The following is a 50,776-nucleotide window of genomic DNA, read 5'->3' as shown; positions in this document are numbered from 1 at the left end:
TACTAGCCTCGGGTTCTGGCAGCACTCATAAAAAGACAAAATGAGAATTATTAGAAAGATAAAACTAATGATTATCCAGAAATATCGGAGCATATTACCTTTAGCAGGAGATAAGAAAGATTATGCCCTAACTGGTTTGGCTGAGTAAATAGAGTGTTGGCCTGTGGACGGAAGGGTCCCAGGTTCAATTCCAGTTAAGGGCAGGTACCTTGGCTGCGGGCACATCCCCAGTAGGAAGTGTGAAGGAGATGGTTGATTGGCCAGATCTGCTCTCCTCTTGAGAGTGATCCTCAGGAGGTGCGTCTGCTCAGAGGTCACCTTCCACTCAGGCTGGGTGTCACGGTGGGCTGCCTTCTCCCGGGAGTGGTGGATCCAGGGGTTCAGTCCGGCAACCTTGAGGGCTGGGGGTGGCTAGTATGACTGGATGGGGTCCCTTCCAGGTAGGCGTGAGGGGCTCCCCTTTCCAGGCCTTTACCCAGACCTGGTCTCCAGGGTTATAAGGATGAACGGCTGTTCCTAGAGAGATGGGTGGTCAGTCAGTAATCCATCTATGGATCTCAAAGACAGTTTTTCCAAGTCCTTGTAGTTGCTTCTGGATTTCTAAGTTTCCCATTTTCCCCAAATCTCCCTTTGGCTGACTTACCGGAAGGGGTCTACCATATAGGATTTCAAAGGGAGAGAAACCTACCCTGGCCCTCGGGGCACAGCGTACCCGCAGGAGTGCAAGAGGCAAGATATCTGTCCAGGTTAGGGTTGTCTCTCGGCATAGCTTAGCCATAGCCTGCTTTAGAGTCCGGTTCATGCGCTCTACCTTCCCTGAACTCTGAAGTCTGTATGTAGGTGCCATCTAATTCCTAAAGCCTTGGCTACCTGCGGTACTATTTCTGCTACCAAGGCTGGGCCATTATCAGACCCTATGGTCAGAGGCATTCCATACCGCTGAATTATGTCCTTCAGCAATGCCTTAGTGACTTCTCTCACCTTTTCCTGGGATATGCCTCGACCCAGCCTGAAAGGGTGCAAACAAAGACTAACAAGTATTTATTCCCTCTGCTAGGCCCTACTTCTGTAAAATCTATTTCTAAGTCTTCAAAAGGAGCTTGCCCACAGCGCTGAACTCCTATCCGTCCCACAGGACCCTGTTTGGCATTGTTCTGCGCACAGAGGAGGCAACGCTGCGAGACTGAGGCTCACAAGGAGGGAAGATGGGCAATCAGGTAGAATCTGCCTAACACAGCTTCTAGGCTAGGGTGTCTTCCCTAAGTGAGTAAGTTCATGCTGTTGGAGGACTACCTTATGGGCCCTATGATCTGGGACATAGACCCTATGATCTGGGAGTACCCACCAGCCTTCCTCGTTCTCTTGCCCCCTCTCGCTGGGCCCATTCCTCCTCCTGAGGAGTGTACTTTGGAGGTTCAGGGCAAACATGATCCATGCCGGTGCCACTTGTTCTTTAGCAGACAGCTTGGCTGAGGCGTCAGCACGCTGGTTTCCTTCTGACCCTGAGTCTCCCTCTCTGGTGACCTTTGCAGTGGATGACGGCTATTTCCTTGGGCTCCCAGACTGCTTCTAGTGACTCTGAAATCTCATTCTGATTTTTTAATGCCTTTTTCCCCTGGCCATCAAGAGCCCCTTTTCCTTATAACCCCACGGACATGCAGGGTTATAACAGCCTCATTAACAGCCCGTAGATCCTGGACAGGGCGGTGGCCATTAGTCCCAGGCTTTTGACAGGCAAGAGTGGCATGTTCCATGGAGACCTGCATCACTTAACAAGTCCCCATGAAAGCAGCAGGTCTAAGTGGCGGCTTTTGACAGGCTGTGCCCAGGCTTTAAGTCAATCAGTTCTGGGGCGTGGTCCTTAGCCAGACCTGGAGAATTCCTTTCTTCCCAGACCAGCGGGAATTCTCCCTCTAATTCAGGTTCTAAAGGGGAGGCCTCTGACGGGGGAGGGGGGGGAGGCCCAGCTGAAAAGAGCCCGGTCTATCCTAGTCGGAATCAGCCATCGCTAGCCCAATGAGATCTGCTTCAGGTGGCTCTGGTTGATAGCGACTGGGCAGAAAAGGGGGCCCAGCTTTCTTACTTTGTCGTTTGGGTAGTAAGTGTCCTGTCTTCCAGTGTCCTGTCTCCTTACAATAGGCACACTGGTCTGTCTCAGGCTCGCTCTTCCTTTCCCCCTGGTCTGTATTCTTGCTTCCCTTTCTGATCTGTCTGGGAGCTTAAGCCTCTAAAAGCTGCTGCTGTTATATTGGCCCTTCTTTGTATTTTCTTCTCTTCCTCTCTCCTTGCCTCTCTGTCTCGGTTGATGAAACCTTGTTGGCTGTCTCCAGCAGTTCAGTGGCATTCTTTCCCGCACACCCTTCCAGCTTCTGTAATTTTCTCCTATAAAAGCGGCATTTACCATGCTCTGATTTTCCAGGGCCTCAGGGTTAAAGGGGTGTAGATCCGGTATGTCTCACACATTCTCTCATAGAAAGCTGCTGGACTTCCGACAGGCTTCTGGAAAACCTCAGAGATTTTAGCCATATTGGTGGGCTTCTTGGCTCCGGCCCTGACCCCCTGGAGGAAGGCCAGCGATACCTTTCTAGTTTGGCCCTTCCGTCTTCTGAGTTCGGGTTCCAATCAGGTTCCTCATTGGGGAAGGCCTCCCTGGCTCATCTGTCTGTGTCTAATGTCCCTGCCGGGGCCTGGGTTCGGAGCCACTTCCGAGCCTCTGTCATTACTCTCAGGTGCTCCTCAGTGTTAAAGAACATGGAAAGGAGCTGCTTGCTGTCCACCCAGGTGGGCTTCTGGGTCTGGAAAATCGTTACTATGGCCTGAGGTTTTTCAGAATAAGCTGTGTGATGTTTCCAATTCAGGATGCCACTGGTGATAAAGGGCTGATAATAATGGACTGGCCTTCCCTCCTGCAAGGTCCCATCTTCTCCAAGCACTTGGGCACCAAGTGGATGGCAATTTGATCAAGACAAGTTTATGTACCTAATTCTTTGCTAGAAAGATAATGTCTGGTGTGCAATGGAATGCCCACAGTATTAATATAAAATGACTACCAATTACAACATATATCTGGGAGGAGTCTCTAAAATACTCAAAAAAAAAAAAAAAAAAGGTTAAACTATCAAAAGAGCATCCCTAATATTTTAAATGTGCTATCTCTGAAATAAAAAAAATAAAGCAGCACTAATAAAACCTCTCTAGATTCAAAGGAACTGGAAGTACAACCCTGGCTGATGGGGCTGAGTTGGATGAGCATCGTCTGATATGTGAAATAGTAGCCAAAACATGGTCTGGACACATGCCTAAGTTCCAGGTTCCATCCTGGTCGGGGTGTGTAACAGGAGGCAATGGATGGATGGTTCTCTGTCACATCAATGTTTCTCTCACTCTCTCTCTCTGTCCCTTCCTCTCTCTCTCTGAAATCAATAAAAACATATTAAAATGCAAAAAAAATGGAGATCCAAGATGGCGGCTTAGGTAAACACACCTAAATTGCTGCTGTGCACAACAACTTCAAAACTACAACTAAAAAACAAAACGTCTATCACCCAGAACCACGGGAAAGCTGGCTGAAAGGAAGCTCTACAACTAGACTGAAAGAGAAAGGAGCATTTAGGGCACAAGCGCTGAAAAACTGAGGTACGGGGGCGCGAGTGCGATACCGGCTGGCAGCGGCTGGAGGAGGGCGTTGCTTTCTTCAACCTGAAGAGAGACCAGCTCCCAATCTCTCTGAAATCCAGTTTCTGGGGAGAAGCTAGACTGTCTGCCATTGGGTCGGAAAGTGAGGGTGGCTTGCTTGCAGAGTTGTGTGCAAGAATAATTGTTTGCTGTGCGGGTGCGAGAGATGTGGGGATGCGGTCAGAGAGGCAGAGAAGGCTGACTGGCAGCCATTGCTGTTGGCCACACCCCAGCCTAGTGATGCCCTGAGACTCTGCCCTGAGACTCCTCCCTGAGTCTCTGCCCTGCACAACCTACAAACACACCCAAGCTCCAAGCAGGGGCTTTTGCATATGAATGGCCTTCTCTATTGCAGTTTAACCTAGCAAACATGCAACCTGATGCAGACAGCTCCAAAGCCTCCAAGCTCCAAGCAGGGAGGAGAGGACTGTGGTTCTCGCTGTAGCTCCTGCAGGGTGGTCTCAGACGTAGCTGAACTGCACCCCATTGGAGATCCAGAAGCCAGTGTACCTAGTGGTCAGTGTGAGACACCAGATTTCAGCACCTCACATCCATAAGTGACACATTCGGGAGGCTGGCTCAGTGAGCACCAAAGCCCCACTGAAACAAGGCCTGCTGTGTCTGCAGCACAGCAATTCTTCCATTATAGACACAGAGGGACCTCACAGCCAAACTGGCCTGGAGGTCAATTCCTCCCAATGTACCAACAGCAATCAAGGCTTAACTACACCAAGACTTTGCACTCAGCCCACAAAAGGATGAACCAAAAGTGACCACCTAAGGTGATTGGGGAAGCTGAACTACTGGCCCCTATAGGTCATCTACCACACAAAGCCCCTACATCAACACAGGGAGGCAGCCAAAATGCAGAGACACAGAAGCATGTCAAGAATGGGAGAGATGGAGGAAAGTAAACTAATGGATGACACAGAGTTCAGAACCACATTTATAAGGTTACTCAAGAATCTTCTAAAAACCACTGAGAAACTTAAAGAAACCTTCAAGAACCTTAATGAGAATGCCAAAAAAATGGAAAAGGACCAGTCAGAAATTAAGCATACACTGTCTGAAATAAAGAATATACAGAAACTCAGCTGTAGATCAACGTACTCCAAGAGTCGAACCAAAAATCTGGAATACGAGGAAGCAAAAGACAACCAGAGAGGCAGAAAGAAAGAAGAACCCAAAAGTGTGAGGACAGTGTAAGGAGCCTCTGGGATGGCTTTAAGTATACCAACATCCAGATTTTTGGGGTGCCAGAAGAAGAGAGAGAGCAGGATATTGAACGCCTATTGAAAAAAATAATGACAGAAAACTTTCCCTACCTTGTGAAAGAAATAGACTTACAAGTCCAGGAAGCACACAGAACCCCAAACAAAAGAAATCCAAAGAGAACCATACCAAGACACATCATAATTAAAATGCCAAGGGCAAAAAGACAAATAGAGAATCTTGAAAGCAGCAAGAGAAAAACAGTTACCTACAAGGGAGTACCCATACGACTGTCAGCTGATTTCTCAACAGAAACTATACAGGCCAAAGGAAGTGGCAAGAAATATTGAAAGTGATGAACAACAAGAACCTACAACTAAGATTATTCTACCCAGCAAAGCTATTACTCAGAATTGAAGGTCAGATAAAGAGCTTCACAGACAAAAAAAAGCTGAAGGAGTTCATCACCACCAAACCAGGATTACATGAAATGCTGAAGGGTATTCTTTAAGAAGAGGAGGAAGAAGAAAAAGGTAAAGATAAATACTATGAACAACAAAAAGACATCAAATACATACCTACCAACAAGTGAATCTAAAAATCAAGTGAATAAAAAATCTGAAGAACAGAATGGACTGGTGAATATAATAGAATCAGGGACATAGAAAGGGAGTGGACTGACAGTTCTCAGGGGGAAGGGTCTGAGGGGTGCAGGAAGAGATTGGACAAAAATTTTACACCTATGGATGAAGACAGTGGCAGGGGGTAGGGGCATAGGATGGGAAATCAGGTTTAGAGGAACTGGGGGTGGGGAGAGGAAAGGAACACCTGTAATAATCTGAACAATAAAGATTTATTATATATATATAAAAAAAAATAAAATGGAAAGAAAATGGAAGAACCTGTCTCATAGTCATTATGTTTACAAAGGGAACCATTATTTATACAGGATAAAGGTATTAATGTAACAAGTCTGAACATGTTTCTCTATATGAAAATTTTGCTTTCCAAATAAAAATACTGACTTATTAAATTGTGTTATAACATCATTGGCTAAAGCTTTAATAAGGAGAGAAATAAAATACATACACATGCCTGAAAAGAAAAATCTGAATTATTAATGAAAATATTTTTCTAGTCTAAAAACTTTCTATCCTTTAAGATGTTTTGGATGAGGAAAATCGAAATCTATGATTTAAAGTCCTCAGCATCCCTGTTGAATTACAAAATAGAGGAACAGAATATGTTAAACAGCAACAGTGCAATAATTAACAGTCATGAAAAGGCCCAAGGAGAAAAACAAACACAGGAGGCATGGAGCCTGCACTGTTTTCTGTAGTAAAAAGAAAACATGAAAACATACACACACTCACAGAAAAGCCTGTACATGAATGTCCATAGCAGCATTATTCATAACAGCCAAAGTGTGGAAACAACCCAATGTCCCTCAACATTAAGATGGTGAATGGATAAACAAAATGTGGTATATCCATACAAGTGACTATTTTAAAAAAAATATATATTTTATTGATTTTTTTTGACCTCCTCCCTCCCTCCCAGACATCCCCTCCCTCCCCAGAGTTTTGTGTCCATTGGTTGCACTTATATGCATGTATACAAGTCCTTCGGTTGATCTATTATCTCCCCCAGATCTTCCTCCCCTCCCCGCTGTAATTTGACAGTCTACTCATACAAGTGACTATTACTCAGCCGTAAAAATGAATACGGTACTGCCCTGTTTCCCCGAAAATAAGACAGTGTCTTATATTATTTTTTGCTCCCAAAGATGCACTAGGTCTTATTTTCAGGGGATGTCTTATTTTTCCACGAAGAAGAATATGGTACACATTTATTGTTAAATGAAGGTAAAGGAAATTTATTACCTGTATACGGTACTGCAGTACGGTAGTTGTCAACACAAACCAGACAAACTGTGAATCCTACAGTATCAAGAATTTACTCATTTATTTAATGACAATCATGTCATCATCTTCTGGAACATCATCATAACAATCCAATTCCTGAATTTCCTGGTGAATTTCTTGTGACTCCATTTCTTTCAGAATCAGTGGACCAAATCTCTCATGTTTAGCCTGGGGCGGGGTCTTATTTTCGGGGGATGCCTTATATTTCACTCAGAAGGAAACCTGTAAATAGGTCTTATTTTTGGAGGATGTCTTATTTTTGGGGAAACATGGTAATACAGGCCCCAAATTAGATGAACCTCAAAAACATTATGCTAAGTACAAGAAGCCAATACAAATTCTCTATGTTAAAAAAAGCCAAAAACATGTAAATGCAGATAAATAACTTTAGAAACATGCCTTATTTTGTTTACTTTTATTTCATTTAATGAACACATAGTGTATTATGTGACAGACACTATTCTAAGCATCCTATAAATACTGACATTCTACTGTAATTTTTGTGGACTAAGAAACACAGAGGTTAAATATCTTGCACAAAATCACACTGCTAAAGATCTCAGTATACTTTCAGTTTAAAAAATAATATATAAAGTGTATCTTTACAATGTAAAGTGAGTTTGCCAGTAAGTCTATAAACTAACAATACAGTAGCACTATATTTGGCCATAGTATTAACTCAAAACTGCCAAAACAAAATATCATAGATTGAGTGGCTTAGACAACAGAAATCAGAAGCCCCAAATCAGAGTGCCAGGATGGTCAGCTTCTTGTGAGAGCTCTCTGGCTTGTAGATGGCTGCTTTCTCACTGTGTCCTCACATGGGAGAGAGGGAGAGAGGGAGAGAAGGAGAGAGAAAGAGAGAGATAGTGCTGTCTGGTGTCTCTTCTTGTAAGGGCACTAATCCCATCACCAGGGCCCCAACCTTGTGAACTCTCTATCCTTAATTATTTCCCACTGGTCCCATTTCTAAATGCCATAACATAGGGAGTTAAATAATATAAAACACAGATTTCTATGCTTAAGCACGTATAATTTTTTACAAGTAAGCATTGGTCTCAAGTATAAAGATAAGATATAATCTTTGCACCCCAAGTACTTTCTTATAAAACTTACCTTGGGAAAATATTATTCAACTTCATGGTAACAGTATACAAAGTAATTATAAACCATATAAGAAAGCCCCATTATTATTATTTTTAGAAAACTGTTAAATATTTTTTTAGCTTTTACTCTTACCTATTTGATATTAAAATATAAAGATGAACTCAATATATTGTACTGTCAAAGTTCAATATTTCCTAATATTTAAAATTCCTGCTATTATAAACCTGTGTCCATTGTTTCTAACTTTTAATTTGATCAAGGTGCAGTAAAATATTTATAATTCTTATTTCCACGCTAAGCAAATGACACACTGCAGTGCTCTCTCCAAGCCTTTTCTACCTGGAGCATGTGATGCCCTTTGCAGCCGCCAATCCTGCCACGTGACCCTCCTCTACCTGTCCTTCTTAGTTCACACCCTGTCCCTGCCCAGCATTCACCCACTTAGCAAAGGCAGAGTACCGAGGCATCCTCTGTTCTCTGCACAGGTGACTACTGTAACACTTACAACTCCACATTCTTTCTCTCAGTAGGTATATAATTTTGGTCTTTCTGTGGTAGAATATAAGCAACTTGAGTACAGACACTGTCATTGTCATCTTGGTAATGCCAGCCAGTTGCACATAGTAGGTGCACAGGTATGTTCCTGAATAACTGAATCAGTGTCCTTGCTACTACCCCAGAAAACACCAGATTGTCACAGAGTAGGTAGAGCAGGCCCTCCTAGTTAACAAACAAATGAATTAGTAGGTGGATATGTACCTATTCACGGTACTTTTAGGAGAGTTAAACTATTAGCAAATTATTCAGTCTTGTTACTTGTACTGATTGTGGTTAAGTAAAAAAAAAAAATCCGTATTGTTAGAAACATATTGAAGTATTTACAGTGAAATGCCATGGTGCATATGGAAGTTAGTTTAAAATACTTCAACAACAAAGCAGATGATGTAATGTGACAGATAATTATTGTTAAATTTAGTTATGTGCATATGCTAGTCTAGTCTATAACTTAAAATGTAAGATGACAAGAATACATTAAAAAGCTAGAAATTAATGTGATTGCTGTTAGGTAAATCAGTAACAAGTGGTATAATACTCTGAGAGGATTATGACATGCTTAAGAAAGTACAATATAGTATAATTTAAAAGTAACCAAAAATGTTTCACCAAACATTTGGGATAACCAAAAGAATATCTTTGTGAACTACTTATGGGAGGCAGAAAGGGAATATGTTATTTAGAGATAAATTTTTTATATTTAAGAAAGTAAGTTTCAAATACTACATGAGACAAAAAAATGTGATCAATTATTTATTTCATTTAGGAAAAATAAATTTTTCTTATCTTCTTCAACTTTTTTTGTTATACATGTAAAACCAGTGTGTTCACAAATATAAATAAATAATTTTATTATCACAAAAAATAAGATGTATAATTTAGAATTACTTCTGAAATATAGAACCTTTTTCATGTTAATCTTACAATATCTCTGGATACTTTTAAAGACATTGAGTTAATAAAAAGACACCTTCATCCTTTCACCCTTTCACAGGATCTTTAAAAAACAAAACAAAAAAAAGACTGTCCTAAGAATAAAATTAAAATTGTCACTGATCTATCTTAAAAGGAGCTAAATTCATGCCAAAAACAGTGTGGCTCGGTGGATACAGCATCAGCCTGCGGACTGAAGGGTCCCAGGTTTGATTCCGGTCATTGGTTGCGGGTACATCCCCAGTGGGAGGTGTGCAGGAGGCAGCTGATTGAAGATGTTTCTAGCTCTCTTTTCCTCTCTATAAAAAATCAATAAAATATATTTTTTAAAAAGGAGCTAAATTCTTGTTAATTACTTGTACTTATATGGGAAAGAAATGATTATTTCTTCCTTCTATACTTCTCCTTTGCCACCACCTAATCCAAGAAACTTGACACTCTGAGTCATTAACCTGTTTTTCATTTAAAACATTTGCCAAGCATTTCAAGCTCATTTGAGTGGAATAAGGAATGATAAAAATGCCCGAGAGCCCATAAGGGTTATTTTATAGTGTGGTTCATCTCTCTTTGGCAATTTTCCTCAGAAGAGACTGGGCAATGTTTTTTTCATTTGTTTTCTATTTCCAATTATATATTGTTTACTTTAAAATATATATTTTAAAGTAAACATAACATTACAAATCTAATGGGAAAAATAACTTATTTCCTTTTTTAAAAAAATTAATGTCTTTATTGATTAAGGTGTCATATATTTGTCCTCAACCTCCCATTCCAATCCCCCAGCCCCTGATTGTCCTTGACCACTAGTTAGGCTCATATGTGTGCCATAAGTCCTTTGGTTGATCTTTCCCTTTTATCCCCACCCTCCCTTTGAGGTGCAACAGTCTGACCCATGGCTCCTTATCTCTGGGTCTGTTCTTGTTCATCAGTCTATGTTGTTCACCATTTCCCCCAAATGAGTGAGATCATGTCCTATTGGAAATATAAGAATCAAAAATAAGGCAAGCAATAATCGTTATGCTGAAAGGCATATGAATTAGTCTGTAGTGGGCTTCTTTCTGGGCCATCAGTTCTTTTGAGACCCAATTTCAATGTCAAACAGTTCCTTATGTGTACATGTCAGCAATGATATTTCAGTTCTGGATGGTGGGCAAACGGTGGTAATGCAGGCCCAACCCTCTCTGAGCATTTCTGGTGGTAGGCTGGATTTATATATCAAAAACCCACTTTCCCACACCATGTTTATAAGACAACTCAAACAAGTCTTGTTGTAGTGAGAGGGCAGCTGCTGTCAGCCAAGTCTCTGTCTGTTACCAGGGTCCCGATTTGAGCTGGGCATGGGAAGTTAAGCAGCCATGGGGGCAGGAGACTCCCTCAGCAGGGGTGAGGTTTCAGACTCCTGCAAAGTTTTGGGGTGAGAGTCTGTGCCCCACCTCAGTTGACCCCCAAGTTCTCTCCTGATGGCCCCTCTGTGACTGTGCCTGTCTTAGGTTGTTCCTTCCCTGAGGAATCTTACCTGACACTGGCTAACCGGCCATCCTCTGGGACCAAACAGGGTGATGTGAGGTTCAGTTCTGTCTCCTTGGTATCCTATGCCCCCGTGGCCTCCACATCCAGGTCCTGCGTTAGGATTCCCACGCCTACTGGCGGGGCCCCAGTACTGATCACATATTTTGGGGAACCCAGGATTCTTCTCCGGGGAGGGCCCAGCTCGCCCCACTGGGTGAGAGACAGATCCATGGTACCAGTCATTATGGGGCTTCAACCTCGATATGAACAGAAAGCTCAGGCAGCAGTTGTGGGCAATTAAATTGTGAGAAGAGGGTCCCTCTTGGCCAAATGAGCAAGAGGGGCCAATATAGAATGTTCAGGTGCCTTCCCAGGGGGCCCTCTACACAATGGAAGGGATTAAGTCCTTTCATGTCGTTTTTAAATTGCTGCCAGACATTCAAAGAACTGGTTTGTAAGTTTGCTTGGGATAATTGTACATTATGCTTTTGTAATTTTATCCATTGAGCCAAACAGGTTTTGGCATGCTTTTGTAATTTTAGAATATTAAGAGATGTGTTACCTTTGTCTCCAAGCACCAAAAAATGATTTTTTTTATTGATCCCCAAGGGTTTGGGGTACTATTATAAGTAACTGGGGTAACACAAATCAGAAAAATTTTAAGGACATTGTAGAGTAATATCATGTAAGGATAGTCTTTGTTCTAGGCTGTGGCAATTCCATTTCATACTGGCTGTCCATTTCTTTTTCTATGGACCAGGTCTTAGTTACATTTTCTGGACCTTTCCAAGGGGCTAGTAGTGATGGTAGTGACACCCTTTCTTTGGTGTCCACATTCCTTTTCTTCATGCTCACAAATACCTACACTTTTAGACACATAATCACTCTCAGTCTGTGAGTTGTTCTATTTTCAAGAGGCTTAGAAATGTTGAGAATGCAATTCCAGGACAGATTAGTTTCTTCTCGCTTTATTGACATTGTTGCACACCTTAAAGACACTGACAACGTGCAAGATGAAGAGCACCGCTGCATATATTGTGTCTGTGCTTCCAGAAACTCATAAAAACTAGGATATTCTGTGTACTTGTATGCACTTTCTTCTTATCTCTTCTTTGGCTAAGTCATGTAGCCAATGGCTACCAACATCATAAGCAAAACTGTCAATGTCATAAATGTGTTTCCTGAAAGTTAAAAATAAAAAGTTAAAATCAAAGTAATTTTACTTATTGGTGTTAAACATGAAATGTTAAGTTATGATATGATAAACAATGGAGAATTTGGGGTATCAAACAATGCAAAATTAGTAAGTTATACAGAATAGACAACCTCAGCCACTGTGGAGCTAGCGTATAGTAACTATGGCCAACACCAACTAAAATAGTTTTTGAGATTAAGTGGTCGAGGTAGAATCAATAAAGATATTTTCAGGTTAAAACTCAATGAGAACCCCTTGACTACTACATGTGAAATAGAGGAAAGTTTTGTCCAAAAAGAAGACACCTAGAAAGTTTCACAGATACGTTAATGTGATGTTATTTTTGCGTAACAATTTTCCATGACAACATAAAAGAGCTATCTTATCAGATCCATAAACAGGACTTAAAAAATATACTGTACACCAAATTTTAATATTTCCTAAACACTGGAAACTCTGAAAGCCACCAAGCAAAAAAGAGAAACAAATACAATATAAGCCCATCATCTCATGATGCAAATAGTTAGAATAAAGGCATTCTTATTTGTAGACCTAATGTATCGACCTTTTGTTCCCCCCCCCCAAATATTTATGTCATTGCTAGCATCTAATCATTATAATAAACTGAGTGCAAACAGAATGAGATGATGCGCATATTGCTGAAGTGTTAAGAACTGATGACATGTCATAGTAATGAGCGATCAATGCGAGTCAATCATTCACAAAAAGAGAAGGAGGTCTGACAATAATAGAGGTTGAAGCCTCTATTATCTTTGATTAGTACCGGACAAACCCTGAGCCAACAGTACTGATTGGACATTTTACAAGAAATGCGATTTTGTAGAACTATATACCTTTTGTCATTTACCAGGACATACTTCTGAGGCATCAGTCTCTGTTAAATCATGAAACATAACATTGAGTGCTTTGCTGTTCTCATGGAGGTAATAAGAGCTGAATGGTAGAGAGGGAAAACACTAATTGAATTATATAACTCTAACCTGAATCAAAAAGTAGTATCACAGTTGCTTACAACCACATTCTTTTTATGAGCTCAAAGGTATCGTACAAACCCCACACTTCAAAAAGAGGTAAATCCTTTCATAGCAAACACAAGGACCATCAGGGGAAGGTACACTATCACCTCCAGACTCATGAACTCTTTGCCCTGTCCTCATTAAGATCAAAGTTTTAATTACATTGATACAAAAGTGTTCAAAGTGATATGAATTAGGAGGATAACCGGGATGAATAAAGTTAGCTGTTACTCTCAACAGCTTTCACTTCTCAATTAAGGCAAGTGGAGTGTTATTAAAGGGCACATTAAAAAAAAAAAAAAGGCAAATTCTTTCTTAGGGGTTTATGCCTGAATTTCCTCTTATTCGGAAATAGAGGAACGAGGGAAACAAACAGTCCCTCCTTCTATGGTTCAACACTTGCCATCCTATCAAAAACATCATGGCCAATTGCTCTGCCAAAGTAAAGAAACGGAGGGCAGCTGAGAGCTAGAGCAACCTGCACGCTCCGCTTTCCACCTCTCCTGCCTGCGGAGTCCCCAGCACTGGCCTTGGAAGGTAAAAGACAACGAAGAGGCGGGACAAATGGAAGGCAGAGCATGAGGCTGCTGGTTTGCTGTTTCCAGAGCAGTTTTGCTGGGGCCTCCATATCAGCTCATGCTAATGACTTAGACTTGTGTTTGGCTGGGCTTTACAGCCCATTCTTAAAAGTTCCCGAAAATCTTGAAGAGAAAGTTATATTTTCCTACATTTAGTAATATGACCTCAAGCCCACTTTATGAACAGGAAAACCTATTTTAAAAATCCAGGACCTAATATTTGGCTAAAATACTGAACCATTTAGTGATTTAAAGAACATTCATACTTTTGCTTTAGCTTATAATAGGCTTAACTCTACTACTTAGCGATATTTGTTAATTTAAGGAGAAAGGAAAGCGTTAAATGGGGCTAAAAGCAGATAGTCACATCTGCCAAAGAATGAAGACAGGCAATTTAGTAACAGCATAAATATAGTTGTTCTTAATTAGTGAATGAAATGAAGGCATTAGGGAAGTACGGAAATGACTCAAGAGTTTATATGAACTCCATAATTAGTTTTTTGAACAATAAAATCTGCAAGATAACAGAAGAGAGTCAATGTATGTATTTGTGTTTATGTTTTTAAGGTATCATGCGTGTTTATAAGGATTAAGGAGATAAAAACGTCTGTTTCTCAGACAGGCCTTTGCACATGCTCTTTCCTCCGCCCAGAGGCCAGAAGAAGTCAATGTAAGTACTCCTCTGTCTGCAGATCATGCCAGAGCCAACCATGACAATGCACTTAACATATGAGTGTTCTGGGCAGGTCAAATGTTTCAGATCAGACTGTGGGTTTTCCCCCTACCTGTTACTATGTTACCACCGAAGGCCTCCTCTATGCCAAGTGATGCTCTAACTTCTTTACAGGGGGAAACTGATTTGAACCTTACCACAATCCCATAAGGAAGGCTCTCTATTTCCCCCATTTTACAGATGAGAAAGCTGAGGCACAGAGAGGTGGAGTTGCTCACGGTGACATGGCACATGGACAGTAGACACAGGATGGAACCATGCAGGCAGATGCCAGGGCCTGTCATCTTGGGCTGGACCAGATGCAGCAATAAATGGAACTCGAAGACAGGCCTAATCACAGGCCATTTAGTGCTGTTAGAGGCTGGCGTCCCCCCCTAGAATTCTTTGGTTTTGTGTAACACACATGCTAGTATGCTACCATAAGTTGTACTAAGGGAAAGGCAATTGGTTAATAGACTGCAAAGTGAGACTGTGGCTTTCAAATCACTTTCCTTTGAAATGTTGTTAATGTTTTAAAATATATTAAAAACTAAAAAAAAGACACAAAGCCTGCTTATGCAAGGTAGTCATTATAGACAAAAGGAATAAAGAGATAGCATGTCCAAAAAGACAATTAAATGAGGAAAATTATCTATTCATGATAAAATATCAAGTTTTACCAGAAAGAAGCTAAGAGCAAATGTTTTAAGTTATCAGAATTTCTGCTCACCTTGATCTTCCAAATTTTTTGTTTATAATTATAATAGCAATTATTACAGCACCAACAGTAAGTCCTTGAGAGGGGAAAACACGATAACACAGTTAATAGTCACATAAGCAATTATATATACAGTGTAATTTCATAAGGACATTGTGAGGCAATAGAATGAGAGGCAAATTAAACAAAATATAGAGGACAGAAATTATGTTTTTGCATATGGTTTCTATATGTTAAAAGTTTAAGAGTAAAAATTGCATATTATTTACCCTTTGTTCTGTTTTATTTCAAAGAAAAATGAAATAAAGAATTACAAATAAAGTATTATAATGATGAAATAAAATTAGTTTGATAGGTTTAAGAAGATTAAGTATTTAATCCCATAATGTTTAATTTTAAATAATTTGACCATTAATCTTTCATATATACATTTCCTCCCCACTCCACCCTCCAATGTCCTTGAACTCTACTCTTCTGATCTGTACTACAAAGGAAAGTAGAGATGATACTTGAAAAGCAAATTGAAGCTAATGTGTCTAATGAGTGTATCTGGTTCCAAATCAGCAATATGTAAATATCACACAATTGCACTACCATGTGGACAAATGATTAAAAAAAAAACACAACCAAGCTATTTCCACCACAGGGAAGTTTTTATAATACTTCACCCAATCTCTTTAACTTATACCCTACACTATATCATTTTCATAAAATAAATCATGGCTCCTCAACATTTTTCAAAGTCCCCCCCCCCCCAAATTCATCACATTTCATTAATCTCATTATTTTCAAATGTAGCAAAAACCTCCATTTTCAATTTGAATGATAAATGAATATTTAGAGTGATCCAAAATAGCTAGATGATGAAAGTAAAAGCCTATTTCTAGAACTCGAATTAGTACAGATATGTAATTCTAGAAGAAACTATGTGAAGGTTGATGGCTTAACAAAAAACCAGAGCAAAATACAGAAGTTTGAGAAACAAATCTACATAAATGATTGTTCATAAATTGGCAATGGAGTATTATCTCACAAATTAGAAAGAAGGAAAAGAATTTAAAGTACAATGTCAATAATTTATGATGTTAAAATCCACTTGGTACCTACAGAAAACTATCCAAAAGGTGAATCAGAATCAATTTAATATTTATGCCACTTGGGATAAATGAAACTATGGATTATTAATAAAATTATGATTGTGATTCCAGTGTTCCTAGTCATTAATTGAAGAGCTCTAAGGTAGGAAAATTACCTAACTTTAAAAATGATTTTCTCCAAGAAAAGGTAGTGTTTAGTAATGTTCCTGGATGTATAATAGAAATATTTTTACACTGTTTAAAATGTTGCAAATCAATCAAGGCTTAACTACAACAAAACTGCACATACAGCCCACAAAGGGGTGCACCAAGAGGATCCACCATAAGTAACTGGGGAGGCTGAGCTAATGGGTCCTGCTCGGACACATAGCACACAAAGCTACTCCATCAACTCAGGGAAGCTGCTAAAATGTGGAGACAAAGAGGCAGGCCTCAATTGAAGGAAATGGAGAAAAGCAAAAGACTGGATATAGAGTTCAAAACCACAGTTATAAGGTTTTTCGAGCATTTCCTAGAAAAGGCTGATAAATTAAATGAGGTGCTTGAGGATATGAAAAAGGATCAACTAGAAATTAAGCATACACTGACTAAAATAAAAAATATTATACAGAGACCTAAAAGCAGACTACAGGATTGCAAGAATCAAGTAAAAAATTTGGAATACCAAGAAGCAAAAAACACTCCTCCTGAAAAGCAAAAAGCAAATAGAATACAAAAAGTTGAAGATAGTATAAGAAGCCTCTGGGATAACTTCAAGCATACCAACATTAGAATTATGGGGATCCCAGAAGAAGAGAGAGAGCAAGATACTGAAAACCTATTTGAAGAAATAGTGACAGAAAATTTCCCCCACTTGGTGAAAACAAACAAACAAACAAAAAAATAGACTTACAAGTACAGGAAGCACACAGAACCCCAAACAAAAGAAATCAAAAGTGAACCACACCAAGACACATCATAATTAAAATTCCAAGAGCAAAAGACAAAGAGAGAATATTAAAAGCAGCAAGAGAAAAACAGTTAGTTACCTATAAGGGAGCACCCATATGATTTTCAGCTGATTTCTCAACAGAAACCATGCAGGCTAGAGGGAGTGGCAAGAAATATTCAAAGTGATGAATAGCAAAAACCTACAGCCAAGAATACTCTACCCAGCAAAGCTATCACTCAGAATTGAAGGCCAGATAAAGAGCTTCACAAGTAAAACAAAGCTAAAGGAGTTCATCACTGCCAAACCAGAATTATATGAAATGCTGAAAGGTATTCTTTAAGAAGAGGAATAAGATAAAAGATAAAAATTATGAACAACAGGAGAAACCAAGAGGGTGGCATAGGTAAACGCCTAACTGCAGCCTCACACAACAATTTCAAAAAATACAACTAAAATATAAAGTGGACATTATCCAGAACTACAGGGAAGTTGACTGACTGGAAATTCTACAACTAGAAGGAAAGAGAAAACCAGAAGGAAAATCAGAGGAGCTGTAAAAGCTTAAGGTACGGAGACACTGTGCGCACATGGGGAGAGGACGGAACTGGAGAGGAAGGTGAGGCTGAGTGCCTGTTAGCGTTCCCTAGAGGGAAGTAGATAAAAGCTCTGGACTGTGCTGAACCCCAGTTCCAACTGCACTGAACCCCAGTTCTGGGCGAGACCCTGGGGTCCCAGGCTCATACAGAGGGATTCTAGACTGTAAGGCGAAAACTCGGGAGCGGTGAAAGGCAGTGCCCCGAGTCATGTACTTTGTGCGCAGAGGACTGACTGTTGGCTGTGCCACTGGATTGCCCTAGAAGGAAGGAGACAAAAGCTCCAGACTGTACTGAACCCCACTTCCAACTGCACTGAACCCCAGTTCCAGGCTCATTGGGGGAGAGACTAGACCAGGTGTTGGCAACCTACGGCTCCAGAGCCACATGCGGCTCTTTTGAAGCTTTACCGCGGCTCCGACAACTTGCAAGCCTGTGTGAAAGTCTTACAGCCCTGATGTGCTGACACTGTGCACTGAGGTTCATGAGCAAAAATCCCATTAACCAGGTAAATTAAATGTTTTAATTAGCTATTAATTTGCAAAAATATATTTTACATTATTAAGTGAAAAAGTTCTTTTTTTCTTCAGATTGACAGCTAACTGCACGATCCAGTATATAGCATTAAGGTAAGAAACAATATATGCAGTGTTATATTTGTTTTAAATGTCGCAATGGTTTTGCGGCTCCCAGGTTTTTTTTTCCTTCGGAAATGGGTCCAAGTGGCTCTTTATGTCTTTAAGGTTGCAGACCCCTGGACTAGACTGTCTGGTAGTGGGTGAAACTCGAGGGCACCTTGCTCTCAGAGGTGCTTGCAGCAAGTACCAAAGCACTGAGTACCAAAGGACACTGAGGAACACTGAGACTCAGGAACCTCATAGGGCGGGGCTGACAGGAAGCCAAGGCTGTAGACTCCACCCTGAAACTCCGCTCCATCCAAGCTGAGCACAGAGGCTTTTGTGCATAGACACAGCTGATTCTCACAGCCAATTGGCCTGGAGGTTAGTTCCTCCCAGTGATACCAACAACAATTAAGACCTAATTACAAAAGGCTGTACACACAGTCCACAAAGGGGTGCACCAAGAGTGTCCACCTCAGATAACTGGAAGGCTGACCCACTGAACCATATAGGACACTTTAACACACAAAGCCACCCTACCAACTCAGGGAAGCAGCAAAAATGCCGAGACAAGGAAACAGATCACAAACGAAAAAAATGGAGGACAAAAAGCAACTGGATATAGAGTTCAAATTTATGCTTATAAGGTTTTTCAAGAATTTCCTAGAAAAGGTCGATAAGACCTATGAGGATATAAAAAGGGATCAACTAGAATTAATAAGGAATCAAAAAGAAATGATAAGGGATCAACAAGAAATAAAGAATACATTGTCTGAAATAAAAAATATTATACAGAGTCCTAAAAACAGAATGGAAGATCGCAAGAATCAAGTCAAAGATTTGTAACATAAAGAGCCAGAAGACACTCCTCCGCAGAAGCAAGAAGGCAAGAGAATCCAGAAAATTGAAGATAATGTAAGAAACCTCTGGGACAACCTCAAGCGAACCAACATCAGAATTATGGGGGTGCCAGAAGATAAGAGAGAGCAAGATATTGAAAACATACTGAAAGAAATAGTGACAGAAAACTTCCCCCACCTGGTGAAAGAATTAGACTTACAAGTCCAGGAAGCACACAGAACTCCAAACAAAAGAAATCCAAAGAGGACCACACCAAGACACCTCATAATTAAAATTCCAAGAGCAAAAGACAAAGAGAGAATATTAAAAGCAACAAGAGCAAAGCAGGTAGTTACCTATAAAGGAACACCTATATGATTGTCAGCTGATTTCTCAACAGAAACCATGCAGGCCAGACGGGAATGACAAGAAATATTCAAGGTGATGAATAGTAAGAACCTACAGGCAAAAATACTCTACCCAGCAAAGCTATCACTCAGAATCAAAGGCCAGATAAAGAGCTTCACAAATAAAAAAAAGTTAAAAGAGTTCATCATTGCCAAACCAGAATTATATGAATTGTTGAAAGGGGTTCTTTAGGAAGAGGAAAAAAATAAAGATAAAAATTATAACAACAAATACATAACTATCAACAAGTGAATCTAAAAACCAAGGAAATTAAAAAACCTGATGAACAATATTAACTGTGGAATATAATAGAGTCAGAGGTATGGAAGGGGAGTGGACTGATGATTCTCAGGGAAAAGAGGTGTGGGGGGTGCGGGAAGAGACTGAACATAAACTGTGCACCTATGGATGAGGACAATGGGGGGTGGAGAAAGGGCAGAGGGTGGGGTGAGAACCTGGTGGAGGGGGAAAAAATGAGGAACTTTTATAATAATATGAAGAATAAAGATTTACTAAAAAATTATGAACAACAAATATGTAACTATCAACAAGTGAATCTAAAAACCAAGGGAATAAAAAATCTGATGAACAGTATTAACTGGTGAATATAATAGAATTAGGGGCATAGAATGGGAGTGGATTGATAATTCAGGGGGAAATGGGTGTGGGTGGTGCAGGAAGAGACTGAACAAAAATCGTACACCTATAGATGAGGACAGGGTCGGGGAGGTAATGGCAGAGGGTGGGGTAGGAACCTGGTGGAGGGGAGCTATGGAGGGAAAAAAGAGGAACAATTGTAATAATCTGAACAATAAAGATTTATTAAATTAAAAAAAATGTTGCAAAGCACTTTGCCACCTGTTACCTCATTTGGTCAGCTCTAATAACTAGCACAGTGCTTGGAAAATAGTAGAAAGCGATTATAAATATTTATTAAATTGTATTGAATGATATTATTTTCTGCAGATGAACAAACAGAAGCAATATACAGAGTATCGACTTTATTTTTGAAAAATCCAAATCAGAATTCTATCTATAAGATCTTGTGTTAACGAAATGATACTAGTCTCCTTTTCTGAAGAAATATGGGCACCCAGTCACTTCAAAAGGTCCCACTTACATCTAATAGAGCAGAAACGTATTCCATATGCTCTAAAATACAAGGAAGTTGTGGGTAGATCCAGTTCTTGCTTACAATCTCATGTAATGCAGCAAAATAAAGAGATTGCAATTGTGGAAAAGTGAGGTCACACTGGAAAGAGATTTTTGCCGAAGAGAAAAGAATATGCTTGAGAAAACCTTCAATTTTCAGATTTATGTCAGGTTTCAACACACCTTCCTCAGCAACATCTACAGGATCTTACTATCAGAACTGGATTTTCTGTGCTTCTGTATTTCTTCAAAAATGTTAAGAAAAATCCACCCACTTTCCTTTCCAGACCAAAAAGATCACTAAAAAGTTATATGATTATCTGACTTCTTAACTTGGAATGACAAGGAGATAATTGCAGTCACTTTATAATGGGATTTAAGTTTGCCATGCGTAGACAGGTATTAAGACACAATAAAAAGGGAGCCCTCATGCCCTGCAGGTGGGAATACAGAATGGTGCAGCCACTGTGGAGAGCAGTATGGAGTTTTCTCAAAAAATTCAAAATGGAACTCCCCCTTAACCCAATGATCACACTGCTAGAAATATACCCTAAGACTCCTGAAACACCAATCAGAAAGACTTTATATCCCGATGTTCATAGCAGCACTACTTACAATAGCTAATATCTAGAAACAGCCCAAGTGCCCATCAGTAGATGAGTGGATAAAAAAACTGTGGTACATTTACACAATGGAATACTATTCTATATAATAAAAACCTAATATGCAAATAGACCAAACAGCGAACGACCAATCGCTACGATGCTCATTGACCACCAGAGGGCAAATGCTTAATGCAGAAGCTTCCCCCTAGTGGTCAGTGTGCTCCCACAGGGGAGCTCCACTCAGCCAGAAGCTGGGCTCATGGCTGGTGAGCACAGAGGCAGCGGTGGGAGCCTCTTCTGCCTCCATGGCAGCGCTAAGGACTCCTTGGGGAAGCAGGCCTAAGCCAGTAGGTGGACTTCCCCCAAGGGTTTCTGAACTGTGAGAGGGTGCAGGTCAGGCTGAGGGACACCCCCTCCCCCACCAGTGCACAATCTCGTACACTGGGCCTCTAGTACAGGTTAGGAACAAAGAGAATCTTAAAGCAGTGAGAGAAAAGCAGTTAGTTACTACAAAGTCACTCCTATGATACTGTCAGCTGAAATTTTGAGGCCAGAAGATATTTGCAAGAAATATTCAAAGTGATGAAAAGCAAGGACCTACCAACAAGATCACTCTACTCAGCAAAGTAACCATTTAGAATAAAAGGATATATAATGAGTTTTCCAAACAAGAAAAGCTAAAGGAGTTCCCCACCACCAAACCCATATTACAAGAAATCTTAAAGGGTTTTCTTTAAGAAGAAAAAAGATAAAAAGTATAAAGAATAAAATGGCAATAAATACATATTTATCAACAATTACTTTAAATGCAAATGGATTAAGTGCTCTAATCAAAAGACATATGAAGGTTGAATGGGTAACAAAACAAGATCCTTACAATGCAGACAGATTGAAAGTAAAGGGATAGAAAAAAGATATTTTATTAAATGGAAACAAGCAAACAAAAAGGCTGGGGTAACCATAATTATACTAGGCAAAATCGATTTTAAAACATGGGCTATATAACAAAAAATAAACAAAGAAAGACCCAGTAATTCCAAGTCTGAATTTTTATCTGAAGAAACCCAAAACACTAAGTGAAAAAGACATATACATCCATGTGTTCATTACAGCATTATTTACAATAGCCAAGATGTGCATGCAAACTAAGTGTCGATCCATAGAGGAACAACTAAAGAAGTGGAATTTCATATAAAAGAATGAAATCTGGCCATTGTGCTGAGTGAAACAAGTCAAAGGAAGACGGATGCCATATGACTTCACTTATATATAGGATCTAAAAAGCCAAACAAATGAACAAGCAGAACCGAAACAGACTCATAGATACAGAGAACATTTTGATAGTTGCCAGATGGGAGGAGGGGTGTTTGGAGAAATGGATAAAAAGGTGATGTGATTGAAAAGTAAAAATTGGTAGTTACAGAATAGTCAATAAAGTCAATAATATTGTGATAACTATGTCTGTTGTCAGGTGAGTACTAGATTTATCAAGGTGATCACTTAGTAAGTTACATAATGTCTAATTACTATATACCTGAAACCAATATAATATTATATGTCAACTGTAAATGAAAAGTAAGAAAAATAATGATTTTTTAAAAATGTCACTCTAAATAAATTTTTTTCAGGTTTATATTTTATAAATATAGGATCAAAATAAAAATATTACTATATGTCTGATTTAAAAGAGAAGAAATTCCTCTTTTTTTTTTTTTTTTTAAGGATAATTTAGAATTACAACTAACCCTAGAAAAAGCTTTCTGGGAAATCACATAATACATATTTTAGGAATTTCAAAAGAAAATAATAAGCATTTCAAATCTTTATTGAACAACACTGAGCAGGTGAAAAACACATATATTAAACACATCACTGTTGTCAACATTAAATCATGAAATGATCACATATTCATTTATTATACATTTATTTCTATTTAAAATATAAAACATATTGAATTCTGACAGGATCTTTCAAAACAAATCTTTTAGTTTTAAACTTTAGGAGACATTTATTCAAAATATTAAAAAATTATCATAAATTATTTTTAAAAAATAATTTCACAATACCTGTTTTCAGCTTTATAGTCCCTTGGCTAATTCATACATACATAAGACAGAAGACTGAAGATTATAAAGATATAATTTTAAAATATTAACTTTTTTACAAGAGTGTATTTTATATTTAATGTTACCTATCAATATGCAAATTTAACTGTATTGCTTCTTAACCAACATTTCTCTTAGCATCTTCTTTGGAAGTTTATTAATCTTATTGTTAATATATAACATTAAATAATATATTTATGGATAAAATAAAGGACTGGACTAAATGCAAAAATAAATTGCAACACAGATGTTTTTGGCCTCATGCTTAAAGTAACAGAATATTTAAAAAAAAATAATTTTGCTTTTAATCACTGATAGGGAAGGGAAAAGAAAGAACATGTAGTCAAAGGTGGCACTTTTCATTTTATTTGAGGGTGGGAAAGAAGTCTAGAAATGGTCAAGAAATACTTTCTTTCTTTTTTTAGTATATTTTATTGATTTTTTTATAGAGAGAAAGGGAGAGGGATAGAGAGTTAGAAACATCGATGAGAGAGAGACATGGATCAGGTGCCTCCTGCACACCCCCTATTGGGAATGTGCCCGCAGCCAAGGTACATACCCTTGACTGGAATCAAACTTGGGACCTTTCAGTCCAGAGACTGACACTCTACCACTGAGCCAAACCGGTTTTGGCAAGAAGTACTTTCTTACAGGTCAGTGGAGTGGGGGAGGGGACATATGCAATACTTTCAACCATAAAGATTAAAAATAACAAGAAGTCATTTCTGATTAATTGTAAAATACTCGAGGATAGAAACTGTGCTAGTAACTATCTTTTCTTGTCATTCTTCAGCCCCTAGAATGATGCCTTAAAAACAATAGGCATGCAACACCATGTGATTGCTTGGCTAGATGATTCGAAATGCTCTTAACACTACTTTGGAACAAGAACATGGTAGGGAATAGTAGTTAGGAACATACCAAGTACTTAATGGTGTCCATACAACAGGATGATAAAATACATTTACCCGTTTTCTCGTTGGCATCCTTGTACACAGCCTTTTAACAGTATACTTAACACAGTTATAACACAACATTCTCCTCCAGTAACATGGGATGTACCAACTACAGCGATGACAATTCTTTTAACTGACAAGGAGTCAGACTTACCAGATGCAGTGATGGTCGCCACTAAAGAAGAAGGAAATTAAAAAAGATCACTAAAGTCATCTATTTGCTACAAAATATATATATATATATATATATATATATATATATATATATATATATATATAAACTGTACTTGAAAGTTCAAAAGTAACTCAGATTTTCATAACTAAAATAAATAATTATAAATAAATTTATGAAAATAATTACAAATTATGAACAATCAAAATACACACCAGTCCCTATTTCTATTCAGCAAGTTAACATTATAAACAGTAAACATGAGTTACTGAATACTGAAACAAACACCATGTAAATTTGGTTATATATATAATTTGATGATAAGAAACAAGTTTAAAAGCTTTAATAGTAACTACTGATCTGATCCTATGATCAAGAAACTATCAGAAACTAAAGTTTTTTTTAGCGGACGTTATCAAAACTTAAATTACTATATCACCTTATTATTTAAACTTTTCAATGAATATGAGTGAGGCATTGCAAAAATTACTTTCAAATAAATATATTTGTAATAATTAATACATTGCTATCTTTAATAAATGGTCTGGTAAAATTGGAAGTCACATGCAAATGAATGAAACTGGATTATAGTTTGTCTCCATGTTAAAAAATTTATTTAAAATGGATCACATACCTAAATATAACATCTGAAGCAATAAATTACATAGAAACAAACATAGGTACCAAACTATAAACCTTGGTCATAGAGAACATTTTATGAACTTGACCCCAAAGGCTATGGAAGTAAATGTAAAAATAAATGAATTGGACTAAAAAGCTTCTGCACAGCAAAACAAACAAACAAATAAACAAACAACAAAAACAAAACAAACAAGACAACAAAATAAAGAGGCGTCCAACCAAGTGGAAGATATTTGCAAACAATAACTCCAGTAAAGGTTTAATATATAAGATATATATTTAAAAAAAAACCCATAAAACTCAACACCAAACAAACAAACAACCCCAATAAAAAATGGGCAGAGGATCTGAATGGACACTTCCTCCAAGAAAACATAGCAACAGCCAACAGATATATGAAAATATGTTCAACCTCACTAACAATTAGAGAAATGCAAATCAAAATTACAATGAGATGCCACCTCACACCTGTTAGAATGGCTATTACCAACAAGACAAGTAATAACAAGCTGGAGAAAAGGGGCCCTCATTCACCGCTGGGGGGAATGTACACAGTACAGACACTGTGGAAAACAGCAGGCAGTTCCTCAAAAAATTAAGACTAGTGCTGCCATATGACCCAGCAATCCTTCTCCTGGGTGTATATGGAACTCAAAAACATGTATGCATCCTTTATTTATTGCACCATTATTCACAGTGGGCAAGTCATAGAGATAGCCAACGTGTCAAAGATTGAATAAAGAACACGTGGTACATACACACAATGGAAAATTACTCAGCCATAAAAACAATGAAATACTGCCATTTGTGATGACATGCATGAATCTTGATAATATTGTGCTAAGTGAAATAAGTCAGGAAGAAAAAACTGAGAACCGTATGATTTCACTCAGATGTGGGATATAAATCTGATACTCATGAACACAAACCACAGTGTGGTGGTTGCCAGACCAAAGGGTGTGGGTGGAGTGAAGGGAGCCTAATATATGGTGATGGGATGTGATTTGACACTGGTGGTGGGCACACAGTGCAATACACAGATCATGTAACAGAAATCCTCACCTGAAACCTATACGATCCTATTAAACAATGTCACCTCAATAAATTTAATTTAAAAAAATTATTAAACCACACATGTATGATTTCTTCATGGGTGTTAACCTCAATAAAAATGTTAAAGTAATGTTTTTTAAATTTATCTCCTGGCTCAGTTCTATTGAGATTGTCCAAGGAACAACATAAAATAAAGTAGAACAAAATAGGCATCCCTACTGGAGGAGAATGCGTATAAAAATGGCTGTCCTTTAGCAAGCTGTGGTCCAGAGAGGCACTGATTAGCAGATGGGCTTCATGTGGTCACTCCACAGGCAGGTCTAAGCCTACAGCACACTCTCCTTCCAGGGCCTCTGCTCACGGAGCCCTGCATTCATGTGAGCTAGGCCCAAGCCCTGTGCTCTCAGTTCCTTAGATACTGCTGAGGGGCAGCTCTGGGAACCTGGAGGGATCTGTCAGCGTGCGGCAGGGATGGGTCTCTCAATGAACCAGACCCAGAAACCAACTTCAAGGATGGCATATATTTGGTTCTTTGAAGAGTCTTGAGAAATTCAACGACTCCCTAAAGCTAATATAGAAAACAGAATTTTTTCACCAACTTTAACCCAGCATTGTTTTTTATGGGGCCACCCTTTTCTATATTATTGCAAAACTGTTTCCTTTGTAAAAGATTTGCCCCACTACAATCCAACTCTGCCTCTGAAGAAAGTGCCAAACGTTAGAATGCAAACAACCCTGACTACAAATCCCAGAGTATGTAACCACACAATCCTGGTCACCTAGACATTTCCCCCATCACACAGAGATCCACGTGGACTCTGGAACCGAACAGTGTCAGCTCACCTGCTGTAAGGAGTCCGCTTCCTCTAGAGGTGCTAGGTGGCGGGAAAACAGTTCGATTCTGTGTTGCTGCAATATGAGCAGAGGTCAATCTTTGGGTTGTCTGGGGACCCTCAGTCACTGGGGCATGTACAGTAGAGAATGTTTGTGTTTCTGGAAGACTCTGTGCATGTGAGGCTTTTGCTGTTGTGAGGCTGTGGGGTTCTGGTGTGGCTCGTGTAGCAGGAGAATCTGTCAGGAGGAGAGTCTGGACTGCTAGCTGGGGCTCTGGAGATAGAGCCTTTGAGAGAGGAGATGTGTTGGCTGTTGTGGCTGAGTCACTGGCTGTGACGGGTTTCTGAGAAGGTGGTGGGGCATCCATAGCTAGGACAGGTGAGGTGGGGTTCTGAGGAATCAGGAGGGCTTCTGTAGTTGAAGAACTTCTTGTAGGGAGATTCTGAAGAGCTGGTGTGCCTTCCGTGTCTGGAATGGTTGCTGTGGTGGGATGTGGAGGGGGGGGCGGGGACTTTGGAGCTGGAACAGTCACTGTGGTGGGTTTTGGAGGAGCTGATGGGGCTTTGGTACCTTGAGCATCTGCTGTGGTGGGTGTCTGAGGAGTTGTTGGAATTTCTGTGGAGGAAAACGTTTTTAAAACGTTAGCAAAGGAATGCTCTTAAGACTTAGAAACCAATTTCTAACTCAATGACTTCTCTTTCTCACCCCACAAACACCTAAATATGACATTTAGTAATCCAGGCCTTGAGTATTTCCCAAGGATCTAAATGCTACACTGTTTTTGCTTCAACAGAAATTACACCTGTAGGCAACTAAGCACACCAAAGCAGTACTGAGGTACTTAAACTGCTCTCGTCATGGAGAAAGGAAACCAAAGTCTGAGCTGGCAGTGACCTCCTTCTGTGACACACCCAGACCAAGACACTTTCTCTCTCACTTCGTCTTCCTTTGCTCACGCCGAGACCGAAGAGCAGCAGGATGCAAACACCGGGCCAAAGAGATCACCATGGCCCAGACCATCGCAGAGCTCTTTCCTGCGGCTCTCCGGACACGGCAGTGACCTTGAAATGTCCCTTGTTTCACTTCTTTTTTAAAGGAATAAAGTCAGACAGAAAAAAACAACTGCCCTTGTTTCTCTTGTGCTGGTTACCAACTTTACACACATTAGATTATTCCTCTCTTATTTTAGGTGAGCTAACAGTTGTCTGTACAACTTCAGTTAAGATCTTATTCTTGAGAATCACAAGTAACAACAGAGTAAAATTTTAGGTCTTCAAGACCATTTAACTGTTTGTTTTGTAAATATATTTTTGATAGTATTACAGACATCTCCTTCTTTCTCCTCCTTCCCCCTCCTCCCAACCCCGCCATCTCCCCAGCTCTTTACCACTCTATTGCCCGTGGCCATGGGCTAAGCATGTAAGTTTGTGGTTTATCTCTTCTTGTCCCCAAACCCCACATCGAGGTATGTCCTCAGTCCCAGGCTTCCCTGCCTCCAGGCCTCCCTCCCTCCGGTCCTATTTTGCTGGCCAATTCCTGTTGTTCATTAGATTCCACAAATAAGTGAGCTCATGTGTATTTGGCTTTCTCCCTTTGGCTTACTTCACTTAGCATAATATTTTCCAGATTGCTATGCAAACGCCTCGCCCTCTTGAGGGGGTACTGAAGAGTGCTCAGGCCAGTGTCAGCGCATCCTAGAGACCGAGTTCTCTGCTCCCTCTGAACTTCGGGTTCCTGGCATATACAATGAGGGAAAACAGAGCAGCTGTGTGACCTCACTGTAAGGGGTCAGGGGAAGAATTTGGGTAAGTTATGTCACACAGTCGGCCTCTGAAGCCACATCTTATGTCATCCAGCACGACTACCGCCAACAGCCTCAGCACGCACCCTGCTCTAGGCCCGCAGACACTGTGTCCATATCACTACATCCTCTACCTGCCTCACAGGATGCTGCTTCAGGGGTGGGGGCTCCTGCCTGCAGGCCATGTGAGGCCCAGGAAATGATTTGGTCTGGCCCTGCCAAGGCATTAGGGTGAGTTAATTCAGCGTTTGACCAAATACAGCAGGCTCATTTTAAAGCTGATAATGTTTTTTGTTTTGTTTTGTTTTTGCTACCACTATTTATTTTTATTTTATTTTTACATTTTTTAAATTAAATTATATCTGTGTACATATTTTAACATTGCCCCCCCTCCCATACACACCCTCCCTCCCCAGAGTTGTGTCCATTGGTTGTACTTATATGCATGTATACAAGTCCTTCGGTTGATCTCTTATCTCCCCCAGATCTCCATACCCTCCCTGCTGTAATTTGACAGTCTGCTTGTTGCTTTACTGTCTCTATATCTATCTTTTGGTTCATCAGTTTAAGAAACCATCAACAAAACAAGAAAGTCCATTGTGTGGGAGAACATATTTGCAAATGTTACCACTGATAAAGGTTTAATCTCCAATATCTACAGACACTTTATACAGCTAAATAAAAGGAAGATGAATGATCCAATTAAAAAATGGGCAATGGACCTAAATAGAATATTTTCAAAAGAAGACAGAAGGAAGGCCAAAAGGCACATGAAAACATGCTCAAAGTCACTAATTATCCGAGAGATGCAAATCAAAACAACAATGCGGTACCATCTCACACCTGTCAGAATAGCCAACATCAACAAATCAACAAAGGACAAGTGTTGGCGAGGTTGTGGAGAAAAAGGAACCCTCGTGCACTGCTGGTGGGAATGCAGACTGGTGCAACCACTGTGGAGAACAGTGTGGAGTTTCCTCAAATAAATGGAAATGGAACTCCCATTTGACCCAGTAATCCCACTCCTAGGAATATATCCCAAGAATCTAGAAACACCAATCAGAAAGGAAATATGCACCCCTATGTTCACAGCAGCACAATCTACAATAGCTAGGATTTGGAAACAGCCTAGGTGCCCATCAGCAGATGATTGGATGAAAAAACTATGATACATCTACACAATGAAATACTATGCTGCCATAAAAAAGGAGGAATATTCATCATTTGCAGCAACCTGGATTGAATTGGAGAACATCATGCTGAGTGAAATAAGTCAGTCAATGAAAGAGAAACACCACATGACCTCACTCATTTATGGATAATAAAGAACATTAAAGCTGATAATGTTGTGAGGCCTATGAACAATGTTATAAATATGCAAATGGCCCTTGGCAGTAAAAGGTCCCCCACCCTGCCAGGGATAACAAGTAAAATACATAGCAGGTGACATGGCTCCCAGCAGGCACTCAGAAAGTGATAGGCTTTATTATTAGGGTAAGTAAAGTTTCCACATGGACTTCTCATCTAAGGCCATCAGATGTACAATTTGTTTTGTTCTTCCAAGTTCTCATTTTTGATCAAAGGACTTTGTAGTACTGCAGTCTAAATGTCCTGGAAGTTACTTTTCTAGTTCTCTTTTTATTGGAGGTCTACTTTCACTCCACAGGGTCAGGAAGCATGCTCTGAGTAACTTCAATCTTCTCAGACGCAGGGTGCTTCAGAGCCCGGGATATTGTCCATACTCCATGAATATTTTAAAACAACACTTTTAGGGCTCGATACTCTTATCAGTTACTTTTTTAAAGTTTAATTGTTGGTCGTGTCTTCTATATTCTGACTTTTGGTTACTTATTGAGAGAAAGATGTGGAATTCTCAAACTATAATTGTGGAGTTGTCTATTTTTTCCCCTCCCATCTCTGCTATAGATAGATAGACTGAAGCGAGTTTTCAAGGGCACATAGAGTTCAGATTGGGACATACTCCGGTGGAACTGACCTCTTTATGATGATTAGCTGGTTTATCTTAAAGTGTGCTTGGATACTAATGGAATTTTTTATTTTCTGGTAACTGCGTAGCATATTTTTTCCATCCTTAACTTTCACCTGTTCAGTTTTCTGCTCTTATAAATAGCAAATAGTTAACTTTTATTTTATTAATCTAGTCTGACAATGTTAGTCAAGTCACAATGTATCAGTTAATTATATCTACATTGTGATCGTAATATATCTACATTTATTTGGATCGAACATATTACTATCAGTATTCTACTCCATCCATTTTTTTTGTTCCCTTTGTGAATTGATAGAGAGAGAGAGAAAGAGAGAGAGAAAGAGAGAGAGAGAGAGAGAGAGAGAGAGAGAGAGAGAGAGAGAGGGAGGGAGAGAGACATAGATTTGATGTTGCACTTATTAACACATTCATTGGTTGATTTGTGCATGTACCCTGACTGGGGATCAAACCTGCAACCTTGGTATATCTGGATGGTGCTCTAATCAACTGAGCTATCTGGCCAGGACTTATTTTATGTTTCTTTTTGTCACTCTTTCATTCTTGTTGCTTTTTGGATTAAATATTCCTCATAATTCCTTTGTTAGTTTGTAATTTTTATATTCTTTTATTACTATTCTCAAGACAACCCTAGAGATTACAGTGTTAGACTGTAAGTCAGTTAGGCAGATAAACTCTCTGACCACTTTTTAGTACTGTAGGAACCTGGGAACCTTTACATTGAAGTTACCCTTCTTGTCTGTTGGTTTATTGCTATTGTATGTCTGTATCCTACATACAATTCAAACCCCACAAGATGCTGCATTTCTTCTCTCAGAATTCATTTACCCTTGTCAGTGTTCTTCATATTCTCTTGTATTTTCATGTTTTACATTTTTTGCGACTTCATGCTTTTATTATTTGTTTGAGTTTCCAACTAATCTTAAAATTTATATGGCACCACAAAAGACCCAAAATAACCAAGGAAATTTTGAGAAAGAACAAGGTGGGAGGTATCACACTCTCTGATATAAAACTATACTATAAATCCTATATAATAAAGGCTAATATGCAAATAGACTGAACTGAGGAATAGCAAATTGTTATAACGTGCACTAACCATAAGGGGGCAGATGCTTAATGCAGGAGCTGCCCTGCTCAGCCAGAAGCTGGGCTCACAGCTGGTGAGCTCAGCGGTAATGTCAGGAGCCTCATCCACCTCTGAGACAGCACTAAGTATGTCTGACTGATGGCTTAGGCCCACTTCTGCAGGAAACAGGCCTAAGCCGTCAGTCAGATATCTCCCAAGGGCTGAGGGAACACCCCGAGTGCACAGATTTCTTACACCAGGCATCTAGGCTATAATAACCAAGCAATATGTTCTGGCCTAAAAACAGATATATAGAATGATGGAATAAAATGGAGAGCCCAAAAGTAAATCCTCATTAACACAGTGAATTAATTTACAAAAAGGAGGCAAAGATATACAATTGGTTAAACACAGTCTGTTCATTTTATATAGGTTCATTTTCTAGGTCCAGAGACATAGAAGCATGGAACGACTGTTATATCTCAGAGGAAAGGCTGGGCTGGGCAGGTGGATGGGAAAAGATCAACCAAAGAACTTGTATGCATATATGCACAACCCATGGACAGACAATAGGGTGGTGAAAGCCTTGGGGGAATGGATAGGGGAGGACTAGAGGAGGTCAATAGGGAAAAAAATGGGGCATGTGTAATGCTTTCAACAATAAAGATTAAAACTAAATAAAATAAAGGCAGTCTGTTCAATAGTGCTGTAGGGAAACCTGAACAGATAAATGCAAAAAATAATAATAAAACTGGGCCATGTGTTTACATCATATACAAAAATAAACTGAAGACAGATTAAAGACTTATGTATAAGACTTGAAACTACAAGACTTACAGGACAAACGATAAGCAGTGAACTTTTTGATACTGTTCTTAACAATATCTTTTTGGATATACTTCCTTAGGCAAGGGAAACAAAACAAAACAATAAAGCAAATATGACTACATCAAACTAAAATAATGTTGTACAGCAAAGGAAACTATCAACAAAATAAAAAGACAACCAGTGAATGGGAGAAGATACCAGCATTTGATACATCCAATAAGGGTTTAATACTCAAAAATACATTATAAACTCATACAACTTAACACCAAAAAAACAAACACTCCAATTGAATAATAGGCAAAGGACCCGGATAGAAACCTCTCCAAAGCAGACATACAGATCCCCAACATACATGTAAAATGATGCTCAACCTCACCCATATGACTGTCAGCTAATTTATCCACAGAAACTATGCAGGCCAGATGGGAGTGGCAAGAAATATTCACAGTGATGAACAGCAAGAACCTACAACCAAGATTACTCTACCCAGCAAAGCTATCATTTAGAATTGAAGGTCAGTTAAAGAGCTTCACAGACAAGAAAAAGCTAAAGGAATTCATCACCACCAAACCAGGATTACATGAAATGCTGAAGGGTATTCTTTAAGAAGAGGAAGAAGAAGAAAAAAGTAAAGATAAAAATTATGAACAACAAAGTGACAACAAATACATATCTATCAACAAGTGAATCTAAAAATCAAGTGAAATAGAGGGAGAATCTAAGATGGCAGCACAGGTAAACACCTAGCCGCAGCTGCACACAACAATTTCAATAAAATACAACTAAAATATAAAATGGACATTACCCAGAACTACAGGAAAGCTGACTGACTGGAAATTCTTCAATGAGAAGCAAGGAGAAAACCAGAAGGAAGAGCGGAGGAGCTGTAAAAGCCTAAGGTACGGAGACACGCAGCGCGACGAGAGGACAGAGCTGGAGAGGTGGGGCGGCTGAGTGCCTGACTGGCGTTCCCTAGCGGGAAGGAGATAAACACTCCGACTGTGCTGGGTCCCAGTTCTAGACCAGATGCCGGGGACCCAGCCTCAAACAGAGGGAGCTGTGCTGTAAGGAGGAACCCTGGGGGAACAGCGAAAGGAGGTCCTGGAGATGTGCACATTGCGCGCAGAGAAGGGACGGTTGGCTGTGCCGTGGGATTGCCCTGGCGGAAAGGAGACAAAAGCTCTGGACTGCTCTGAACGCCACCTCCAACTCCACCTCCAACTGAACTGAACCCCAGTTCTGGGCTCATTGGGGGAGAGCCTAGACTGTTTGGTAGCAGGTCAAAATTGAGGGCACCTTTCTCTCAGAGGTGCTTGCAACGAGTACTGAAGGACCCTGGGGATTACTGAGACTCAGGAATCGCATAGGGCTGGGCTGACAGAAGCCAAGGCTGTAGGCTCCACCCTGAAACCCCGCTCCATCAGAAAAGCTGTGAAAATGCCGAGACAACAAAATAGATCACAAACAAAAGAAATGGAAAACAAAAAGTGACTGGATATAGAGTTCAAATCTATGCTTATAAGGTTTTTCAAGAATTTCCTAGAAAAGGTCGATAAGCCCTATGAGGATATAAAAAGGGATCAACTAGAATTAATAAGGAATCAAAAAGAAATGATAAGGGATCAACAAGAAATAAAGAATACATTGTCTGAAATAAATAATAATATACAGGGTCCTAAAAACAGAAGGGAGAAGATCGCAAGAATCAAGTCAAAGATTTGGAACATAAAGAGCCAGAAGACACTCTTCTGCAGAAGCAAGAAGGCAAGAGAATTCAGAAAATTGAAGATAATGTAAGAAACCTCTGGGACAACTTCAAGCAAACCAACATCAGAATTATGGGGGTCCCAGAAGATGAGAGAGAGCAAGATATCGAAAACATACTGAAAGAAATAGTGACAGAAAACTTCCCCCACCTGGTGAAAGAATTAGACTTACAAGTCCAGGAAGCACACAGAACTCCAAACAAAAGGAATCCAAAGAGGACCACACCAAGACAAATCATAATTAAAATTTCAAGAGCAAAAGACAAAGAGAGAATATTAAAAGCAGCAAGAGCAAAGCAGGTAGTTACCTATAGAGGAGCACCTATACCATTGTCAGCTGATTTCTCAACAGAAACCATGCAGGCCAGACGGGAGTGGCAAGAAATATTCAAGGTGATGAATAGTAAGAACCTACAGCCAAAGATAATCTATCCAGCAAAGCTATCACTCAGAATCGAAGGCCAGATAAAGAGCTTCACTAATAAAAAAAAAAGGTAAAGGAGTTCATCACCACCAAACCAGAATTATATGAATTGCTAAAGGGGGTTCTTTCAGAAGAGAAAGTAAATAAAGATAAAAATTATGAACAACAAATACGTAACTATCAACAAGTGAATCTAAAAACCAAGGGGAAAAAATCTGATGAACAATATTAACTGTTGAATATAATAGAATCAGAGATATGGAAGGAGAGTGAACTGATGATTCTTGGGGAAAAGGGGAGAAGGAGATATGGGAAGAGACTGAACATAAACTCTGCACCTATGGATGAGGACAATGGGGGGGTGGGAAAAGTACAGAGGATGGGTTGGGAACCTGGTGGAGGAGAGCAATGGAGGGGGGAGAGGAAAGGGAACATTTGTAATAATATGAACAATAAAAATTTATTTAAAAAAAATAAAAATACATTGAAATAAAAAATCTGATGAACAGAATAAACTGGTGAATATAATAGAATCAGGGGCATAGAAAGGGAGTGGACTGACAATTCTCAGGGGGAAGGCGGTGTGAGGGGTGTGGGAAGAGATTGGACAAGAATCTTACATCTATGGTTGAGGACAGTGGCGGCGGGAAAGGGTATAGGGTTAGGTGGGAAGGAATCGGGTGGAGGGGAGCTATGGGAGGAAATAGAGGAACATCTGTAATAATATGAACAATAAAGATTTATTTTAAAAAATAAAATAAGATCAATACTGAAAAAAAAAAAGTCTTTCCATTTGCAACAGCATGGATGGACCTAGAGGGCATTATGCTAAGTAAAGTAAGTCAGACAGAGAAAGACAAATACCATATGATTTCACTTATATGTGGAATCTGAAAACAAAACAAAACAAAATAAGCCGGGACCAGTTTGGCTCAGTGGATAGAGCGTCAGCCTGCGGACTGAAAGGTCCCAGGTTCGATTCCGGTCAAGTGCATGTACCTTGGTTGCGGGCACATCCCCAGTGGGGGGTGTGCAAGAGGCAATTGGTCGATGTTTCTCTCTCATCGACGTTTCTAACTCTCTATCACTCTCTCTTCCTCTCTGTAAAAAATCAATAAAATATATTTTTTTAAAAAAAAACAAAAAAAACAACAAAACAAAACAAAACAAAATAAATGAGAAAACAAAACAGAAACAAACCAATGGATATAGAGAACAAAACAATGGTTGCCAAAAGAAAGGGTATAGGGATGGAAATAATTAAAAAAATTTTAAATTAAAAAAAAATAGAGATAGCAAATTTAAGCTAATTCACTAAAAATATGCGGTATATATGTATGCATATAAATGTATATCTGTATATACTTTCATGTATGTAAGTATATAAAACTTCCTTTTTAGACCTCTCTGAAAATCTGATGAAAAATTGTGCTCCCCAGAAAAATGCAAATATGCGTATGTACAATTCTTTCTCAGGGAGTGAATAGAATCTCTGAAGCCCAGATGTGGGCCTGACAGTAAGAATATGGCTGTGTAAACTGATCAGGTTTGCATTCAGGCCACTCCATTTTCCTTGGCCACGTTCACTTTGCAATACAATAGGTAGAGTTGTCTCCAATTAGGAAGAAGTCTTTGTAGCACCTTATCTGTTATGGAAAGTCTATATTCATGAGCTCCGTTGCCTTTGAATTATACCATTGCTAATTTCTGGTGGCTCTGGACAAGAAATTATTTGGAAAAATTTCCACATATTTAAATTAATAAAACTTAGCTGTATTTTTATGATCTTAATGTAAGATCAAAATATTTAATTAAAAAAGATTTAAATCTACCATTTTTCTAAATTTAGCATTTTCACTGAGGGATGCTTATACATACCTAGTAAGTGATAGGTAGTATATTTAGAGTTTTGGATACAAATGCTGTAAAATATGAATGCTAACTTTAAGACCAAATTATAGAGATAGTCCTGTGTAGATTGACAATGGAGGTTTGATCTGAGAAAGGCCTTGTTAAGCAGTTTGTTCATGGTGGAACATCATAGAGTGCACTTACACAAACTAGACGGGACTGCACACCAAGGCCCCATTATAACCCTATGAAACCATCATCGTAAGTGCAGCCCACCATTGACTGGAATGCCATTAGCAGCACAGGACTGCAATAAGGTTTAGAACACACGTGTAAAACAAAAACTACAGTTAACTTTGCGTGCGTTATCTATCAAACAGGGTCTGGAAAAAGTCAAGGTGTTCAGGGGCCAAAACACAGGACAGAGACTTCAGGGAGTAAATGGGACTTGAGTTTAAACCTAAGGTATACCCTTATTCTAAGACAGAATTGAGAAAAAGGCATTGCTGTCATTCCCTGGGGAAATGTTATCAAATGAGAGACACTGTGCATTCAAATAGCATACTTGGGAAAATGGAACAGATCATCGAAATAGACCAAAAGATCTTAAAAGTCCCACTTTGACTTTGACATTAGGATACAAATCTTGAAGCATGTACTGACTCACAGCCTTTTATTTAAAGCAAATCTTATCGAGCAGCTGAGTTTGTAAAACATATATAGGCAGAATTACTCTATTGTATTATAAGCAGAGGCCTGCCCCTAGCAGATGCCCCAACAAAAGTTTCAGCGATTCCACATTCTATAAAGCCATGATGTTGTTCCTCTCCTATTTCAGCAGGAAAGTAATGTGATCCCATGTGGACATCAAATTATATTACACCAAATGTCCTTATGAACCCAGAGAATACTAACAACGTTATAAATTCCTTTTAGGCCATTAATCAAAGCAAGGAGCAAATCAGGAGTAATCTGATTTACACGAGGCTAAGGTATGTGATTACCACCGTGTCACATCAGTTCAGTTCACACATTTCCTGAGCTCCTAATACACACCAAGCATTGTCGTGCATATAGAAGTACAAAACAGAGTAAGATATCATTCCTATGTCTTCAAATATAGGAGGGAAAGAGCTATAAAGATATAATTTCAGTACAAAATGGTGAGGGTTAACAGAAACGTATGCACAGTGGTGTGGAAAGAGAGGACAGTTAACCAACTTGGAAGGTCACACACAAAGCTTCTAGGAGGACAATCGGAGCAGACCCACACTAAGAAGGAAAAAACACACCCAATCAATCAAGCAAAGAAGGGACATATCAGCAGAGTGAGCAGTTTAAGGAATGATGTGGGGACAGGAAGAGCATGAGGTACACAGGAAGCCACTGTAGTCTGCGTGGGTAGAGCATGAAGTTCGAGGGCCGACCTGAGGGAGGAGAAGTAGGTGGACCGAGGCAGCCTGTACATTATACCAAGACGTTTGGACTTTGTAAGTGACGAGGAGACACTAATAAGCTATGCTGAGGAGCACGTGGACCTGGTTGGAAAGTTTGTAAGGAGGACATTGAGAAAAGGGAAGTGTGTGAAGGCGGCCATTTATGGCACCCCGAATTATTCCTTACCGCTCCAAACAAGTCTGTGCACGTGCAGACCCCGGTGTTTACAGGGAGCTTTACGCTTCATCCTCGGGTGTCCTTGCTTAAAGGACACTGCAGACACGTGTGCTCTCCCAGGATCACTTACTCTACTCATTGTATCTCAAAGATAAACTTTATCTCAAACTACTGTCACAACAAAAGCTTAAAAAGGCGGGTGATGGAGGCTGTCTGGTTCCTTCGGCCAGGCAGTCCCTGAGCGCTCTCTTTCACAGCCATCCTGGGTCAAAGTAATCATTCATTCATCACTCAGGGTCTGCTGGCCAGCCCCAACAATCTATCCGAAGGAAAGACAAGTCATGTTGGTGTTTCAGATGGATAACTCTGGGTAGAGTGTAGATGAAACAGTAATAAAATACAAGAATGAAGGCCGAGGCCATTGCAATCAGTATAACCTTTGAACTCAGGCACATGGAGCTCCTCCCTAGCTCCCACACCTTAAAGGGCGATGCTCAGCCCTCCTCTGGGGGTGCCTCTCTCCACTACCTGGGGATTTTCAGGCCTGACAGGACTAGTCCATTGAGGGCTCCTCCCCCACCCTATTTTGTCTGAGTGGTGGGAAGAATGGCAAGATAATAAATGACCAACCACAACACAAATTTTAGTTTGTTTTTAATGCTTTATCTCCAAAGGTAATAAATTAAGGAGAATCCTATCTAATAAAGAGGGAATATGCTAATTGACCATCACTGCATCACAAAGATGGCTGCACCCACAGCTGAGGCCAAGTTCCCATAAGGAGCCTTAATGAGCAACCAGCAGGGACCTGAGGCTACATCCTCCCTCACCCCTGTGGGGCTTCACAGGGGATTCAGGACATGCACACACTCTGGTGTCAGGCTGGGGGACCTCAGACTGCACCACCTGCCCCAGTGCCAGGCCAGGGGACCTGAGTCCATGGCCACTGCCCGGCAGGGCTTGACGGGGGACCTCAAGGTGAGCTTCCTGTCCTGGTGCTGGGCTAAGGGACCTCAGGCTGCTGCCCCAGCACCAGGCCGGGGGACCTCAGGCCACACCCTACACCCAGCAGGGCTTGATGAGAGACCTCAAAGTGCACCCCCAGTGCTGGGTTGGAAGAACTCAGGCCATGCCCCCACCCAGTGGGGCTTGACAGGGAACCTGAGGCTGCATCCCCCTTCTGGTGCTGGGCCAGGGAACCTGAGGCTGCACGCCCCCTGCCTGGTGGGGCTGACGGGGGTCCTCAGGCCATGCCCCCCACCCAGCAGGGCTTACAGGAGATCTCGGGCCGTGCCCCCACTTGGCGGGGCTTGATGGAGGACCTCGAGGCACACTCCCGCCCGGGTCTGGGCTGGGGGACCTCAGGCCATGCCCCCCATCCTGTTGCTGGGCCAGGGGATCTCAGAGTACACCCCCTTCCTGACAGGGCTTGACAAGGGTGGGACCAGCGGGGTCTGGATCTAGTCCCATGGCAGGGGTGGCTGGGTCTGGGTCTCACGTGATTTTGAGGTGCATGTGGGTGGACAGGGACTGGACTCTGGGTCCCATGGTGAGCCCCCGACTCTGACAGGAGAAAGGTTTTCTTTCATCTCTGACACTTCTATTATAGAGAAAGGTCAAATGGCAATATTAAATTATTTTCTCTAATTAATCCCCTTGGAATGTGCACGAATTTCACGAACCAGTTCACTAGTTACAAATAAAGGTCTTGAAATTAGCTCAGACACAGAAGGTAAGGGTACTACAAATATACACTGTGAATAATTCTTAATGCACAAAAAGTAATTTGTCATTGATAATTTAGCCCCACAATGTGAGTGCTTAGATTCTTTTAGTCTTACCTTGGCACTTTGGAAATGGATCATCCCAAATCATATCATTTCCTTCATAATAACAGGAAGTAGAACTTTTACCAACTAATTTGTACCTAAACAATGAGAGGACAAGAAAAGTTGGGTTCTCTTAAATTCTCCAGAATATCATCTTAAAATATTCACTAGATTAATAGATGGAGATAAAACAATAGTTGTTAAAAGTTTGTATGGTAGTTTTTTAAAAAAGAAAAAATTAAATTAAAATGGTGACATCCAAAGGATAAACTATTATAAGACATGCAAAACATTTCTTATTTGGGTGGGTCACATTTTAGAAAATATCAAAGTGTTTTAAAAGATTTTAAAATTATATTGATGCTTAAATATTTTCTATTTCTGAGTTCTCAAAGACCAATACAGGCTTCATAGAATAATAGAATACACTTACACTTAAAGGGTTCAAAGTACTCCCAGATTTTATATTAATGATCTAAATATCGGTGTTTAGTACAGGAGATAAGTGATACTGATATTATTTTATAAAAAATGGACATACACGCAGAGTAAAATTTGCAGATATTAAATGAGAAAATTTGCAGATATTAAATGAGACAATGAATATGAAGTTTTCAGCAGGATCTGAGACACTGACAATACTCAATGAGTGAGGCCCTTTTCTCTACATAGAGAACTTATAAAAGACCTTGGGTCAGAGATCTTGTAACACTAGGACTACATGTTTTTAACCTAAAAAATTTTATTACAGATTGTTTGCATAGAAAGTACATATTACCATGATCTCACTCATTTGTGGAATATAATGAACAACCTAAATTGATGAAGAAAAACAGATCCAGAGACAGAGAAGCATTAATCAGACCTCAGAGGGAAGATAGGGGAGGGTGGGGGTAAGAGGGAGAGATCAACCAAAGGCCTTGCATGCATGCATATAATCTGACCAATGGACACAGCCACCAGGGGAGTGAGGGCATGAGTTGGGGAGCTGGAGGGATAAGGACACATATTAATACTTTAATAAATAAAAATAAATAAATACATGCTAAAAAACTTATGAAAATTTATTATTTAGGTAAATTAAAGACTGGTTTCATTTAACTCTTGGATTTAATTTCTGCAAGTAATTTCCTTTACCAATGACATTAAAATTTTTATATTGAACCATATGTACTCACACCTAAGAAATCCGAGGATTTGGTGGTATGAATCATCCTCCTGTCTTAGCCCATTTTACTGCGTTTCACTTTGATAAGCTCAGGAGGAAAAGCTTTGAGCAGAGGGACTGCTTTATTGCTACTGGCTTGTGAACACATTTCTAAAATCTCCATCTTAAATTCTAACTTGTGTTTTCGCTTGTTTAACAGAGAGTGGTTAGTATGCAAAACTTACCCTGGGTCACATGAGAAGTAGATGTATGAGGTGAATAATATGTCAGTTGGTATACTGATATGACCATTTTCTATTTTTCCAGGATCAGGACATGATCTTTCTAGAAGACAGTAGAAAATTTTTTAAATTAAGTTATTAGGCACATCTATGCAAATTCATCATCTGAACCACTGGTAATCTCTTATCCTGAGACTGATTAAATCCTACAGTCATTTTATAAGTTTCAAAGAAGCAGCCTATTTAGGAATATATACTTCTTTTATTTCATGTAAGGCCATCTTAAACTAATTAAATGTGAAGTCTGTGCATCAATTACTATTCCTATCTCTCTCAAGTATTTAGTGTGCCTAATTATAATAAAACTAGAGGCCAGGTGCACGAAAGTAGTGCACGGGTAGGGTCCCTAGGCCAGGCTGGCGATCAGGGCCTTTGGCTGCTGGTTGGGGCCTTTCTTCATTCTGTGCCACCCCCTGGTGGTCAGCACATGTTATAGCAAGCGAGCGAACTCCCAGTTAAACTCCCGAGGGGACACTTTGCATATTAGCCTTTTATATACATAGATGACTCTAATCATTCTTTTTTGAAAAAATCATTCCAAATAATAATATGTACACACAGACTTCCAGCATGAATAAAGGATTAAATACTATTTCCCTAAATACCATACGTTTAAGAAAATTCTTTAAAATTATACTCACTGTAGCAAAATATTTCTGGTTTGCTCCACGTATAATTCTGAAGGCAAGTTATGTTCGCTGATACGGAATGGTTCCTTGCATAGCCCGGATTGCACTCATATTCCACAACGAAACCCGCTGGGTGAGAACTCACTGGGATGTAAATATCTTTCTTATGTGCATAAGGTACTCTGGGTGTAGGCCCACAGCTACCTAAAAGCATTACCAAACCAACAACAAGAAAGAGTAATATCACTTTATTTCATCATCTATGTTTAATTATCAGAACCACCTGTCTTCACATCCCCTCCTTTGTATACATTTGGCACTTAGCTGTATGAGTATCAATAGGGCATTTGTAGGGTATCAAGCATATTGAAATGTATGCTTTTGTTACCTAGTGACCAGAGGCCTGTGAAGTGGATTGGGCACATGGTGTCACCAGCCCAGCATTGGAAGAATATAACCCGTTGACGTTGCATGGCGCAGCTCACTGCACGCAGGCTCCCTTGCCCTGCCTGCCCCGTGGAGCACCGGGGTTGGTGAATGTTCCCACCCCCCTGGCTAACGTCGGGGACGTTGACAGCTACAGTAACAACAATAGCTCAGTTTATGGGTGCTTCTAAACGTTTTCTGCAAGCAAACTCATTCAACCCCTCAGCAGCTCAGAGGAGCGGGTGTGTACACTCCAGCATTCACAGACTTGAGCCACCCGGGCACACAGGAACTGATGTTGGCTTTATTGTCCAAACACGCAAGTTTGAGCCTGGGCTCTTCTGCATAAGAGCTTTGGATCTCAAGGGCGTTAACTTTTCAGGACCTTTTCCTCAGCTGTGAACTGATGGCCTGTCTGGAGGATTAAGGAAGTAATAGAGGCGGCAGCGTCACAAACTCTGTGACAGGATCCATGTGCCAAGGCTTAGCACTTCCACCTGCTGCCTTCTACCACAGATACATTTTTTAAAAAGGTTAAACCCGTTAAAGAAAACAACCAAAACTTGTGGTGGCAGTTTCTTTGTATACTGTCGCTCCCAATGCTCCAAACTTGTCCAAAGGCAGGAATAAACTCTTATCTTTACACCTTCTTGTGTATGTCAAAACTGCTATTGGGCCATACATAGGTTTTGAGGTACAGATAAGACATTTTAAAAATGCCACCCCAGTGCTGAACTTGGTAAGTCCTTCTTCAGGAAATCAGATTTCAGACCCAGCACCCATGCCATGTATCACAATGCAATTACCCAACACGCTGCTATTTAAGTTACTCCCTAAACAACAGCAGTAACTATCCTTACTTCCTGTCAGTCAGGTCAGGAGACACCGCGTGGGGAGCTGTGGGCTGCTAACAAAGAACAGGATCTGTTCCTGGAAGTAACACCATTAACTGGCCAGAGTGTGAGGCGCTAACAGGGACATCCTGGCTGTAACAAAGCCAGAAGAGTACCAAGTGCCAGTCACTGGGGAGAGCGATATATTTTAACTTCACAGGTCACATTCCATTCCCATAACTTAAAAAAAAAATATATATATATATATATATATATATATATATATATATATATATATGCTTTTATTGATTTTTAAAATATTTTTAGAGAGAGAAGGGAGAGGGTCAGAGAGACAATGGAATGAGCTGCTTTCTGCACGTGCCCTACTGGATGGAGCTTGCAACCCTGGCATGTGCCCCCACTGGGAATTCAGCCAGCTACCTCTTGGTGCCTGGGAGGAAGCGCAAACCATTGAGCCACACCGCCCTGGCCAGGGCCCCATCACTTTCCTGAAAAGAAAGGAAGAACTTACGTTCACATAACTCCTCCAGTCTCGTCCACTCGCCGCTGGGAAGGCAGTGCACCACGTTGGGCTTCCCAATGATCTTCGCGAAGCCCTCGTTGCAGTAGTAGCCCACCTGGGCCCCGGCGGGGAAGGCCGTGCGGCCCTCCAGCTGGGCCGTGGCGCCCGGCACATCGGGGGGGAGCCCGCAGTCACCTGGCGACGGAAACGCGAAACTGAGGCACAGACCGTGTTTCCACGGAGATCGGCGTCCCTCCCCGGCCAGAGAAGCAGCCGCCGGTGCCACATTTCCAGCCGGTGCCGCCGGCCTCCAGCCCCGACAGCGAGCTCAGCGGCGTCAGCGGAGAGTGACCCCGGCATTGGGGGCGCTCAGTGCCCCCGCGGGGCGGGAGGACGGTCCGGCCGGGGCCCCGCGGGGACCGGCCCCGCTGCCCCGGACCCGGCGGGCGGCGGGCTCTCCGGCTCCGCTCCCAGGGAGACGCCGGGCCGCCCAGCGCCGCCTTCCGCTCCGGAGTCCTGGCGCCTCACCCCAAGCCGTGCGGGGAGGGGGCGCACACAGACCGCAGGGGCGGGGGGCCGCGGGGAGGCCGGCAGGGGCTGATCTTGAAGGTGGGGATACGGGGACACTTACCGACGCCACACCCCACCTTCCCCGATGGTCACGGAGACCGACCCAGACCCTGTCCCCAAACACCCTACCCCAGCACAGCCCCTCAGGCCAGGGTCCCGGCCCCACGCACCCCGCGCGGCCAGCGGGCAGCACAGCAGCAGCGGCAGCAGCAGCGCCGGGGGCAGCCAGCGGGGGGCGCCGCTCCGGGCGGGGCGCATGGCGCGGGGCCGGCCGCACGCAGCCTCCGGGGATCGGCTCCCGCCGGAGCGGAGTGTCCTGGCCCCGCAATCAGTTACCCGAGGCCGGGCCGGCGGGCAGCCCGGGGCACCCAGGCGGGCGGGGCGCGGGCCGGGGCGGGGCGCGGGCGGGGCGCCGCCTCCCGGCCCCGGGACTGGGACTTGGACTGGGAGCCCCCTCTCTGGCCGGGCGCAGGGACAGTTTTTCTCTTTGCTGGGCGGGGCGGCTCGGAAAAGTGAAAGATCTGCTTCCAGGTAACAAACACTGGGGACAGAGGAGAGGCCCCGGGAGCCTGAGAAGGGACCTCAGGCTGAGAGCAGTGGGTTCCGGGCTTGGGGCGGAGAAGTAGTGCCCTTTTTAACAAGATCCAAATCCCAGCCACACCTCAGCTGGTTCCCTGAGAATGGCGGGCACCGGACTGGTGAGAGGGTCCGGAGAGTAATCCCCTGTGCGCAGGCGGAGGACGCTGGTTAAGGGCACCGGCACCTGCCACCGCACAGCCCTCAGCTGGCCGGCCCGCCGGCGCCAAAGGACACCAGAGCCAGGCCCCGCTCACAGCACGGGCAGGGACCTCAGCGTTTCCCCCAGTCACTCAGTCTGGTTAGCAGAGTCCTGGCCTGGCTTTCCTGTCTGCGCCCCAAACACCTTACCTGGTGAGTGAAACCCCAGGCTTTGGATTTCGCCTCAGCCCCTGGGCCAGCAGTGGGGCTACTTGTTGCCTCCGGTCACGGTATTCCTCCTGAGACGCCTCTGGATGGCTCTCTGTGGCCAGTGGGAGCTTCATAAAGAGGAAACGGCGCTTCCCATCAGGAGCGTTTCCTCTGACTCCTGCTAACTTACACTGAGCCGAGCCCTGGGCCACCGTGCTGGACTGATCCCTTAGGGATTCCAGGAAAGGAACTCCTGTTCTCATTCATAAAAACCCGTCAGCATTAAAACACGCCAGAGTATAGAAGTTCGGCTTCTAAATCATCTAGTGTGACTCTCACATTTTATATTAAACCACCTTACTTTTACTTTCATAAACTATATAATAAAAGCCTAATGTGAACATTGCCCCCTCGACCAGAAGTTCGACCAAGGGGTGGGGCTGGCTGGCCAACCGCAGGGAGGGAGACCCCGACTGGCATCTGGCAGCCACTAGGGACGGACCCGTGCACTCATTTCGTGCCCTGGGCCTCTAGTTTGATATAAAAACAAGTTTATCAGGGCCCAGCTGTGTGTTAGAAGTGACACCAGGGCTTCCTTTATTCTCCCTCAGAGTCCCAGGACCTTGCCCACCACACCCTCTGCCAGCCCAGTATGTCTTTGTTTCTGCCTGAGCTCATAGAACTGGTGTGAAAGGCAAGGCAGCATCATGACAAGGAGCTGAAGCCAAGATGAGCCATGGAGCTGCCAGAAGACTTATCTTCAGAGCAGAGTGCCAAAAAATTATCTCTGTCCCCCAGCAGCACTGAGTGCTCTCAGCTCTCACTTTCCAAAACACATACTTCTTGATAATACATTGAGAAAAAAATAAATAAAAAGGAGCCCTAAGCGGTGTGACTCAGTGGATAGAGCGTTGGCCTATGGACTGAAAGGCCCCGGGTTCGCTTCCAGTCAAGGGCATGTACCTTGGTTGCGGTCACATCCCCAGTGGGGGGTGTGCAGGAGGAGGCAGCTGATCGATGTTCTCTCTCATTGGTGTTTCTAACTCTATTTCTCTACCTTTCTCTCTATAAAAAAAATCAATAAAATATATTTAAGAAAAAAAAAAAGGAACTTTAGGAGAAATAACTGGGTGACTTCTGCCCACCTCCAAAATTTCAACATTCTGCGGGCAAAAGTATTCACTTACTCAATTCAGAAAAAGTTTCTAGGATGAAAATATATGCATTATTAAGAAACATTAAATATGCAAATTTGTAACTTACTAAGGATTATTTTAAATAATGACCTCAAATTATTGTGGTTTCAGTCATTTCATATAATACATTTTACCTTTTCACCAACACAACGTCATGGACTGGGAATAATGGCCCACATTTCATTGATGAGGAAACAAGCCAAGAAGTTAATTAACCAAAATCTGAGCGGCTTACTAAGTGACCAGGCCCGAATCTAAATCCAATTTGTTTGATTCCAAACCTATACTGAACCTCTTTTATTCCACCACACTGCATTCTTTTTGCTGCAGGCAGTCAGCAAAGGTGTCTTCCGCCTGAGGACACTGAATTAGGTATTTTGGGAGGTTGGTTTGGGAAGCAAGCTTGTGTCCCACCCAAATCAACCTCCCTCTGTGTCAACAGTACGTAGACCCGAGTCTTCAGACTTAACCAGAAGCTAGCTTGCGTTCTAAGCCCAGTCACCTATCCCTCAGGGTTTCGTTTCCACATTGGTTAAGAAAGACGTTAGAACTGAAATAGTCTCTGTAGAGCTTTCCAATTCCAAAATGATAAATTTAGGTTAAACATTTAATAGAAAATAGGTTTATGCTTTTGGCAGAAAAGAGTTAACACAGCTTTCATCCTCTCTCGGGAACCATACAGGGACCACATCAAAGGCTTTTAACAAATTGGAGATCATCTAGTATTAAAAGGCATAGTAAGGAAGGGGCCAGGACTTGCATTCAGGAATCTCTAATTGTGATATATAAGAAATTGTGATTTTCAAGAAATGCATATTGAGTCATTAAGACAATCTAAATATATTTCTTATATTTATTTGGTTTTTGTCCACAATTCCTGGCTTACAGCTCTCAAGAATGCTTGGAATTTTCTAAGCATTTGAAACTGAAAAATTTGTTTTCTTAAAGCAATATTTTAAATATATTTTTATTTATTTCAGAAAGGGAAAGAGAGATAGAAACATCAATAATGAGAGAGGATCATGGATCAGCTGCTTCCTGCATACTCCACACTGGGGATTGAGCTTCCCACCCAGGCATGTGCCCTACCAGAAACCAAACCATGACCTCCTGGTTCATAGTTCCACACTCAACCACTGAGCCTTGCCCGGTAGGCCTGAAAAGGTTGTTTTTTTTATTTATTATGTTAAATGAGATGACTTTTGGACTTCACAAAGGAATGGGGGCTGGTTAGCAATGGAACCAACCATGTCAATAGAGGGTTGGAATTTTAAGTCCCACCTGGACCTCCAGGAAAGAGAGGTTAGAGGTTAATTACCCATGGCAATTAGTTAATCAGTCAGAACTGCAATGAAGCCAACATAAAAACTCAAGAAGACTGGGTCCGGGAAGGTTCAGGGTTGGTGAACACGTGTTGTTGCCAGGAGAGTGGTTCATGGGTGAGGGCATGGGAGCTTAACCCTCTGCCCCTCTGCCCCTCTGCCCCCTACTTCATGCATCTCCGCCTCCTGCCTGCTGCTGAGTTATAGCCTCTTACAATCAACCAGTGATCTAATAACTAACAGGCTGGAAACCAAATCAGTTTCACTGAAAAAGAGATATTGACAGGAAGCCAGGAAGGCTGGTCAAAAGCTCTAATGGTTACAGTCTAACCTTTAGTTGAGATTTTGTTAGCTGAAGCAGAATCTACCCTGTCTGTGAAAGTTTCTGTTATTTCCTGCCTAAGGGCTACATGTAAATTTCTGTTTATGTTGCTTAAGATGTGTTCCCCAAAGCCTCAATAAAAGGGGATGGCAGGGCCAGAGTAGGAGTAGTTCTCCCACTGGAGTTGGACTACTGCCTGGCCCCCCAAATCGCCAAATTGAATTTCTTCAAGTCTGTTTTCATTTGTGTGCGGCCCTTCTCCAGAACCTGAACCCTGAATTGGAACTCTTTCTACACGGGCCGTGAAAGAGAGTCCTATATCTGGCGCCTTCAACGCGGGACTTCTGGAGAAGAAGGTTTTTTTCGCCTAGAGCGAAGGAGGAAAAATACACCGAGAAAAGGTGTGGAAGATTCACCAGAAAAAGGTGAGGGAAATTCACTGCACTCAAAGCCCAAGGCCAGCTACAGAGTCGTGAACTGTAAGTAGGGTGGGAACGTCTTTTTTCAGCCAGGCTAATGGGGAAGAATTAGGTTATAAATATAAAGTAAACTTTATTATAGATTTTTGGTTTGTAAACTTAAAGAATGTGGTTTCTTGTTCAAATTAAAATCTTAGTTTGTATTTGGAATTTAAAGTCTGTAATAAGAAATGAGACTCCACTGCTGAAACTGCCTCTGGTGAGGAGAAATTCAAAGGTGGCAGGAGAGGGCAAAGTTATCTGCTCTCCTGCAATGAGATTACTTAATGCTTTGTTTAAAAGTTATAAAAGAACTTGCAAACTAGGTGTTATCTAGGCCAAATTGGGTGCTAGTTATTACTCCGGAAAGCAAAAGAGAAAGAAAAAATTTTGAGATCTGTCTTTATCTACTAAGCATGAAAAAATGTGTGGCCAGATCTGTTGAAACTTCTCCCAAAGTAAGCTTGATGTGGGGGAAGGGAGAGACCAGGCAATCCTATAAGGAAGACCACTCTCCCAGTAAGCTAAGGAATGTGGTAACTTGCATTTGAATGGCTATAAACTTCCTCCAAATTCCTGTGGCAAAATTTTTGTGGAAGTTTGCTTAATTATAAAAATAAAAATAAAGTTTAAATTTGCCTCATAAAAAATCTAGAGGACAGAATTGAAGCTCTTAATTGACTATGTCTTGTATTTTACTTAGAAATGTAAAGTATTATTAATCTAGGACATGCAAAATATATTTGACTTGCCAGCTTTAAAAGTTCAAAGTGAAAATTAAATGAGGAGAAATTATATAGTTAAAATGTGTTTTCTTTAATGATTAAGAATTCAAAATAAGTTGCTTATTATTGGTTTAATTAAAAAAAGAGGATTAATTCTGTGATCTCAACCAAACATTTTCTATGCAAAAACTAGTCTAAATTTAATTGATATCTTAAGATAATAATAAAAGGTATTATAATATTTAAATCATATATGGATATAGATATTTGTTTGATCAGAGATGATTCTTGGAAAGCTCCAAGGGCCCGGAGTAATACAAGAAATTTATTCTCTCTTCTTATAGGGAAACTTTTAAAAACAGATCTAATATACTTGAAATTATATGGGAAGCCTTATTAAATAAAAATTAATAGATATATTTTAAATGTTATGAAGGTTTTGGCCTCTTAAGGAGGGCAAAACGAAGTAACTAAATATTTCTTCCAGTTTGAAATTGAATTATCATGGATTAAAGCAAAGAATATCCTTGCATGGTATTATTCTACAATCTACAATGTCATTATAATTTTTGATATTTTACAACAGCATATTGTACAATTATTCCAAACAAAATTAAAAATCTAATTTTTGAATGTTTGTCAGCAACTTAAAAGGACATGAAAGGATTTAATCCCTTCCACTGTGTGGAAAGCCTCACTGGGAAGGCGCTTGAGCATTCTATATTGGCCTTTCTTGCCTTATTTGCAAAGAGGGACCCTCTTGTCACAATCCAATTGCCCACAGCTGTTGCTTGAGTTTTCAGTTCATGCTGAGGTTAAAGCCTCGTGGTGGCTGGTACCATGGATCCATCTCTCGCACAATGGCGTGAGTGGGGACATCCCTGGAGAAGAAACCTGGGTTCCCCAAGATATGTGATCAATGCCGAGGCCCCACCAGCAGGCGAGGGGATCCCAAGGCAGGTACTGGGCATGGAGGCCATAGGGGCATAGGCTACCAAGGAGACAGAACTGAACCTCACATCACCCTGCTTGGCCCCAGAGG

The 50,776-nt window shown here is 41.0% G+C and overlaps 1 protein-coding gene across 10 annotated transcripts; it reads right to left on the bottom strand.

Moving 5' to 3' along the window:
• Positions 1–9,219: 9,219 nt before the first annotated feature.
• Positions 9,220–45,157, bottom strand: LOC311613321 (complement decay-accelerating factor-like). Of its 10 annotated transcripts, none has more exons than XM_084867106.1 (11): positions 44,955–45,157; positions 44,224–44,409; positions 42,445–42,636; positions 41,747–41,846; positions 40,367–40,452; positions 27,735–27,779; positions 27,174–27,239; positions 24,618–24,638; positions 15,169–15,232; positions 12,966–13,065; positions 9,220–12,097 (listed from the first exon to the last, which is right to left on the bottom strand). In XM_084867106.1, exons 1-10 carry the CDS (start codon positions 45,040–45,042, stop codon positions 12,972–12,974), a joined length of 942 nt encoding a protein of 313 aa, XP_084723232.1. In that variant the 5' UTR covers positions 45,043–45,157; the 3' UTR covers positions 9,220–12,097; positions 12,966–12,971. The 10 variants fall into 10 exon arrangements, with proteins under 10 accessions (XP_084723232.1, XP_084723225.1, XP_084723226.1 ...); XM_084867099.1 differs by having other exon boundaries at positions 12,966–13,006; XM_084867100.1 differs by having other exon boundaries at positions 27,174–27,779.
• Between the last annotated feature and the right edge of the window lie 5,619 nt (positions 45,158–50,776).

This window comes from Pipistrellus hanaki (genome assembly GCF_964339955.1).
Source record: "Pipistrellus hanaki genome assembly, chromosome: 18".
In the NCBI taxonomy this organism is placed as follows: Eukaryota; Metazoa; Chordata; class Mammalia; order Chiroptera; family Vespertilionidae; genus Pipistrellus; species Pipistrellus hanaki.
This window is presented reverse-complemented; position numbering and strand designations above follow the sequence as displayed.

Excerpts from the sequence above, each read along its gene's own strand:
- LOC311613321 (XM_084867098.1), bottom strand. The coding sequence starts at position 45,042 with ATGCGCCCCGCCCGGAGCGGCGCCCCCCGCTGGCTGCCCCCGGCGCTG. Across the intron at positions 42,637-44,223 it reads ACTGGAGGAGTTATGTGAAC|GTAGCTGTGGGCCTACACCC; the intron begins GTAAGTTCTTCC and ends TAATGCTTTTAG. Across the intron at positions 15,233-24,617 it reads GGCGACCATCACTGCATCTG|GACTTACTGTTGGTGCTGTA; the intron begins GTAAGTCTGACT and ends TCCCCTCTCAAG.